The following is a 71,824-nucleotide window of genomic DNA, read 5'->3' on the forward strand; positions in this document are numbered from 1 at the left end:
ATGTGGGGCATGGATCTACTCGGGCCTTTCCCAAAAGCCTCCGGGGGGCGTACAATGCTGTACGTCGCCATCGACTACTTCACCAAAGGGGTCGAGGTTAAAGCCGTAGCAAAGCCCAATTCAAAAGCGATGGAGAACTTCTTTTATCACGACATAGTCTACCGTTTCGGCATCCCAAAGACACTCGTAACAGACAACGGCCCCCAATTCGCAAGTGCTGAATTCGGCAGATTCTGCGATAGCCTAAGCATCGAGCACCGTTTCGCCTCCGTAGCACTCCCACAGGCCAACAGGCAGGTAGATGTAACTAACAAAATCTTGCTTCAGAGCCTCAAGAAGCGATTGGGAGAAGCCGGGAAAAATTGGGTAGAGGCACTCCCCAGCGTCCTCTGGGCCTACCGGACGCGCCGCGGACCGCAACTGGAGAATCCCCTTTTAGCTTGACCTTTGGAACCGAAGTGGTAATTCCGCTAGAAATCGGCCTCTCCAGCTTCCGCACGGAGAATTATGACAAAAAGAAAAACTCTGAACTCTTACGAAATACCCTCGACCTCGTACTCGAAAAAAGAGAACAGGCCCTCCTCCGAACCGCTTCCTACCAGCAGAGGGTGGCACGGTACTACAACGCCCGGGTAAAAAAGCGCTCGGTGAAATCCGGAGACCTGGTACTACGACGGGCGGAGGTATCCGACCCCCGCAATGCCGGGAAGCTCGCACCCAAATGGGAAGGACCATACAGGGTTGTTCGAGCACTCTGCCCCGGGGCCTACCAGCTAGAACGCCTCGATGGGACTCCAGTCCCTCGCAGTTGGAGCATGGACAACCTCCGAGAGTTTTACCAGTAAAAAGATAGGGTAAGTTCCGTGTTTTCCTTTAAAAGTATGACGAGTGTTTTGTTTGTTTCCTTTTGGTGTTTTCTAGAAGCAAAGATGTACTTCCCTCTTTAAGCAAATCAATGGAATAGCGTTTCTACCCGAGCAATACGCATCTCCACTTTCCGGCCCATGATAAATAAGGGACCCGAAAGAAGACAGGGAGTGAGACAGAGATAGCATCTGGGCTGATCCCCCCGAACACACCCTAAAACGCTCCCCATGAGAAAAAGACCTCCCCTTTAAAGGGCAGGCGGGACCCATTAACCCCGAACTGATCACTCGAGGGGAAGATAGTCCTTTCACAAAAAAAGACGCCCTACGGGGTGCACTAGGAGTACCCTCACCAGCAAAGATCACAACTCAAAAAGCCCGAAGAGCAATACCGAAAGCTCAAAGAGCTTGCGGCACAACATGTATAAAGGAAATAAAAATAGTTCAAATGTTATTACATACCAAACACGTCAATAACGCTAAAAAAAAAGAGAGAGCAAACTTCCCGAGGCATCCGAACATTACTGAGCCCCCTCAGAAGTCTCGGCAACTACGGGATCTGCCAAGGCAGCCACCTCCTCCTCAGCCGACCCCGGCACTTCCGCCGGTACCGTCGAAAGACCCTCCGGAGCACCTCCCTCAGCCTCATGCATCAGCTTGTCAAGGGGGAAGGAAGGATCGACCTCGCGAACACGCCACCGGCATTCAGCAAAGGCGTCTATCTCAATATCAACGCTGAAGGCGGCAGCAGCCCTGAAAAACTCCTCGGAGTCGCACCACTCCTCCCGCGCCTTTCCCAGCTCCGCAGTGAAGGTCTCTTGGGTCACAACTAACTGATTTGCAGTGCGATTCCTCACGTCCTCGGAAACCCCGAGTTCCGCCTTGAGTTGGGCAACAGTGTCCTCTAGCGCCGCCTTTTCGGCCTGGCCCCTCTCTTGGTCCTCGCTCAACTTACGGACTCGGTCCTCAAAAGCGTCGATCTCGGACTCGTCCTCAATCATATACTGCAGCATCTTCCTGCCAAAAATTTGGGCCTACAAGAGCCCCCACCACAAGCAAAAAACGTCAGAAAAGTTGCCGCAAAAACAACAAAAAGGGGAGGGGGAGGGGAGGGAAGGAAAGCAAAAACAAAAGGGTCTACCGTCCGGTACTTACGCAGGACAGCGAATGAAGGTACCGAGCCACCACGACCCTACGGTCAAAGCTCTCCAACTCAGCCTCGTCACCAGGAAGGGCAGCCATCAACCCGAACTCTACCCCAACTCGGGGATTCGCAAGGACGATGTCCTCTACACCGACCTTCCAGTCGGGCTTAAAAGGTTCCCCCCTCGACCGTAAAATTCCGGAGAAAGCTCCATCCGCTCCAGAAGCACCTTGGTCATAACCGACCCTTCCAGCCGACTCGGCATATCCTCCACGAAAGATGCAGAAGGACAGGCCCCCCGGCCGGTTTTTTCCTTACCAGCACCAAAAGAAGCCACCCTCTTGGCAGGGGGCTCCGACTCCCTGGGAGGGGGCCTGACCACACCCTTCGCCCCGGCTGACCGGCCAGAGGAACTCGACGGCGCGGATGAGGGAAGCCTTGTTTGCGTCCGTTCGACCCTGGCCGCGGCCATAAAGTCTGAAAGAATCCTCTTACGGGCAACCGGACCCTCCCCTCTACAGTGCCCACCAAACCAAGCCTCCTGAGGCCTCTCTCCCACTTAAACTCTGAAACGTCGACGGGCTCCCCAGAAACAAGCTTCTCCAAATCAAACCTGCTACAGTCAGACTCGTCAGGAAGGGCTTTCCTCTGCCACTCGACAGAACGCCTCCAAGAGCGGGGAAAGCCCCAATCCGCGTCCGACGGAGGAATGATGAATACGAACTCCTCCTTCCACTTCTTGATGGAGGAAGGCAAGTTCACCGTGATCTTCACCTGGGGACGTTGGGTCAGGTACAATCAGCTGTTTTCCCCCTTCACCAATGGGCTGAGGGCTACGCAACTCCGAAGCAAAGGAAGGGTAGGCTGAACCTTGTGAAGGCCCACCTTGGCCACAAAGGCCAAAAGAGTACGCCAACTATTAGGCGCCACCTGGGAGGGAGCCACCCGGTAGAACTCGAGGGCCTCCACTATGATACCCAAGAGCGGGAACCTGACCCCCGCCCGAAAAGCCTCGACATAAAAGGCCACCTCTTCCTCCGTGGCACCCTCGCACACCCCCTCCCTAGAAGAGGGAACCCTAATCCCGTATTCATCGGGAATGTGAAACTCCCTCCTAATCTTCTCCGCCGCCCCCTCTCCCAAAGTGCTCTTATAACCCGCCACCGGACCAGGGTGAATGACGAAACCAGACCGAATGTCCCTAATCTCTGCCTCACGAGCGAAAGAAGCACGAAAGGGATATTCAAGGGGAGCGGCCCCCAATGACGACCCAGAAGCCCCGGAGCTATCCTCCAGCTCCCTAGGCTGATGTTCATCTCGGGAGCCACCCTCCCCACCCTTTACCAACCGCCTCCTTTTCCTTGGCAAAACCCTCTCCGCTACTTCTACTGACTCGAAAGACATCGAAAAACGACCAAACGACGGACGAAGTAAAATACACGAAACTCACCGAGGCAGATACGCAGGAAAGGACAAAAGGCCAGAGGAGTTGGTGAAGAACAACGCCTAGAGGAACCAGCGGAGAAGGGAGCCACCTCACCCGAGAGAAACAAAGAAAAACCAAGAATAAAATCCCCCAAAAAGGTCTTAAAACGAGTTAGGGTTTCGACACGCGTCGATTAGTCCCCCTCCCTGTCTAATCCGATGGGACGCGGACACGTGGCACCGATTGGGAAGTTCGAGGGAACCGCCAAAATCGAAACGCCACTCTCCCCTGGCTGAAAGGACGTCACTACCCCTACCGCTGAATGGCTTCCCTAGCAAGCCATCGACCCGTCGCAAGGGCCCAGCATACAAATCCACTAGATGGAAAAACCCAAGTGCATGAGGAAAGGCTCGGAACCCGTCGCAAGGGCCCAGCATACAAATCCACTAGATGGAAAAACCCAAATGGGTGGGGAAAGGCTCGGAACCCGTCGCAAGGGTCCGGCATACAAATCCACTAGATGGAAAAACCCAAGTGCATGAGGAAAGGCTCGGAACGGTCGCAAGGGCCCGGCATGCAAATCCACTAGATGGAAAAACCCAAATGCGTGAGGAAAGGCTCGAAACCCGTCGCAAGGGTCCAGCATACAAATCCACTAGATGGAAAAACCCAAGTGCATGAGGAAAGGCTCGGAACCCGTCGCAAGGGCCCGGCATACAAATCCACTAGATGGAAAAACCCAAGTGCATGAGGAAAACTAGATGGAAAAACCCAAGTGCATGAGGAAAGGCTCGGAACCCGTCGCAAGGGCCCGGCATACAAATCCACTAGATGGAAAAACCCAAGTGCATGAGGAAAGGCTCGGAACCCGTCGCAAGGGCCCGGCATGCAAATCCACTAGATGGAAAAACCCAAGTGCGTACACGTCAGAAATGCAAAAAGAAACCATTCACTACCATTCCCCCTCCAGCCCACGGGCCTACAAAAGGGGGGAAGGAAAAGCAAAGATAAAACAGATAGGGCGCGCAGGCCCGGGCCCCCAAGGCCCCCAATAAAAAAAAGAAAAAGAAGAAAAAAGAGGCTTCCTCCAAAACCCTACTCATCCCACTGCCTCCAGCTCAGAACAACTGGCCACTGAAAGAGTTTTCCGCATCGGAAAGCTCCTTATCACTCTGCTCCCCCTCCGAAGAGCTTCCCCAACGCCCGTCCTCAGCAAATCGGGTCTGGTCATTTAGCCAACGCACCCGGTTCCTCAGCAGATCGTTCTCCTCACGCAAGGCCGCAATCTCCCGATCCATGTCGATCATCCGGTTAAAAACCTCCATTTCCCTACGATGGGCATAGGAAAAGAATGAACGGTTGCGGTGAACGAAAGCTTCATGAGACTCCCTCTCGTAGGGAGGGGAAGGATGAAAACGTGGGGGAAACCTTTGAGGCAGGCTCCCCTCAGGAACTGGTTGTCGAGGCTCCAGCCCCTCAGGATTTGTTTCAGGGCTGATAGGGGAACCCCCCTCGGAGGCAGCCCTCCCCTCGTCACCAATAGAAAGACCCTCAAAACGCAGCGACATTTCAAACGAGTCCCGAAGAAAGGCAGAAAAAGTAGCAAAGAAAGAAAAAAGGGCAAAAAGCGATCTGCGTAAAAAAACAGAAGAAAGTCGTCGTTTATAAAGCCAACTAAGAAGCCAGTGGGCAGGAAAACGAAGCAACTTGCCCAACGGCACCACAGTTCCTCGGGAAGAAACCGCCGGACAAGGCAGCACGCCTTCTCGCATTCCAAGGGCCTCATAAATACCTTCGTCCCGATGTTCTTTGACTGGACAAGCAAACCTTCTACCTCGATCCGTCCAACGAACCAAAGATATGATGGGACGTAAAGACGGTGCTGCTCTCGCCACACGTCACCCATGCACCCATACAGCCTCATCTCTATTAAAGGCGATGGGAAACAGCAGGCCCAAATTTCATGATCACAAATCACTTCTGACCCCTCCCCAACAAATAAGAGGGCGGGGCCCGGAGGCAGGGAGCCGAACAGGGGGTTCCGACCTCGACCGCGCCGGAGGAGAAACTCGCGCCTCGGCCTAGGACCCGGTGCGAGGCCACGGCGCACGAGACGTCACAGTCCCCCCTAACAAAGACAATTTATGACAAACAGATGAAAAAAGCAAACACAAAGAGACACGGCACAAATGCATAAAGATTGCCCATTCACATCCTCCTGGCCCACAGGCCTACAAAAAGAAAGGGAAACAAGGAAAAAGCACAGGGCACGCAGGCCCCAAAAATCCCCGACAAGAAAGGGGAAAGGCACGCAGAAACACAAGAAGAGCCAGAGATTAATCGGAGAAAGACTCCTCTTCCGGAGTGAAATACTCAAGAGGAGGGGTGAATTGATTTTAACACTAAATTAGCCCTTTTGAAAAATCACCTATGAACCCTAATTGGAATTTTTCTTCACTTAATTAAATATTTGGTTAGTGCAAAAATAATTGAAAGCAAAATGAAATGCCAAACCAAAAACAATAATGAAAGTGCAAGACAAGAAAGAACACACCGATGTATAGTGGTTCGGGCAAAGCCCTACTCCACTCTTCTTAAGACCATCCTTAAGGATTTCCACTATTGGAGACCTCCACGATGCCCGGCTCCGAGGCGGTTACACTTCCAAGGGATATTAAATGAGGATGCCCTTACACCTTTACAAAGACTCTCCTTCTCCGCCGAGTTCTAAGCGGTTGCTCTCTAGGTAATTAAAAAAGGAATGCCCTAGCCACCTATACAAGAAGTGAAGATTGAATAGCTTGGCTTCTTCTTGAAAGCTTGATGCTCTTTGTAGATCCTTGATTGCTCTTCAATGATGGTAGTTGCAAGTGAAAGCTCTAAGTATCCCAACTCAAGAAATTTGCAAGTGCAAGGCAAGTTTTGGGAAGATAACAAAATATCAAGCACAAATAGATTGCAAGTTTTCTTTGATGCCCAAGTATGTTTTCCAAAATGATCAAGAGGAGGAAAAAATCCTCTAGATGTTGTATTTATAATCTCTCAAGAGAATATGACCGTTTGGGGGTGGAAATATCAAATTTCACAAATTTATTCAAATCCCAACGGCTATATTCTTACTTCTCGCGAGGTTCTCGGAGTTCCGAGAAAACGGCCAGAAGAACAAAATATTCTACTGGACCATTTCTCGGAGTTCCGAGAAAATGGCCAGAAGCTACTGGACCATTTCTCGGAGTTCCGAGAGAACTCTCAGAGTTCCGAGAGAACTCTCGGAGTTCCGAGCTCGGAGCTCCGAGAAAAATCTCAGAATTCCGAGAAGCCTAAAAATCTGTATATTTTGAGATTTTATTTCTTGTTTGATTTTTGGCTTTTGGAACTCAACTCCTATGATAATTATGGAATTTTTATGAGGGTCCCAACATATTGGTCCACCACATAATCATTCACTAAACCGTTGAAGTTCTTTAAGTGTTGTGTGAAAACAATTTTGAAAAATACTTTGAAAACGTTTTGCCTTGACTTGAAAATCTAAAGAGAAGAGATGTACAATGATACCTATGCAACCTTCAATTCCTCTTTAGCTTTGGTCTTCAATTGATCTTCCATCTTTGTATGCTTGCTTGAGTGATGATGTGAGCTCCACTTAGCTCCTTTGACTCTTGTTGGGTACATCTTCAAGCATGACCATGTTGTGTGTTGGTTTCTTCAATGATCAATCCTATCTTAAACACAACACTTCAAAGCAAATTGATTAGTATTCAAAAACACAATCAATTATGTTTAGAATCATCAAAACAAGATTGGAGAGTAGACCCTTGGGCTTACAACCTCCCCCTTTTTGATGATGACAAACAAAATTGATTATGAGGTGTGTGTGTGTGTGTGGAGTGACATAGTAGGCAAGTGAATACTGAAACTCCCCCTCAATATATGCACACAGATAAATGATACAAGTTATAAGCATGTGGTGCATATAGTCAATTGAATAGATAATCAATTTCAAACCTTCTCCCCCTTTTGTCATCGACAGAAAGGGTGTAAAAAAAAATTAGGAGTAGATAACTCCCCCTAAATCAATGCTTATGGTATAGAAATATATAGCCAAGTAATGCACATATACCTGTTCATGATCAAGATGTTGACAAATGTCAAATTGTTAGGTATTTTTAATTAAAGTGAAGATACCTCTCCAACTTAGAAAACTAAGAAGGCTAAGAGTATCAATTGAGTGATTTTTAAGATTAATATTTGACATCTCATTCATGCAGATACTACCAAACAACGATGATATGTATAAATACTATATAGATAAGCTGGTGAAACGCACAAAGTATTTATTTGGCAATTTTTTTGACTTGATCCGCACTCCAAATGTTTAAGACACTTCGGATATAACAAATTCTATCATCACTAAGGGGTTTTGTAAAGATATCCGCTAATTGATCTTCAGTGTTGATATATTTTAAGCAAATATCCCTTTTTTGTGAGTGATCTCTGATGAAGTTGTGCCTAATCTCAATGTGTTTTGTTCTTGAGTGTTGTATGGGGTTCTTTGTTAAGCTTATAGCACTAGTATTGTCACATTGGATGAGAATATTTTCCATTTTGATTGCATAATCCATCAATGTGCTTTTCATCCATAGGACTTGAGCACAGCAAGCTCCAGCTGCCACATATTCTGCTTCTGTTGTGGACAGAGCTACTGAATTTTGCTTCTTGCTAAACCATGAAACAAGTGATTTACCCAAGAATTGGCAAGTCCCACTAGTGCTTTTCCTATCTACTCTACATCCAGCAAAGTCTGCATCTGAATATCCGATGAGAGTGAAGGAAGATGATCTTTCATACCACAGTCCTAGACTTTGGGTTCCTCTTAAGTACTTGAAGATCTTCTTAACTGCTGATAGGTGAGACTCTTTAGGATCCGATTGACATCGAGCACAGAGACAGACAGTAAACATAATGTCTGGTCTGCTGGCTGTCAAATAGAGCAACTACCTATCATACCCCTATACAATTTCTGATCCACAGATTTGCCAAATTCATCCTTTTCTAGCTTAGCAGTAGTACTCATGGGAATTCTTGATGTCTTACTGCTATCCATGCCATACTTCTTTAATAACTCCTTTGTATATTTTTCTTGATTTAAAAATATTCCATTTTTGTATTGTTTAATTTGGAGTCCTAAGAAGTAGGTTAACTCGCCCATCATGCTCATTTCAAATTTATTTTTCATTAAAGTTGCAAATTCATCACATAATTTTTGATTGGTTGAGCCACATATGGTATCATCTACATATATCTGGACAAGAAGGATATCTTGATTTTCTCTTTTGATAAATAATATTTTATCCACCTTTCCCATCTCAAATCCTTTTTCAACCAAGAAAGTGCAAAGCCTCTCATACCAAGCTCTAGGAGCTTGCTTTAACCCATACAAGGCTTTATCAAGTCTGAAGACATGATTTGGATGTTTGAAGTCTTCAAAACCTGGAGGTTGCTCAACATACACTTCCTCTTGGATATAGCCATTTAGGAAGGCACTTTTGACATCCATTTGATATAATTTAAATCCTTTATGAGATGCATATGCCAAGAGTATCCTAATAGCCTCCATACGGGCAACAGGAGCAAATGTCTCATCATAGTTTATTCCCTCCTCCTGATTGTACCCTTGGGCTACCAACCTAGCTTTATTTCTAGTAATAATTCCATTTTCATCCAATTTATTTCTATACACCCATCTCGTGCTAATGACTAGATGATCACTAGGTCTAGGCACTAGCCTCCACACCTTGTTCCTTTCGAATTGACTTAACTCTTCTTGCATGGCCATCAACCAATATTCATCATTTTCAGCTTCCTTGATGGATTTTGGTTCTAATTCGGATAGGAACGCCAAGTTGTTGCTCACACTACGATAGTATGATCTAGTTCTCACTGGCGATGTGGCATCACCTAAAATTTGGGATTCAGGATGATCTACCAATGTTCTCCTATCCCTAGGTAATGAGTTGTCATTTTCATTTTCTACTTCCTCACTAGGTAGTGTATGACTTGTAGATGCATGAGGAGGGGCGCTTAACTTAGGTAAGAGATGTTCATTAGGTTCATCCTCATCATGTGGCATTTCTTGAGGTGTTGGCTCTCTTTCATCAAATGTCACATGCATGGATTCTTCTACCACTAGGGTTCTCCTATTAAATACTCTATATGCCTTGCTATGAGAAGAATACCCTAAGAATATTCCATCATTCGACTTCCTATCAAATTTGTGTAGATTATCTTTGATGTTTAAAATGAAGCATTTACATCCAAACATTCTAAAATAGCTTATATTTGGTTTCAAGTTTTTCCAAAGCTAATATGGTGTTTTCTTAGAAATTGGCCTTAAATATACCCTGTTTATGATATAGCAAGCGGTGCTAACCACTTCCGCCCAAAAATATCTAAGGAGATCATTTTCATGTAACATTGTTCTAGCCATTTCTTGGAGAGTTCGATTCTTTCTTTCTACTACTCCATTTTGTTGAGGTGTTCTAGGTGCAGAAAAATTATGTTTTATGCCATGTTCATTACAATAAGTGTCAAAATGTACATTTTCAAATTCCGTTCCATGATCACTTCTAATGTAAGAGATAGCAATACCTCTTTCATTTTGTATTTGATTGCACATTATAAGGAAGTTTTCATAAGTTTCATCTTTGTGTGCTAGAAATATGACCCAAGTAAATCGTGAGTAGTCATCCACAACTACAAACACGTACCTCTTTCCACCTAGGCTACTAGTCTTCATTGGTCCAAAAAGATCCATATGAAGTAGCTCCAAGGGGTAGGAAGTTGAGATCATATTTTTAGGTGCAAATGAGCTCTTTAATTGTTTTCCTAATTGACAAGTTCTACAAATGTGATCTTTGGTGTATTTGAACTTAGGCAATCCTCTAACAATTTCTTTTGAGGAGAGGGTCGAAATGAGATCCATTCCGGCAACCTCCTATGCCATAGCCAAGAATCCTCACTAATGGCATTAAGACAAGTCACATTTTGGAGTCTAAGATCATCTAGTCCAATTGTGTAAATGTTATTGTCTCTAGAACCTATGAATTTTACTTCTCCATCTATCTTATTTTTAACAATGCATTTATCAGGATTGAAGACAACTTCAAAACCATTATCACATAATGACTAATGCTAATAAGATTATGGGACAAGCTATCAACAAAGAGTACATCATGTATGGGAGAGGTAGAGTTACCTATGGTGCCTTCACCTTTGACTTTTCCTTTCTTATCATCTCCAAAGGTAACTTCTCCACCATCCTTGAGTGATAGCGATGCGAATTGAGTAAGGTCTCCAGTCATGTGTCTAGAGCATCCACTATCAAGGTACCATGTGTTCCTCTTGTTGTGGCTTTTAAGGCATACCTACATATGAATAGGCAAGTGAGATCCCTTAGATACCCAAATCTTTCTAATCTTGCTATGTTCATTTATTTTCACTTTAGAGTTCAACTTGATCTTATCTTGTTTAGCATGCAAGCAAGCTACCTTATAATGACCTTCTAGACCACAATAAAAGCAAATTTTGGTACCGCTAGAAGAAACCTTTTCAAGTTTGTTTTTATAGTTAGATATTGTGGTATTCCATTTATGTCCAAGTCCACTTTTGTCACTTGACATTCTTTGAAGATTAACAAGCTTATCCAATTTCAATTAACTATTTTCAAATTTTTCAAAAAGTTTCTTTAGTTCATCATATTCAAAGGATAGTCTACCATTTTCATGTTTTAGCTTGTTGTTTTCATTAGACAGTTCTTGTCGGTTTTCATTTAAGATTTTGATAGAAGCATTTAACTCATGAATTTTTACTTTGTATTTTTCATTTTTATCATCTAGAAATTCATGATCTTTCTTTAACCAACCAAATTCTTTTGTCATGTTAGCAAGAGAATTTTCAAGTGATGCAATTTTACCAAATTGAATTTCAAGTTCATCATTTGCATTTTGTAAGGAATCAAGAACTTCTTTTAAAACAATGACATCATTTAAAGTGTTTACCTCGTTATTGTCGTTTGTTGAGGCCATGAAGCACACATTCCTTGCCATCAAGCAATCTTCGCCATCATTTTGTTCACCTTCGCTTTCAATTTCCTCATCCCACGTGGCGGTCATTCCTTTCTTGCCTTCTCTTCTCTTGAAGCGGTTATTTGAAGTAGGTTCATTGTTGAGTGGACAATCCGGGCGAATGTGTCCAAGCTTCTTGCAACCGTAGCGTCGGGGTTGAGAAGATCCATCACCAAGTTCTTCTTTCTTCTTGAATGGGGGATTTGTCCTTCTATTTCTCATGCCTCCCATGTTCCTTTGCAAGAATTTGATCCTTCTTGTTAGGAGGGCAACTTCATCTTCCATGTCTTCCTTTGCATCTTCATTTTCACCTACATTACATGCAAAAGCAATTCCTTTTCCTTTTTCAATTTTAGTTTCTCGGGTGCTTTTGTTTTGAAAATCATTTCATGGGTGATCAAGGACCCTATTAGTTCATCTAGGTTCAATGTGTTCATATCCTTGGCTTTGGTGATTGCGGAGGTTTTGGATTCCCAAGACAAAGGTAGGGACCTAAGGATTTTAGTCACTAAATCTCTATTGGAAAATTGTTTTTCAAGACCCCTTAGTCCATTTACAAGATTGGTGAATCTAGTGTACATGTCGGCAATTGTTTCATCGGGTGTCATTTGAAAGAGTTCATATTACCGAAAAAGATGGTTCATTTTAGAATCTTTGACTTGATTGGTTCCTTCATGGGTGACTTCTAAGGTATCCCAAATTTCCTTAGCCGAATTTAAATTTGATACTCTATTGAATTCTCCGGAAGATAGAGCACAAATAAGGGAATTCATAGCTTTGGCATTATAATTTGAAGCTTGTTGTTCGGCTTCGGTCCAATCATTTAGGTTTCTTGTGGGTAATATGTATTCATTATTAATGGCTCTCCACATTTGATAATCTTGGGTTAAAAAGATTTTCATTTTAGTTTTCCAAAAACCATAGTTTGTTCCATCAAAATAGGGTGGCCTAGTGTTTGAATAACCTTCATGGTGTTGAGGGTAGTTTGCCATTTTAGAATCTTTACTCTAGATCGGTTAGGATTTTCTAAAAATTAGAGACGAGGCTTTGATACCAATTGAAATACTCAAGAGGGGGGGTGAATTGATTTTAACACTAAATTAGCCCTTTTGAAAAATTACCTATGAACCCTAATTGGAATTTTTCTTCACTTAATTAAATATTTGGTTAGTGCAAAAATAATTGAAAGCAAAATGAAATGCCAAACCAAAAACAATAATGAAAGTGCAAGACAAGAAAGAACACACCGATGTATAGTGGTTCGGGCAAAGCCCTACTCCACTCTTCTTAAGATCGTCTTTAAGGATTTCCACTATTGGAGACCTCCACGATGCCCGGCTCCGAGGCGGTTACACTTCCAAGGGATATTAAATGAGGATGCCCTTACACCTTTACAAAGACTCTCCTTATCCGTCGAGTTCTAAGCGGTTGCTCTCTAGGGAATTAGAAAATGAATGCCCTAGCCACCTATACAAGAAGTGAAGATTGAATAGCTTGGCTTCTTCTTGAAAGCTTGATGCTCTTTGTAGATCCTTGATTGCTCTTCAATGATGGTAGTTGCAAGTGAAAGCTCTAACTATCCCAACTCAAGAAATTTGCAAGTGCAAGGCAAGTTTTGCGAAGAAAACAAAATATCAAGCACAAATAGATTGCAAGTTTTCTTTGATGCTCAAGTTTGTTTTCCAAAATGATCAAGAGGAGGAAAAAATCCTCTAGATGTTGTATTTATAATCTCTCAAGAGAATATGACCGTTTGGGGGTGAAAATATCAAATTTCACAAATTAATTCAAATCCCAACGGCTATATTCTTACTTGTCGCGAGGTTCTCGAAGTTCCGAGAACCATTCTCGGAGTTCCGAGAAAACGGCCAAAGGAACAAAATATTCTACTGGACCATTTCTCGGAGTTCCGAGAAAATGGCCAGAAGCTACTGGACCATTTCTCGGAGTTCCGAGAGAACTCTCGGAGTTCCGAGCTCGGAGCTCCGAGAAAAATCTCGGAGTTCCGAGAAGCCTAAAAATCTGTATATTTTGAGATTTTATTTCTTGTTTGATTTTTGGCTTTTGGAACTCAACTCCTATGATAATTATGGAATGTTTATGAGGGTCCCAACATGTTGGTCCACCACATAATCATTCACTAAACCGTTGAAGTTCTTTAAGTGTTGTGTGAAAACAATTTTGAAAAACACTTTGAAAACGTTTTGCCTTGACTTGAAAATCTAAAGAGAAGGGATGTACAATGATACCTATGCAACCTTCAATTCCTCTTTAGCTTTGGTTTTCAATTGATCTTCCATCTTTGTATGCTTGCTTGAGTGATGATGTGAGCTCCACTTAGCTCCTTTGACTCTTGTTGGGTACATCTTCAAGCATGACCATGTTGTGTGTTGGTTTCTTCAATGATCAATCCTATCTTAAACACAACACTTCAAAGCAAATTGATTAGTATTCAAAAACACAATAAATTATGTTTAGAATCATCAAAACAAGATTGGAGAGTAGACCCTTGGGCTTACACGAAGGGTTCCCCTCCTCCTCCCAAGAACTCTCCAGCAGGGGGTCCACCTCATACTCAAACAACTGCTCATTGAGAAAGTGAACCTTTTTTTCTGTAAAGCCTCGTTCTCCCGCTTCAAGTCCTCAATCTCCTTGCCCATCTTCAAAACACGGCCACGCAGTTCCATTCCCTGGTGATAGGCTCGGGAGAAAAAAGACCACTCCCTAGCGACACGGGACCGAGACGATTTGTCCTCCCTAGGCAAGGAGGCAAGGCGAAGAGGGGGGAAGCCCGAGGGAGGGCCCGGGTTCCTCCTAACCTTCTTCTGACGAGCCGCGAGATCCTCCCCCGGATCGGAGGACAAGTCAGGGTCACTCGACGACTCCTGGAAGAGACGGGCCTTGCCCCTAACTCGCAAAGGAGAACCAGACATGTTGTTGAAGAAGGCACGAAAGAATGCCCACCACAAAGAAAAGAAGAGAAGAAGAGCGACGGAGAGCCACAACAAAGCGCCAGGGTACTTCCCTTTTTTAAACTCAAGAAAAGAATCCTGGTGCCTCGAAACAAGGCAACCCCCTAGCGACGCTACCGCTTCCCAGGGACGGCCGCCGGATAAAACGGCACGTCTCCTCGTACCCCGGAGCCCTCATAAATATCCTCATCATGACCTCGCTCGAACAAAACGTTACTCCCTTGGCCCATTCAATGGACCAAAGGAGTAAGGGGGAGTTATGATGGGACACAAATACGGCTCTGCCCCCAGATATCGCCACATGTCATCCATGCATGAGTAAAGCCTGACTGTCATAAAGAAAGGCGTCGAAAAATGGCAAAGACCACATAATCATGACACGTGTCGCCCTCTCGCTGCCCAGGCCTCATCATCACAAATTATGGAAGGGAAGGGCCGCCAAAGCCACGGCGCCGGCAAGGCAGGGGGATGGCCCAATCCTGCAAAGGAAGGTTTTCTCTCCATAATGATAAAAAAGGGCCGCGCACCTCCCTTTAAAAAGGAGGGGAAAGGAAGAAGAGAGAGATCCATTTTCTCTCTAAAAAAAGGACTTCTCCCATTCTCAGCACAACCGGAAAAAGAGGCGAGGTAGCAACAGAGGAGGCTAGGAACCCAATCCTACTCTCCCTGCTAGTCCCCTCCGACCCACTCATTCACACACCCAGAAAAGAGCCCGCGCGCTGGCCCTGGTAACCCTGATAAAAACCCCTTCCCCTTCTTGCTGTCCTTTATATTGATTGGTCGAAGGATCTGACTTGGGTTTCGAAGTGGTCGTCCGGGACCCACCCCGGACCCCCTTGACCCCCTTTGTTTGTGATTGCAGACCACACGGAGGCCCTCTACCGACCGCGCGATCGCAAACCCGGATTCAGACGCCATCACTTCTAACACTCTCCCTCAAGCTGGAATGTATATATTGTACATTCCAAGCTTGTTACATGTCACTCAATTTTGTATAGCTTAAGGGCTTTGTGAATACATCAGCTAACTGATCAGCTAATCTCTTGAAAGAAACATGAATCTCGCCTCTTTGTATCCTCTGGCGAATGAAGTGGTAATCAACCTCTATATGCTTGGTTCTCTCATGAAAGACCAGATTGGTAGCAATATGAATAGCAGCTTTATTGTCACAATAAAGTTGAGCTGGAGCAAATGAAGAGAAACCAATCTCTGAAAGGAGAGAACGTAACCAAAGAAGCTCTCCACTGGTATGAGACATAGCACGATACTCTGATTCGGCACTCGACTTGGAAACTATGTCCTACTTCTTACTTTTCCACGACACTAGATTGCCGCCAACAAAGGTGCAATATCCAGTGGTGGATCTTCTATCTGCTGGAGTTCCTGCCCAGTCCACATCACAGAAGCCTTCTACTCTGGTATGACTATGCTTCTAGAATAGGAGGCCTTTCCCTGGTGCTCATTTCAAGTAGCGAAGAATCTGAATCATTGCTGCCCAGTGAGAAGTACTGGGTGAGCTCATATGTTGGCTGACTACACCAACAGCAAAAGATATATCTGGACGAGTGACTGTAAGTTATATGAGCTTACCCACCAGCCTCCTGTATCTGCGAGGGTCATCGAATAAATCTCCTTCTTCTGGAAGGAGTTTCCCATTTGGGCCCATGGGAGCAGACGCAGGTTTCACTCCAAGGTGACATGTCTCATCAAGAAGATCTAGAACATATTTCCTCTGTGAGAGGGAGAGACCTCTAGTAGAATATGCAACCTCAATGCCAAGAAAGTATCTGAAACGACCCAAATCTTTGGTTGAAAACTCTTTTTGGAAGACGGTTTTCATCCTGTGTATCCCCTCTAAATCACTGCCTGTAATGATGATGTCGTCGACATATACTATCAATAGCACACAACCAGCAGTAGAATGATAACTGAAGACGGAATGATCAACCGCACATTGCTTCATGCCATATCGCATGATAGCATCACTGAATCGTCCAAACCAAGCTCTAGGGGACTGTTTGAGGCCATATATAGACCTCTGTAACCGACATACTGACGAAGACATCTCTCCCTGAGCAATATACCCAGGAGGTTGCTCCATATTCACCTCCTCAGTAAGCTCACCATATAAGAAGGCGTTTTTGACATCTAACTGATGCAGAGGCCAGTCATGTGTAACGGTAAGAGATAGAAGTATGCGAACCGACGGAATCTTGGCGACCGACGAGAAAGTCACTAAATAATCAACACCAAAGGTCTGAGTATATCCTTTGGCCACCAAGCGCGTCATAAGACGCTCAATAGTACCGTCAAGCAAGTGTTTGACGGCGTAAACCCAGCGGCAACCAACTGGACGAGCCCTAGGAGGAAGAGGAACTAACTCACATGTCTGATTGGCCTGGACGACCTGCATCTCAAGATCCATGGCCACACGCCATCCCGGATGATCAAGAACAGCTGGTAATGACTGTGGCAAAGAAACAGAGGGCACAGAGGAAATAAAACTCTGAAACATAGGGGTGAGAGAATCATATGAAACAACAGAGGAAATAGGATGAGCAATACTGTGAGAACAAGTATGAGAAGCAATGGGAGAATCTGAAGTAGAACTAGGGGAAATGGGTACCTGAGATGTGGAAGGTGGGATCTCCGGCTGCAAGGGCGAGGGAGCGGGCACAGGAGGATTAGATGTAGATCTCGACCGACGAGGATGAGCTGTAGATCTCGGCCAACGAGGATATGTCTGCGTAGGAGCGGGAGGAGGAGCCTCAGCAGCCTTAGGAACCTGTAGTGAAGAGGAGGGATCACAGACAGGAGTAGTCTCAGGAACCAATACAGGAGGGGTGAGGAGAGGAGCCGGAAGGGCTGGGAGGTGAAGAGAAAGGTCCGAGTCAGGAACTGTGGAAGGAGTCTCATGAGAAGATACAAAGTAGGACTCGGACTCGAAGAATGTGACATCGGCAGACACAAAGGACCGATGCAGATGAGGACTGTAATAGTGATAACCTTTCAAGGTACAGGAGTACCCAAGAAAGATGAACCGTTCAACCGGAGGGTCCAGCTTATCGAAGCCAGGACCAAGGTGGTGAACAAAACACACACCCAAAGACCCTAGGGGTGATAGGAAAGGGGTCATGACCAGGGTATAACACAGTAAAGGGGGAAGAGCCACTAAGAACCGAAGATGGAAGCTGATTGGCAAGGTAGCATGCAGTAAGAACATCATCACCCCAATAGCTTTTGGGAACTCGCATCTGAATAAGAAGAGAGCGAGCCCCATCAAGTAAATATCGCATCTTCTTTTCAGCACACCATTCTGCTGAGAAGTGTGAGCACAGGAAGACTGGTGGATAATACCCCGACTGGAAAGAAAATCCTGGAACCCATGTGTAGTGGAGAAATATTCTCTAGCATTATCTATGCGCAAGCATTTGAGGGTACAATCAAACTGATTTGTAACCTCAGAATGAAAAGTACGAAAAGCAGAGAAAACCTCACGATCTCGAAGCAATACAACCAAGTCATGCGAGAATAGTCATCAATGAAAACAACAAAATATCTATATCCAAAAATAGAAGGAGTTCTCATGGGACCCCATACATCAGAGTGCACTAAAGCAAAACGGTACGAGACCCGACTAACAGGCCTAGAGGGAAAAGACACAGTGGTGTTTTCCAAGTTCACGGGCCTCGCACTGAAAAGACTGAATAGGAACAGAAACCATAGAAGTGCGCCGTAAGCGCTCAATGCATGGATAACCAAGGCGGCAGTGCCACTGGTAAGCGTCAACAGAGCTGTGTAAAATGGTACTGGTGGGAACACCATCCGGACGATACAGCCCATCTACCTCACGTCCTCTACCAATCGTCCTCCTAGTCGTAAGATCCTGAAATAAGCAGTAAAATGGATAAAATGAGACACAGCAGTTAAGAGATTTAGTGAGTTGACTGACTGAAAGTAGGTTAAAGGGAGACTGGGGAACACAAAAAACATAGGAGAGGGTAAGACCAGGATAGGGAGAGGTACTCCCACTACCAGAAATGGGAGTAGTACGGCCATCAGCAAGGGTCATAGACTGAGATGAAAGAGGGCTAAAGGAACTGAGTGATGATGAAGTACCTGTCACATGGTTCGAGGCTCCCGAATCAATGATCCAGGAGCTCGAGCTACTAAGAAGAGAGGAAGGGGTGCTACCTGGCTGTGCAAAGCCAGCACTAAGAGGGTGGGCGGCCAAGCTAGGCACTGGAGCTCATCATAGTCGGCCTTAATGAAAGATGGTATAGCCGGACTGGAGCCGGAGGAAGATGCCCGAGGGTCAGAGTCGTCAAGAGTAGAAAGGTGCACTGATCGCCCAAAATAGGATGGTTGCGGGGGACGACGCTCAGGATGCAGCACATAACAAGTCTCATCACGGTGGCCCTCGCGCCGACAATGTGCACAATATGGACAAGGGCGACCACTATACCCCCCTTCCACCAGAGTCACGGCCACGGCCTCGGCCAAACATCCCACCACCACGGGCAGACCGATCTCCTGCGGCATATGCTGCTGTAGCAGGAACATCAAAAACAACAAGAGTAAGAGAGGCTGCACCGAGACACTGCTGAGCCTGCTGATAGACCTCATCGAGGGAAGGCATAGTACTAGAACCATAAATCTGCTGGTGAAAAGACATAAACTTTGGGCCCAAGGTCTTAAGAAACTTAACAACTCGAAGCTGATCCCGTTGCCGTGCGGCTACGGCCAAGTCTGTCGTCAAGGGTATGAAAACATCGACCTGCTGACAGTGAGAGACGAACTGGCCATAGTATGTAGAAAGAGGGGTGTCGACACGTTGAAGATGCATCCACTCAGAATATGTTGCACAAATACGGGAGAGGTTACCCACGCCGAAAAACATAACTACAGTATGATCCCAAATCCTCTTTGCAGTCGGAAGCTGCATCATAGTCCCTGAAATCTGTGGGATCATACTCTGCCAGAGTAAACTACGGATATGAGCATCATCTGTCTCCCACTGCTCATAGATGGGATCCAAAGCCGCAGAAGGGTCACGACGTATGGTGTAGACCTTCCTTTTGGCAATGAGATAAACCTCCACCGCCACTTTCCAATTCATGTAATTGGAACCATCAACTTTGACTGTGGTCATCGGGAGGAAGGAGGCATCACCCGATGAAGAAGAGAGGGATTGTCCGAGAGAGGAATTTTCTATAATAGGGGGGTCCATAGAAGGAACGAAGGTGAAATAGACACAACACACGACGGCAAGGCAAGAGAGAATGGAAAGGAGAATGCTTCTAGGACGTAAAGAGACCACTGTGTGTGGTGAGATAATGTAACGCTACTCCGACGAATGAGAGGAGAAAACGAAGACATAAAATGGCCTCTAGGGCATGAATGGAGAAGATGAAAGGTCGGAGTCGCAAATAAAGAAGAAAAGAAGAGGGAAAGAAATTTAGACCATAGGGAGAAAGAGGGTTAGAAACTTAGGAAGGGAGGGTTAAGGGTTTAAGGGATTATGAGGGATAAGAAGCGAGGGTAAAAATGGGAAGAAAGAGAGGGAGAGTTGTGTGGGAAAAGGAGAGAGAGAGGGTTTGGGAAAAAGAAAGAAGAAGATGGGCAGGGGGGTGAGATTGGGTGGGAGGGAGGAAGATGGGCGAGGGAGGTAGGGCAAGGGAGGGAGTGGGGAGAGAATGGAGAAAAGAAGGAGAAGAAGGAGAAAGGGGGCTTCTCCAATGGTCCCTAGGGCACAAAAACCCCTAGGGCTTTGATACCATGTTAGAGAATGAGAAGAAGAGAAAAAGAAGAAGTCAAGCCCACTTCCCTTTACTTTGATATATATAGAAAGAGAACATACAAATGACCACTATGCCCTTAGGCTATGTAACACTATGTAATACATCTTCTAATACCTTCTAACATCTATCTTCCGCGGCTCATCTCTCACCTAGGGTTTTGCGTGTTCTTCATCCCCAAAGCCTTTTTTGATTTAGAATCTTCAAGATTAGGGTGTTTAGGTAAGTTCAATCCATCAATCTCACTCCATTCCTTGTTTCCCCTCATTTTCCTCTATTTTCTCCTTGAAAAATCATTTTTCTCCTCCACTCTCCTTAGTCTCCTCAACCTCTCCACATTTCCGCTCTTTAATCCTTAGATATCATTGTTCTCTCTTCTCTTTTCACTCCTTTCTCACTCGAATCCGAACCCCCCTTCTCTTTAGTTCATTATTTCTTCAAAATCCTAACCCTAAAATGCGCAGGAACTGTTTTCTAATATACATATATATATATATATATATATATATATATATATATATATATGAGGAAAGTGTTTCTACTCGGCCGAGTAGATAAGCTTATCTACTCCTCCCTTTAAAAAGTACAGTGGGCCCACACATTGTGGATGATCCAAAGCATTCATTTGATAGGTCTTAACATAGATAGGGTGTGCCCAAAAAATCAGCACCAAAGGGTCATCCTAGCCCTTCGTTTTGTTGGGCCTTGTAGAAACAGAATGGACGCATATAAACGTACTGTGTAAGATGCGTCCATTCTGTTTCTACAAGGCCCAACAAAACGAAGGGCTAGGATGACCCTTTGGTGCTGATTTTTTGGGCACACCCTATCTATGTTAAGACCTATCAAATGAATGCTTTGGATCATCCACAATGTGTGGGCCCACTGTACTTTTTAAAGGGAGGAGTAGATAAGCTTTTCTACTCGGCCGAGTAGAAACACTTTTCTATATATATATATATATATATATATATATATATATATATATATATATATATATATATATATATATATATATATATATATATATATGAGGAAAAGGATTGTGAGCTTGAGCGTTGGAACCTTATGGTGAGCTTGAGCTCTCAAACCAATGAGGCCCACATTGTTAGGATGATCCAAAGCATTCACTAGAAAGGGCCTTACATAGGTAGGGTGAGTACAAAAAATCAGCTCCATAGGATCATCCCAACCCATCCATTTGTGGAGGTCAAAATGGACAGACCACAAATCTGCCCATTTTTTCCCTCCACTTTTGGAGGGGTTAGGATGATTCAATGGAACTGATTTTTTGTACACACCCTATCTATGAGAGGGCCTTGCAAATGAATGGTTTGGATCCTCACAGAAATTGTGGGACCCATGTGAATGGTGCACTCAAGCGCACCATTTGGTTCCAACGCTCAAGCGCACGAACATATTCCTCTATATATATATATATATATGGGAAAAAGGTTTATGAGGTATCGCTCACCGTGAGCAGCCCTCTAGATACCCTGTTTCCCATAGTTGGTTGAGTCATCCAACCCATTGGTTCTGTAGGTTATAGGTAAGATTAGGGTTAGGGTTAGGGTTAGGGTTATGGGTTATGGTTATGGTTATGATTAGTGGAGGTTTCCAAATGGATGGCTGCAAATTAAACTCCTATAAATTGAATGGTTGGGATTATGGTGTGGAGGTGGTTTCTTAGGGACACCCTATCTATGTGAGGTCCTATAGAATGAATGGGTAGGATGAGTCAAACAACATGCGGGTGTTGTTTTATAGAGGGCTGCTCATGGTGAGCGATACCTCAGAAAACCTTTGCCCTATATATATATATATATATATATATATATATATATATATATATATAGAGAGAGAGAGAGAGAGAGAGAGAGAGGAAAGTGAAGCTACACCGCCGGTGTAGCTAACTTAGCTACACCGCCGGCTTAAAATACAATGGGCCCACATTGTTTTGGTGATCCAAAGAATTCATTTGATTGGCCCTCACATAGATAGGGTGTCCACCAAAAATCAGCTCCATAGGATCATCTCAACCCTACGATTTGTGGAGGCAAAAATGAACGTGTAAAAACCTTTACAAATTTATCCATTTTTGCCTCCACAGTTTGAAGGGTTGGGATGATCCTGTGGAGCTGATTTTTGGTGGACACCCTATCTATGTGAGGGCCAATCAAATGAATGGTATATATGAGGAAAGTGAAGCTACACCGCCGGGGTAGCTAACTTAGCTACACCGCCGGCTTAAAATACAATGGGCCCACATTGTTTTGGTGATCCAAACCATTCATTTGATTGGCCCTCACATAGATAGGGTGTCCACCAAAAATCAGCTCCATAGGATCATCCCAACCCTACGATTTGTGGAGGCAAAAATGAACGTGTAAAAACCTTCACAAATTTGTCCATTTTTGCCTCCACAGTTTGAAGGGGTGGGATGATCCTATGGATCTGATTTTTGGTGGACACCCTATCTATGTGAGGGCCAATCAAATGAATGGTTTGGATCACCAAAACAATGTGGGCCCATTGTACTTTAAGCCGGCGGTGTAGCTTCACTTTCCTCATATATATATATATAGTAAAAACCCCGTGCGATGCATGGGCCGACAAAGAACTGTACATACCACATCATAGGTTGATCCAAACCGTCCATGTGATGGAACACAACATCAATAGGTTGTGCCCGTAAAATCATTTTCATAGGCTGATCCTAGCCCTCCAATCTATAGAGGTTTCCATAATCTGTTGCTCCTCTGAAGGTGCCCGGAATTTGTAAATATTTTTAAAGGTGTGTGGAATTCTTAATATCCTCAAGAAATAATAAGGAAAAGTAGTTTTTTCGTAATTGTCATATTTTGATGCCTCTTCTTTGTAGTTTTTTTCGTAATTGTCACATCCAGGTACCCGTTGTCCGTAATTTTCCTCAGAAACTTTAATACGTAATGATTATTATTGCTAGCTTCTTTCTTTACATATTATTGCTAGCAACCTTTCAAGAAATAGTATTTCGGTGCAGTTTTTCATCACATCTAATAAGACAAATCTCTGAATACATACAATTGTAAAGGATGGGAGAGACGTAGCGTTTGGAGAAGGCGGCTAGCAAATCAAGATTCAAAATTACCAGCCACGTGTTAAATGGACAAAATTCTCCCCTTTTCTCTTCTGCTATATAGTAGTAGATATGTGTGTGTGTGTGTGTGAGGAAATGGTTTGTGAGCAGCAGCTCAGATAAGCTTATATGAGCAGACCTCACAAACCATAGGGGGAGCCACATTTTGGGGGTGATCCTAAGCATTCATTTGGAAGGCCTCATCATGGATGGGGTGTGTACTAAAAATCAGCTCCATTGGCTCATCTTAGGGTGTCCATTTGTGGAAGGAAAAATGGACAGTTGCTGTTTGTCAACAAATCTGCCCATTTTTTCCCTCAACAAATGGAAGGGTTAGGATGATCCAATGGAGCTGATTTTTGGTACACACCCCATTCATGATGGGGCCTTCCAAATGAATGCTTAGGATCACCCCCAAAATGTGGGCCCCCCATGGTTTGTGAGGTCTGCTCAGATAAGCGAGCAGGTGCTCACAAACCATTTCCTCTCTCTCTCTCTCTCTCTCTCTCTCTCTCTATATATATATATATATATATATATATAGGGAAATGATTTCGGCTTCAAGTGTTATGATAAACATGTGCTGCACTTGTTTGTCGTGTAGTATTTAAAGGGTTTAAGAGCTTTTTGAGAATTGTAATGTCCTCTGACATCCCTTTACATACTACACGACAAACAAGTGGAGCGCATCAAAACAATTGAGCGCAAAAATCATTTCCCTATATATATGGAAATCAAATGTTACGAACCCGAATGGTTCGTAACATGATTGATCTTCTTAGAGGGAAGATCAGCTTCTTGATCCACTTAGAGGGAAGGATAAGTCCTCCATTGTGCAAAAAGACATAATTCTAAGATAATTTCTTCATTAAATTATAGAAAAGCAAATAAGTGTTCAAATAAAACACTCATGGGATAAGCATAGAAATATCTAGAAAGATCTTATGATAACAATGGAAATAACTAAATAAAGACTAATCTAATCTTGGCTAGTATCCAAATCAATTATAGTTACTTAATCCACTCAACCTACCTAATCTACCGTACAAGCAATCCAATAAACAGATCTTTTAACATCTTATATATCCTAATTCCAAACTAATTTATTCTACTGTAGCGGGACCCATCTAGGCACGTAACATTCCACCCGCCTTAAAATAAGGTTGGAAATTATACATTTGGCAATTGGTGAAAAATGAGATTTTGCGAAGGACTTTCCAAATATCTTGTCTCTTCTTTTCTTTTTTCTCGCTCTCTTTCTTCTTCTCTTCGTCTTGCCATTGATCAACATTTCGTATGTCGTCATCAATGGTTTAGGTAGCTCCATTTTGAAACCGATCTTATCATATTTTTCATCAAAAATCTGGAATGATTTGGATGTTGACGTACAAATGGCTGGGGATGTGAATCTTTTCGATGGCATTGGATAGCTTGAGAGGAACGATGGACTCTTCGGCGACACCCTTTCTTTTGTGGCGTTTTCGCCTTTTTCTATCTGATTTTTTCGTTCTTCTTCTTTTCTCCCCTTTTCCTGTTTCTTCTTTTCTTTTTCGTCACACAAGCCTTCTCGATGTTGCTCCCGGGGAACTCCATTCAACTTCTTCAAACATGGGGCTCTTTATATCTTCACGCCAAACAATAATGTTGTAAGCTAAAGGGTTTCCATGGGTTCAAACATTCACCTTACCTTATTGTTTTGATGCTAGCAAACTAAATTGATTAGGATTTATGGACTGATGTGTTGCTTTGAGGTGTTGTGTTATATACAGGAATTCCATGTCATAATCACCATTACACAACTCATCTCAACACATGGCTTGTGGATCCACACACATGATAATCAAGAGCTTGCACTCACAGTGAAGACATCACCATTTGGAGGATGTTCAAATTTAAGAAGCTCAAGTTCAAGATCCCACAAGTTCCCTATCAAGTGTCAAGAAGAAGCTTGGAGTTGAACATGCCATGGTGACACCTCATATACCTTTCAACTTGCATTGAAGATTGGAGGAGAAGTCATAAGAGCCAAATCAGTTGAAGAAGTTCACTTACAAGCTGAAGAAGTCCAAGAAAGTGCAAAGGAGCTAATACATTCCAAGAAGACTCAATGTTATTCATTTTTAAAATGTATTTAGAGTCCTATTGATTTTATGTAGAATGCACTTTCAATAGGTTTTCAAATGACTTTCATACTTAACTTTTTATATCTTTGAAAACCATACACACACCCAAAAATGTGTTTTAAAACCTAGGACTTAACCCCAAAGACCATGGCCCAAAAGCCCCTGAACTTTTAAAGTAAAAATGGAATTTTATACAGGGTCGGTCGACCAGGGTGTCCCGGGCGACCGCGGCAAGGTAGCTGGAATCCAACACTTGCTCGATATTGGCGAGCCGGTCCACCATGGGTTAGCCGAGCGACCGCGGAATTATTTATGTCGAAACAGAAACAATACATCATGGTTTGGGGTCGGTCGACCGGGATAGTGTTTTTGAGCTGAAATTTAAATCAAACAGACTGCCCTCGTTGGGCGACTGCCACTGCCTCGGTCGACCACGACGGTTTGAAATTTGAATTTACAAAAGAGAGCCTGATAAGGGCGGGCGACCGTCGTGCCTCAATCGACCGCTTCAGCCTAGAAAAAGAGTCGTTGGGGCTTGCGCAGGTTCTTTTTCAACCTAGTTTTTTACAGTTTTATGCCCAAACGGTCATATTTCTTCAAGGGCTATATATACACTATCCAAGCCTTTCTGACCAAGCTTTTGAACATTTTTTAAAGATCAAATCCTATCTTTTTGAGCTTCAACTTTTCAAATCAAAAGCAAAACCTCTTTGAGCTTGTATTTCCACATTTTATCAAAAGGTACTCCATAGGCTTTACATTTGTATCTTTCTTTGGAGTGCTTGTGAGCTTACAAAGTTGTAATCCGCCTATTAAGAGGCATTGAGAGTTTTTCTTTTTTATTTTGTTCTTCATAGAGGGTCTCCGATTCGGCTCGGTAACAAAGGTGAATCATTGTACTCGATGGTCTTCTCTTCTCTTCGACCCGTTAAGAAAGGTGAAGACATAGAGAGGGTCTACTCTTCGGCCCGTTAACAAAAGTGAAGATATTGTAAGAGGGTGTGATCCCTCGCCAAGGCTTCGTACAGAAAGGGTTTGTCCCCTTTGGAGTTGGAGGAGAAGTTGGGTTTGTATGGCTTGGAGATTCGCCATTGAAGAATCTCTACCTTAGTGGAGCATCCAAGGAGGAAAACTTAGAAGAGTGGAGTAAGTCTTGTGATAAATCGAACCACTATAAAAATTGTGTGTTTCTTATGGTGTAGCTTCTTCCTTCTCTCTCTCTCTCTTGCACATGTGGTGATTGGTAAACTCTAACCCTAACTTGTGTTTATGTTTTAAATTGAACAAGGGTTAGTGAATGCATGATAAAGTAATGTCTAAACCCTAGCTTCCATTAATATGCCTATTCGAACAAGGGTTAGACTAATTTGTGCTTAATTAGTGGATTAACTTTTAATCTTCCACCTAATTAAGCCAAGAATTTTCAATTGACCAATTCACCTCCCTATTGGGTTGTCACACTTGCATTTCAAATGCCAACTTGTTGAAATTGGCATTCATAGAAGCAAGATGCATTTTGGTCTCTCTTATATCTTCATCCCATTGATCTATTATTTCTTCGATTTTCTTCAACATGATGACGGATCGTGCCGCTCTGATACCAAAAATATGGGCCCACCGTGTTTTTAGTCGTCACTTCATATAAGTTTATATGAGGGGCCACTCATACTCACTTTTCCCCATATGGATCTGATCCTATATATATATAGAGGAAAGTGTTGGTGAGCTTAAGCTCACCAAACTTATGGTGAGCTTAAGCGCCCAATCACATTGGGGCCTACTTTGTTAGGATGATCCAAAGCATTCATTTGAAAGGCCCTTACATAGATGGGGTGTGTACCAAAAATCAGCTCCATAGGATCATCCAAACCCATCCATTTGTGGAGGTCAAAATGGACAGACATTATTTGTCAACAAATCTGTCCATTTTTGTCCTCGACAAATGGAGGGGTTAGGATGATCCTATGGAGCTGATTTTTGGTACACACCCTATCTATGATAGGGCCTTGCAAATGAATGGTTTGGATCACCACAGAAAATGTTGGACCCATGTGATTGGGGCGCTTAAGCTCACCAACACTTTCCTCATATATATATATATATATATATATATATATGTGTGTGTGTGTGTGTGTGTGTGTGTGTGTGTGTGTGTGTGAGAGAGAGAGAGAGAGAGAGAGAGAGAGAGAAGAGAAGGTACTCCCTAGAGTAGATAACTTATCTACTCCCTACCTTAAAATAACAGTTGGGGCCACATTGTTTGGGTGATCCAAAGCATTCATTTGATTGGCCCTCACATAGATAGGGTGTGCCCAAAAAGTCAGCTCGATAGGATCATCCTAACCCTATGAACTGTGAGGCAAAAATGGACGTGTATAAACCTGCACAAATCTGTCCATTTTTTGCCTCCACAGTTCATAGGGTTAGGATGATCCTATCGAGCTGATTTTTTGGGCACACCCTATCTATGTGAGGGCGCATCAAATGAATGCTTTGGATCACCCAGACAATGTGGCCCTAACTGTTATTTTAAGGTAGGGAGTAGATAAGTTATCTACTCAAGGGAGTACCTTCTCTTTTATCATATATATATATATATATATATATATATATATATATATATATATATGGGAAAGGTGTTTGTTAGCGGCCCTTGATATAAGCTTATATGAGGTGACAGCTAGAAACACGGTGGGCTCACATTTTTTGGGTGATTCAAACCTTTCATTTGATAGGCCCTGACACAGATAGGGTGTGCCCAAAAAATCAGCTGCATAGGATTATCCCAACCCTTCAAAGTGTTGAGGTAAAAAATGGAAAAATTGGGGCAAATTTATAAATGCCCATTTTCACTTTCCCAGTTCGAAGGGTTGGGATGATCCTATGGAGCTGATTTTTTGGGCACACCCTAACTACGTCAGGGCCTATCAAATGAATGTTTGTATGAGGGGCCACTCATACTCACTTTTCCCATATCTATATCTATATATATATATATATATATATATATATATATATATATATATATGGGGAAAGTGGTTCTGCGCACAAGTGGCTTAAAAAGCCACCGATTGGTTCGTATGGCGGATCCACCTCTGCGGGGTCCACAAAAAGCAACCAATCGGTGGCTTTTTAAGCCACTTGTGCGCAGGGAGCTTGCACGTGCGCAGAAACACTTCTCTCTCTCTCTCTCTCTCTATATATATATATATATGTATATATATATACATATATATATATAGAGAGAGAGAGAGAGAGGAAAATGTTGGTGAGCTTAAGCTCACCAAACTTATGGTGAGCTTAAGCGCCCAATCACATTGAGGCCTACTTTGTTAGGATGATCCAAAGCATTCATTTGAAAGGCCCTTACATAGATGGGGTGTGTACCAAAATCAGCTCCATAGGATCATCCTAACCCATCCATTTGTGGAGGTCAAAATGGACAGACAGTATTTGTCCACAAATCTGCCCATTTTTTTCCTCCACAAATGGAGGGGTTAGGATGATCCTATGGAGCTGATTTTTGGTACACACCCTATCTATGATAGGGCCTTAGAAATGAATAGTTTGGATCACCACAGAAAATGTGGGACCCATGTGATTGGGGCGCTTAAGCTCACCATAAGTTTGGTGAGCTTAAGCTCACCAACACTTTCCTCATATATATATATATATATATATAGAGAGAGAGAGAGAGAGAGAAAACTGTTGGTGAGCTTAAGCGCACCAAACCTATGGTGCGCTTAAGCTCCCCAATCACGTGGGGGGCCACTTTGTTAGGTGATCCAAAGCATTCATTTTAAAGGCCTTATGATAGATAGGGGGTGTACCAAAAATCAGCTCCATAGGATCATCCTCACCCCTTCATTTGTGGAGGACAAAAATGGGCAGATTTGTGTCTGTCCATTTTTGTCCTCCACAAATGGAGGGGTTAGGATGATCCTAAGGAGCTGATTTTTGGTACACCCCCTATCCATGTAAGGGACTTTAAAATGAATGCTTTGGATCACCTAACAAAGTGGGCCCCCATGTGATTGGGGCGCTTAAGCTCACCAAAAGTTTGGTGAGCTTAAGCGCACCAACAGTATATATATAGGGAAAAATACACTTAGACCCCCTGTGGTTTCTGAGATCATGTTTAAAAAGTTACAAGTAGACCCCCTGTGATTTCAATTTGTGTAAGGTAGACCCCCTCAGTTGACAGTTCGCCACGGATTGAAGGGTTAGGATGATCCTATGGAGCTGATTTTTTGGGCACACCCTATCTATGTCAGGGCCCATCAAATGAACGCTTTGGATCATCCAAACAATGTGGGCCCACTGTGTTTTTAGTAGTGTTTGGATTCGAGTATGGGGTTTGGAGGGGTGTATGGGGTCTTCTTTAGCGTTGATAGTGTTTCAAAAGAGGGGGCCTACCTTATACAAATTGAAACCACAGGGGGTGTACTTGTAACTTTTTAAACATTAGGGGTTAAGTTGAATGCGTCAGAAACCACAGGGGTCAAAGTGTATTTTTCCCATATATATATATATATATATAGCAAAAGAGAAAAGGAGAGAATTTTGTCGATTTAACACGTCAATGTGGATGATTTTTACCGTTTTTTACCCTCCCCACATATCTGTACATACTATCTATGTGAGGGTAAAAAAGATATGAATGTTCGAAATTATTTGCAAAATCTGTGGCATTAACACCTCGCTGGTAATTTCAAATCTTGATTTGCTAGCCACCTTCTCCAAATGCTATGTCTCACCCATCCTTTGCAATTGTATGTATTCAGAGATTCGTCTTATTAGATGTGATGAAAAACTGCACGGAAATACTATTTCTTGAAAGGTTGCTAGCTATAATACGTAAAGAAAGAAGCTAGCAATAATAATGATTATGCGGTAAAATTTGGGAGGGAAATTATAGACAACGGGTACCTAAATATGAAAATTACGGAAAAAACTACTTTTCCTTATTAATTTTCGGAGGATATTACAAATTCGGCACACCTGTAAAAATATTTACAAATTTCAGGCACCTTCAGACGAATAACTGATTATAGAAACCTCTATAGATTGGAGGGCTAGGATCAACCTATGGAAATGATTTTCGGGCAGAACCTATTGATGTTGTGTTCCATCACATGGACGGTTTGGATCAACCTATGATGTGGTCCGTACAGTTCTTTGTCGACCCGTGCATCGCACAGGGTTTTTTACTAGTATATATATATATATATATATATATATATATATGTGAGAAAACGGTTCCTACACATATATGTAGAGAGTTCTCTACACACTAGCTTAAAATACAGTGGGGGCCCACATTGTTTGGGTGATCCAAGCCATCAATTAGTCCATTTTTTGCCTCCACAGTTCGAATCGTTACGATGATCCTATGGATCTGATTTTTTGTACACACCCCATCTATGTAAAGGCCTTTCAAATGAATGCTTTGGATCATCCTAACAAAGTAGCCCCCAATGAGATTGGGCGCTTAAGCTCACCATAAGTTTGGTGAGCTTAAGCTCACCAACACTTTCCTCATATCTATAGAGGAAAGTGTTGGTGAGCTTAAGCGCCCCAATCACATGGGTCCCACATTTTCTGTGGTGATCGAAACCATTCATTTGCAAGGCCCTATCATAGATAGGGTGTGTACCAAAAATCAGCTCCATAGGATCATCCTAACCCCTCCATTTGTGGATGACAAAAATGGGCAGATTTGTGGACAAATAATGTCTGTCCATTTTGACCTCCACAAATGGATGGGTTAGGATGGTCCTATGGAGCTGATTTTTTGTAAACACCCCATCTATGTAAAGGCCTTTCAAATGAATGCTTTGGATCATCCTAACAAAGTAGGCCCTAATGTGATTGGGCGCTTAAGCTCACCATAAGTTTGGTGAGCTTAAGCTCGCCAAACTTATGGTGAGCTTAAGCGCCCCAATCACATGGGTCCCACATTTTTTGTGGTGATCGAAACCATTCATTTGCAAGGCCCTATCATAGATAGGGTGTGTACCAAAAATCAGCTCCATAGGATCATCCTAACCCCTCCATTTGTGGAGGACAAAAATGGACAGATTTGTGGACAAATAATGTATGTCCATTTTGACCTCCACAAATGGATGGGTTAGGATGGTCCTATGGAGCTGATTTTTTGTACACACCCCATCTATGTAAAGGCCTTTCAAATGAATGCTTTGGATCATCCTAACAAAGTAGGCCCCAATGTGATTGGGCGCTTAAGCTCACCATAAGTTTGGTGAGCTTAAGCTCACCAACACTTTCCTCTATATATATATATATATATATATATAGTGTGCGCTCGACCGCACCAAGCTTAGGTGCGGTCGAGGGCCAAAAACTCATGTGGGCCCACATTGTTAGGATGGCCCAAAGCATTCATTCGCAAGACCCCATCATAGATAGGGTGTGTACAAAAAATCAGCTCCATAGGATCATCCTAACCCATCCAAAAGTGGAGGGCAAAATGGACAGACACCGTTTGCCACAAATCTGCCCATTTTTGCCCTCCACTTTTGGAGGGGTTAGGATGATCCAATGGAGCTGATTTTTTGTACCCACCCTATCTATGATGGGGCCTTGCAAATGAATGGTTTTGATCACTACAAAAAGTGTGGGACCCATGTGTTTAGGCCCTCGACCGCACCTAAACTTAGGTGCGGTCGACGGCACACTCTTATTCCTCATATATATATATATATATATATATATATATATATATATATATATATATATATATATATATATATATCTTCTAATACTATATAGCAGAAGAGAAAAGGGAGAATTATTGTCCATTTAACACGTCGATGTGGATGATTTTTACCTTTTTTGCCCTCCCCACATATCTGTACATACTATCTATTGAGGGTAAAATCGTAATCTACATAAGAAAAGTACCGACACAGGGTACCTGTCTATGACAATTACGGAAAAAAAACTACCAAGAAGAGGTAAAGACATATGACAATGATGAAAGAACTAATTTATATTACTCATGCAGGACACTTGCAAAATATTGACGGATTCTGGGCACCTGAAGAGGAACAACAATTATGGAAACGTCTATCGATGGAGGGCTAGGATCAGCCTATATCGATTGGAGGGCTAGGATCAACCTATGGAAATGATTTTACGGGCACAACCGATTGATGTTGTGTTCCATCACATGGACGGTTTGGATCAACCTATAAAGCCCCCCTCCTTTATGTTTTTTTAATAAAAAATCTATAGGGTGATCTTAACCATCCGATTTAAGAGGAACAACATATGATGGAAACCTCTATAGATTGGAGGGCTAGGATCAGCCTATGGAAATTATTTTTGGGGCACCACCTATTTATGTTGTGGTCCATCACATGGACGGTTTGGATCAACCTATGATGTGGTCTGTACAGTTCTTTGTCGGCCTGTGCATCGCACGGGGTTTTTTACTAGTATATATATATATATATATCTATATATATGAGGAAAGGGTTTCTGCTCTTGAGCGCTGCGCTAGTGTGCTAAATCGTTTTATATTGGCTACGTTAAGTAGGTCCTGTGGCTGCTTTTAAGAAAACAAAAGTATCAAATCGATATAGCATGTCATCAATATGCCAAGTCAGCAATAGCATTTATTTAGACCAATAAGAAGCAAAAATGTTAAAGTATGAAGATCCCATCGTTGGATCATCTTGGTGGAAGATTAGGAAAGTTGATTGGATGGAGCAAGCTTAATAAATTAGGATTTAAGATTTGATTTGATTTGGTGGTAAATTGAGGTAGGTAAGCTTATTAGGTAACTAGATTAGATATAAATTATCTCTTTCCCTTCTCATTTAATCTCTTTCCATGTTTACTGTATTCTTCTTTATATGTTCATCATGTAAGTGCTCTATATAAGCACCATTGATTCTCTTTGTAATTTATCCAAGTTTAGTGAAATTACTAGAAAATTTTACATGGTATCAAAGCGGGTCGATCCTACCCGGGTGCGGCCTTGACGACAACCCTACAATCTTTGCTTTCCGACGGACGACCGATCTAGCCGTCCGCCCAGCCACCATCTTTCCCAACTTTGTTTTACTGTCTTTTTTATTTTTCTCTTAGTTTTATTTGTCCTAACCATCCAACAGCACCATTGTGTTGTTTCAGTGTGTTTGCAGAAGTGCCATTACAAGATCACAAGGGTAGAGAATGAGTTCGTCTATGTCCTTCTCACGTTCTTTTTTTTCCCGCTTTATATTCGGTGAACCATGGTGCCCTCACCTCAAAATTGATAATGGCAGCAACATTGTCTTCTAATTTTTAGACTTTCCTCATTAGCAAAACTTTTGCACTAGCTTTGATAAAGGCAGCCCCTCCATTCCATATTTCATATCTCCAATCCCCATCTAAAATTTTATAGTTGGCCCATTATTGCACCTTTCTCATGTAATTGTCGTTATTGTTCTAAACCATCTAATTGCCGCTTCTCACCAATTCTTTTTCTCTTCTTCACTTTCTTTTCTTTTTTTTTCTTTTTTTTATATATATATTTCGGTTGAGGTACTTCATTTGAGGTGCATGCCCGGAATATTCTCACTTTTCAATTGAGGTGCTTCATTTGTTTTGAAGTGCGTGCTTGAGAGAGTTGTTTCCAAATTCCGTGAGGATTGGAACTTGCCGACCCATGTGTCTGGCCCATTGAGGCTCATTATCACCCATCGAGGCATCCTTTTGCTCTTCGAGGCTTTGGTCCAATGTGACCTATTTCTAGAAGGTTCGATATTCTAAATCGGCCTAATGACTTGCCCATTATGGCATTGGTCCATAGTGACCCATTTCTTACCCATTCCGGCTTTGGTCCATAGTGATCGATTTCTTGCACATTCCGGCTTTGGTCCATAATGACTCATTCCTACTCGTCCATCGAGGCTTGAGTCTTGTCTAGCTCATTGAGGCTATGATTTGTTCTCATTCATCTCTTCACGGCAAATCAACAAATGGCGTCTTCTTCGGCAATATACATTCGGCAACAACATCAGGACATATTCATCATCAAACTTCAGCAGTGCGCTTCAATCAAAAGATTCTATTTTCATATGGGGAGAAAATTTTATTTTCTTATTGGGGAATTTCATTGTAATCAAACGTATGTTGATTTTTCAATCCACATACGTTTGAGGGGGCATGTTAAAGTATGAAGATCCCATCGTTGGATCATCTTGGTGGAAGATTAGGAAAGTTGATTGGATGGAGCAAGCATAATAAATTAGGATTTAAGATTTGATTTGATTTGGTGGTAAATTGAGGTAGGTAAGCTTATTAGGTAACTAGATTAGATATAAATTATCTCTTTCCCTTCTCATTTAATCTCTTTCCATGTTTACTATATTCTTCTTTATATGTTCATCATCTAAGTGCTCTATATAAGCACCTATTCTCTTTGTAATTTTTCCAAGTTTAGTGAAATTACTAGAAAATTTTACAAAAAATCCTAGCAAGCTATTCCTTGAGAGTTTGTAGGAGTTATCTTGCAAATTTTTAGGGATTTTATACGAGTAGATAGAAATTGAAGATTTCAGCCTGTTATCTAACAGATTTTTATAGGGGATTTTATGGATATTAGATCCTAAGTTTTGGGGATTTATTAGTTATTTAAGGATGGAAGAATTTTTATATGTAGAATTTTCGTCAAATGAAGAAAGAGTGATATTTGTCCATCAAACTTTGTGTTTAACAGAGATTTTAGATTTCAACCATGAATAATGATATGGTAACTCAGTTCGGGACCTAGAGTGGAACCGAACAAATAGCCTATTAACACATTAGAAATATTTTCCTTAATTTTTGGCTCTTTTCTCAATGAAAATGGCAAAACAACCCCTCCCATGCCATGTGGCATGTCGGCATTTGTTAGGTTAAACAAGGCTTATCAGCCATTATTAAGTGAACGTAACTCTCTCTCTCTCCTGGACATAATCCTATCCCTACGATATATATATATATATATATATATATATATATATATAGAGGTTTCTCCATATGGCTTACACCATAGAATGATCCAAACCATCCATTTGTCTTACTAAAACAAGACTCGTGCGTCTCTTGGAGAATCATGCCGTAGGGCAGAGAGAGAGACAGATTGCTGCCACTAAAATAGGTTACAAATCGATTTGTGTATCTTTTTATCGGAAAACGTTAAATGGGTCCCATTATTATCGTCCAATAGCGCTAAGTCTTAAAACTCCAGCGCAGATAGGGTATCTGCCCTCAAGCGCAGAAACCCTTATTTATATTACATATGCCTACTGATATTAGCAGTATTATGTTTTAATAAGAGGAGAATGATTGTGAGCTTGAAGCTCATATAGCTTATATGAGCTTGAGGGCCCAAACACATGTGGGCCCACATTGTTAGGATGATCCAAAGCATTCATTTGAAAGGCCCTTACATAGATAGGATGTGTACAAAAAATCAGCTCCATAGGATCATCCTAACCCATCCAAAAGTGGAGGGCAAAATGGACAAATACCGTTTGCCACAAATCTGCCCATTTTTGCCCCACGCTTTTGGAGGAGTTAGGATGATCCAATGGAGTTGATTTTTGGTACACACCCTATCTATGATGAGGCCTTGCAAATGTATGGTTTGGATCACCACAAAAAATGTGGGACCCATGTGTTTGGGCCCTCAAGCTCATATAAGTCATATGAGCTTCAAGCTCACAATCATTTTCCTCAATTGCCCTAACACTCATCCTATCTTTTATTATTTAAACAATTGTCAAAGGTTATTACAGTTCCCAAAAAGGTCAGCCACTAAAAAAGAAAAGGCAAGCTCAGCTTGTGCGATTATTAAAACATGGTAGTGCCAACATCAAACTTTGTTCTTCAACCTTGAGGTCATAGGTTCAATCCCAGCTTACCTGCCAAAAAATTAAAAAAAAAAAAAAAAATAATGGCCCCCCATACCCCACTTTTCATTTTTAAACTCTTTTAATGTTGAATACTAGTATTATATAATATGAATGTATGCACCTACAAATGAGACTAAAAATGCTCTTTCGAGTTGAATGAATTCTTCCATTCCGATCACTTAAATAGAAAAAGTATCCCAAATTAATACATGCACCCATTTAGCCGGCCTTGCCAATTCACTGCCTATATTTACAGACACATAAAAATGAAAAAAAGAAAGAAAAGACACGCATTAATAATAACTCCCATTGTCCCAAAACAGAACAGCAGAACTAACCAACACAGTTATGTCCCATACACTACTACCAATGGCAAATACATCCCCGTCTCATGACAAAAAATGCTCTCACGCTCAAAAGAACTGAACCCTTGAAGTGACAAAGAAATGCCCCTAAAAATTAACAAGTTGAAAAACTTCACCCCGAGCATATACTTGCCATTGGCAGAAAGAAGATGAATATACCAATCTCCCTCTCAAAAGCTTTTTACCATGTTCTTACCAACCCTGGTGTCCAGCCTCTCCAATCTAACTTCCCACCAGATTTGTTTCTTAGGGTTATCATTTCTCTGAAATCAAAGACCCTCCTCAGATAATTGCTCCCTTCTTTCGATGATTCCGTGGTACTGACTGTTTTATTGACTGTTTCTTCATTTACAGCCTGAGTTTCACTAACAGTTTGTGGGTTCCCCCTATCTAAACTTTCAATGATATTGCCTAACATCTCAACCACCTCGCTCATTTTCGGGCGGGATTTGGGTTGCTTCATTAGACATTTGTTGGCCAGCATGGCGAGTTTCTGAGCCGATTTTACACTATACTGTCCTTCAAGTCTTGGGTCCACAATAATGCAGAATTTCTTCGAGTCTGATACATATGGTTTCACCCATTCCAAGAGCTTTTGCTCACTCTTTGGTAGGTTTCTTTCAAGGGACCTTCTTCCTGTGATTAGCTCATAAAGAACGACCCCAAAACTCCATACATCGCTCTTAGCAGTCAGTCTACCAGTTTGAATGTATTCTGGAGCAGCATAGCCCACAGTACCTACAACCTATTCAAAAGAATAGAACATCAGTAGTCTGCATTCATTACTACCCATCTAAACCTAAACATATCTATTCCGCTTGATATATTTATCTCTGTGGAGTACACAAAGTTTGGCATTCGGAGAATAATAGAGTGCAAATGCTTACAACATCTACAGTACAAAATCAACATTATGCCATGAAACCCAATATATGCTAATGACCAACAGGGTGTAGACTGGTATGGTAGTAAGACATCATGTTTGCAGTTCTCTCTTTTTTCTTTCTTTTTTTTTTTTTTTTTGAATAATATAGCAGTAAGACATCATGGTTGCAGCTCTCTTTAAAGTTTAAACCCCGCTTCCCAAATTTAATGGAATTGTGCTTCCAATAAGTTTCGTCTTAATTTAGAGTTCGCTTCCATTTAGGAAATTATTTTTCCTAAATATTTTAGTCGAGTTTGATAATTCAGAGGGAGTGAATTTAAAAAATGTCTACTTAAAATTTTAAAAATACAAATTTTAAATAAAACTTCTGTTAAATGAGTAAATATATAAAATTATAAATTCCTAATTCTAAACCATTGTGAAGTCCTCTTTGCTACTTGTAACCTAACCTAGATTAACCTCCTCCCTAACCCACTATAGTCTATAACTCTCTTTCTATATGTTTCTTATTCATTTTCGATGGGGCATAAATGTTGACTTTCAATAATGCTTCCCACTCATTCCCTCTTTACTTCCCTTAGCCAAATATATTGTTTTACTAAGAAAAGAAAGTAAAATGATGTCATTTTCCCTTTCCCAGGAACATTTGGTTGCTATGCACTGTTTATTCTATGTTTATACTTTCCTTGTCTGACACAAATCTTCTAAAGCCTTTTGAGTTTCCTCTCAAATCAAGAGGAAAAGGAAAGTACACATGATTTTTACTTCTACTTTGTTTTTACTTGTAAAATGACATGAGATCATTTTACTTTCCTTCTACTTCTACTTAATGTGCATCCCAATGGATGGATCCTCGAGAATTTTTTTGCTTTCCCCTATTATCTCTATTTTAGACCCCACGCTTCCTGCACTCAACTAAATAATAATAGAACTCTATTTTGAATAGTTTTCCTTTTCTATGCTTTCAGATTTTGAATAGAGTTTTTCTTTTCCGTTTTTTCCTTATTTAATTTTTCTATTCTAAAAGTCCCAGTGCTTCTTTTAATTAAGCATTAATTTTTACATTGTCTCCCTGTGCATGGCACTAGGTTTCTTACTAGTCTACTATACTATAGCAAAACCGTCAGTGGACAGCCTGAGAGTCGGGTGATACTATAGCAAAACCGTCAGTGGACAGCCTGTGTATTGGCATATTCCAATCATCTAGATCTCACTACTTCCTTTCACAGGACAGGCCACAATAATCAAATTTATTCTCTTGAAGTATTCCACTCCATCCTCTCATGGCTTCTCACCTTTCTTGACGTAACATCAAAATTCTTGAAATGCATGCTTGTTCATTTCTCTGGTCCAATTCTCCATGCGTATCCTTCATTATTCCATTTCATTTCTAGAAAATTTTGTCAGGCAGTCTACAAAGGTGAAGGCTAATAAGGTTTAAGGCGGCCCCAAGTTCACACACGTTGCACCAAGTTGGGGTATTCTATCTTCATCTTTTTGGCTGATTTCATTCGTAGTTGGGCAACCATTTTGATGCTTCCAAAGTGGACGAGTTCATGTATATGGAAGAGAATATGGTTGGCCACTATAGATATATTTACGGATGCTATTGACTTGTTGGAAATGGTCATTTAAGACTTGGGCATGCTAATTGGGTCCAATTAAACATTACTCATTAATCTATGATTAGGAATAACAGGCGATTTATCAAAATTGATGTATCAAGTCGCCTCTTGCTTGGAATCTGCCATCCTCAGCCCCAAATCAAGTTTTATCCAACACCATAGAAGTGCCTCTCTCTATGCTAGATCATGAGGCAATCTTGAACCAGGTCTCTTCACCATGCCACTGACATGGGAAAAGAGATTTGCACCTGAGAAGATACATGGGTGGAAGATATCAATAGCTCAATTGGGTCTCAAAATAAAAATGCTTCTCTAAAAACCCTCTCAAGATTAGCTTATTCTGTTGATGATTTCTTTAAAATGTTATGGTCTTTTTTCAACTAAAGTACTTAATATGAAAGAAAGATAAAAATCAAGATTAACTTCGGTAGGTTCAATGATACTCTCACTATTGTTTCAAAATGCGGATGCAGGTCAAAATGAGGCCAAAGCAAATCCTAGTCGACTCGGCACGACGCGGTAGAGTACTCGATTGATGCGGCTGGGTACTTGGATATCTCGGGAAAGCCAAAGAAGTTTTGATTGACTTTGTAGGGCAAAACGTGGACTCGGACAAGAACGCGGCCAAGATAAAAGGGAGTCGACTCGGGGTGTTTTGAAACTGACTCCAACAAGGATTAAGTACTGCATGTTGCATGCTATTTAGCAAATATAGACTAAACGACTCATTGCACTTTATCTTAAGCATATGCCTTTGACCATGTGGCTTGTTGCACTGTAAGCTGTAGCTATGTAAATGAGATATGTAAATAGTTTCATGCACATCCTTAAGCATGGTTTGAAGCCTAGTCATTAAAATCCAAGAGTGGGTTTGGAGCTGTTAGTCGTTATGCCATTGGAAAGGTAAATTAGCTTGATCATTACTTTTCAACATTCTGTATAACGTGGATGTCTTACACATGCTTCTTGTTCCCCTGAATCAGGGATATTTATATGGGTGTTGGGTCTCTCCTCTTAGGATTGAGATTGTTGGATCACTTTTGATAAAGTAAGAGATTGGAAGACTCTCAGACTCAGATTGTTGGATCTTTCCTTAAAAGGATGATGATTGCAAGTTCTCTTCATTTTAGATTGAGATTGTGTCCCTAGAAAAATATTAAGGAATCAGGTGTTAAGGTTTCAGGCATATCATTTGGAGAATTAATTGTCTCGTTTTGTGTTGATCAATAAATTGGCATAGCTCAGGGTTAGTTGGAACAGCTAACTTCTAATGATGTCATATATAAGATGACTACTATTGGAAGTTGTGACTGGAAAATCATGTAACTACGACAGAAAGGGTTAGTATCTCATTATCTAAACTTGCTTCGATCCCCAGACTTGAAGGGTCTATGATCTCCTGGATGATCTCAAGGATGAGAAAACCACAATGTTTTGGGTGCACATTTGGTCATTGCAAGTATTTAGACAGAAAGGACTAGAGTCAAAATGTTAATTTGGGCAAAAGATACAAGGACAACAATTTGGCCTCATGATAATGAACTTGCAGCTGAACTCAACATGTTATTCGTACTGCTCAAAATGGCTCTACACAATCCCCATGGTGATTTATTGTTTGGGTTGGACTGTGGTGGATTTAACCTTTAAATGTGACAAGTGAAATGTCAATTCAAGAAATAAGCATGTGAGTTCATAATAATGATTCCAGGAAATGAACCTACAAACATAGATCAAATTTGGTCATGAAGAAGGAAATTAAAGATTTTGATTATTCATGGATGATCAAAGCAAGCAGTCAGAGGTATATAAAATATACTGACTAGTTAACAACTTACTGGTGTATCCAAGAAAAAAAAAACACTTACTGATGTTGAAACATGACCAAGTCCTTCTGCGGGTCCCTGCCTTGCCAACCCAAAATCAGACAGCTTGGCATTGAAGTCTTCATCTAACAGAATATTTGATGTTTTAAAATCTCGAAATATCAACTGCAACAATAATACATAAAAAGAATTAGAATCCTGAGGTAGAACACATCATTGAAGAAATTTGGCTTCATTATGCAAAGCACAAACAAGAGGTGAATGCTGGATGTAATTTAGCATGCTACTTTTGGGAAGGTTGTAGCTATGTGGTTCTCAAGGTGCATGCTACTTTTGGGAACGTCTTCAATATATACAAACCTAGAGAATATGTTGGCTATGTGGTTCTCAAGGTGCATGAATATATTTGCTGAAAGACGTGAAGGTTGTAGCTTTCCAATATTCTAATTATACAGGGTAGCTTTTTAGATGTAAAGAGAGCAGTAGTCTGTATTAGGTGTGTCTCTCAGTACAAAGAGGACATCTATTGCGAAGTATTAATAGGAAAAACTCAAGTGCTATGAAGTAGATAAAGCGGGTCTTTAATTGCATATGGTGTTCCATGATCATAGGGGTAAACATGAAAATGGTAGTGTACTTATGAGTGGTAATCCCGTATGTTTACATACTAGGCTGCTTCTTAATAAAGTTTATGAGATGTTGATATTTTCTAATTGATACACCATGAAAAGTTTAGCTCCCCTTCACCCTCTTTTTTTTCTCTTTTGAGAAAATAACATATACTGAAAAAAAAAGTCCATATCATTGGCCAATCTCGAGATGAGCTGGATTTGGTCAACTCCACTATCTTATTGGCCAAGCTCGGGATATGATGAAAAGATAAGTTCGGCTCCAACTTTCGTCCATAATAACATTGATAATACTCACCAACCTCTAAGGTTCCACACTAATCCTACAAGGCCATACAATTAAGTTAACGGAATCCCCTTCCACCCACAATGTCCCTCCCAAGTCTCTCTTGAAAATCCCAATCCCCATACAAAACACTTTCGTTTCCACCATATTAGAATAAGAACGTGCAGTCACACCATACTTATCCTTATATAGTCCACCAATTCAGATTTGCTCTGGATTACCCAAAGAGCAACCATCAAATCGAGTTTGATGATGTTAGGAGGATGTTTCCACCTAGTTATAAGTCCATAACCTTCTCTTTTTCTATAAACCCATTAAAACCACTTTACAATTTTAAAAGAAAAGAGTGTCATAAGCCCCCAAAAACTCTTCCCTCCCAACACTCACTTTACTTAAAGATTCTTCATTCCCAAAGAAACTCTATAGATACCATTCAAAAAAAAAAGAAACTCTATAGATGAAAGCTTCTTTGTCTCCAAATATTGATGAGGAACGCAAACCCATGGGGCCCAATAAGTGGCATATTTGCACAATAAGTAGCATTATTGGCTTTTAGGGGATTTATATTCATGTTATTCAGATTTAGGGATTTAATTTCCATTTTATTTCAATTGCCAATATCTACGAAGGCCACATGTATTGGACAATAGTTTTTTTTTTGGAATAAGATTATGAAAAGTTAGAAACTCTTTGGAACCCAGTTGAAGTTTTCCTCGGCATTTCATCCACAGATTGATTGTCGTCGTTAATCATAGCCTAGGTGACTTGTAGGTGATCGTCCAGTTATGTGGGATCTGTTGTTGCCAATTGCAGAGCTCGCTTACAATGGTTCAGTTAATCGGGCTAACGGTAAGAGTCCCTTTGGGCGTGTTCATGGCGTCATCCCTCGCCAGCTCATTGACCTCTGCTACCCTTTGATGCCCGTCCATCTGAGTCTGCTGATTCTTTCGCCAAGCAAATCCGTGATTTACATGCTGATATATGTCGTAAAATTGCCATGAGTAATATAAACTATAAGCTGATGTACACTGTAGGAACCTTGAATTTAATGAGGGGACTATGTCATGGTTCGTGTACATCCTGAGTGTTATCCCCACCATTCGTTTAAAAAGTTGCACACCCAAGCCATTGGACCTTTTCGTATCATGCATAAGTATGGCCCTAATGTTTATGTAATTGACTAGCCTACAGATATGAATATTAGTCCTGTGTGGAAGATCCCATTCCATATTAAGGTACCTTTGAGCCCACTACTATGCTGACAGATGTTTCCACATGTTAGATTGCGAACTCTTTTTTCCAGCCACAGTGCCTATCGTTCCGCCAGTTTCATCAACTCATGTTGACCAGATCGGGCAAAACTCACTTATGAGACTGTTGCTTCACACCAGGGCAGATTTCAATGTTATCTTGTCAAGCGGCGCCGGCGACCCGATTTTGACGCTACTTGCCTTACAGAGGAGGAACTTTGCCATTCGGAGCCCAACCTCTTGTAGTATCACACTATTCACCCTCCGGAGAAGAGTTCTTTTCAACCGGGGGGGGGGGAGAGATGGTGGGTGATCGTAGGCACCCGCTTCAGACCTATCCTAGGCGGGGTAGCACCCGTGGGGACCAGTAGGGGCATATTGGACTTTTAGTGCTTTTATGGATTTTTATTTCCAATTAATTTATATTATTTTTGTTTTTCAATTGCCTATATATAGACTGATGTATGGAACTTTTTACAGCTTTTGGAATAATACTACTGCAGAACTTTCTCCCGTTACTATTTCTCTTCCTCTTCCTTCTGCTTCTAGTCTTCTTCTTCGCTTCTTTTCCTCTTCTGCTTCTTTTCTTTTCTCTTTCTTCTCTTTCTCTCCCTCTGGCCTGCATGAAACATTCTATTAATCCCCCAACTAAATGCTCCACACCACTGCAAATGGAGTCATGGAACAAAAAGATTGGCCCAAAGACCTGAGTTGCCTACAGTTACACCCTTCAATTAGCTCCCAAAAGCCTTAGGAAGAACCCAAACCACCCCAAACCAAGCAAACACCTTATTCCATATTTTTCTCGCCATCTAACAGTGAATAAACAAGTGATTCAATTATTCCAGTTCTACCTTGCACAGAATAGCAACCAAACCAAGCAAAGACCTCAATCCATATTTTTCTCGCCATCTAACGGTGAATAAACAAGTGATTCAATTATTCCACTTCTACCTTGCACAGAACGCATTTGTTAGTAAGTCCCATCTTCCTACTTTTTCAATCTATCCAAACTGTTGATCTTTCTAGAGCCATCGTTCAAAAAGCAACTTAGGCCTTGGAGGAACATGAGTCTCCCAAATTGCATCGTACTTCATATTTGGTGGCTCCTCATTTGACATCATGCTAAGGAAATACATGACTGGGAATACATAGCATCAGAAGCCAGTATTCTTTTGTCCTCTTCCAGTTGTGAAATATTTGTTCCGTGAACAATTATTAAAAAAAAAGAAGTAAAGATGTTTTCTCAAGAATACATAAGAGGTTAAGTGGGCAATTTAATTCTTCAACTTTAAGTTTCTGATGAAGAGGTGGGTCTCGGCCAAGGATCCTGAGGGCAAAGAATAGAGAAATGTTGCTAAATAAAAAGAGGGAAAGAAATAAAAGAGTTTTCAGGCACTCCAAAACTTTCAAGGAAGGCTAAGGATAAGGGCATGTGCATGACAGTGAAAATGAATGGTTGGAAAATTGTATCAACAAAGAACCAAAAGAAAGTTGGTAGCCACATAGCAGCCACCATGTGAAGGTGGAATGCTTGCCCATGCTTGTCACATCATCAAGTGATGTGCTGGTCATGAGCTGGCCCTTAGCTGGCCCATTCTTGGGATTAGCTGCCCCTTAGCTCGCATGAGCTCTCATGACAGCTGTCTCTCAGTTCGCAGGCACTAGGGACCATGAACCTCACTTATAAATACCCCTATGATCTAATTTTTCAAGTAGTTCTTGTATTGTGAAAAGTTTGGAGAGTTTAAGAATTTGGAGTTCTTGTAGTAGAGAGTTTCCTCCATGGATAATGAATTGTAAGATCCTTGGAGCAAGTGATCTTCAACCCCAACCTGTCTTTAGTTTTCATCCTGTCAAGTGCAAGATTTTCTTTTGATTCATGTAATTCTTTAAGATCTGGAATTTATGCTGAATAACTGCGCCTGTGTTCTTTCTAATGAAAACAAGTTTTTGTTCAAGCAATTCAATGATCTTCCTCTAGAGTTGTAAAATCTGTCATAGCTTCTAATAAATCAGTCCCATTGTTAGCTGTTGCCTTTTGTCAAATTCAATCTAAAGAATATGGAAGTCCATAACTGTTAAGTTCAGATCTGATCTGACAACAATATGAATTTCAAGTCTAGATCAGGTCTTCTAATCCTCTTGATCTGGTTAACATTCCAAATTGATTTCACTCGAGTATAGGTTCCTATTTCAGAATTCAGTGACTATTTTGAAATCCCATTTTTTCTTTTGAATGGCACTATTTTGAAATCCCATTCGAGTAGCAATTCACAGATCTCTTTGTCATAGCCAGAACTTCAGTTTCTTTTCTGCTGCTTCAAATCGAAATTCAGCCTTTCTGTGTTGCTGCAAGTTAAACTTTCTCAGTCAGTTTCCAATATAATTTAAGCACAACTTAATTCAGCTATACTGAATCGTGTAAATTGCTGGTTGTAATTGGAAACTCAGTCAATTCAAGCTGGGCATTGAGATTTATCACAGTTCAGAACTATTCTGAAACATTTCAATCCTACTCCTATAATTGTTTGTCACTCTGTCCTGTAGTTAAAATCTCATATCCTGCTACTTCTATTTGTCAAGAACCAAACTAGTTCAGTTCAGCCTGTTCTGAATGAGAATATTGAGCAGCTGAATCAAGATCAGTTCACAAATGATCTGAACAGGAAAGGAACTGCCAAGATCATTTCAGTTCATCCACCCCTTTCTCTAGTCGACCAAACATTCATCTACCCCTTTCTCTAGCCAACCAAACACCCTTTTACCTCCTTAACCTTCTTGAATATCAAGAACCGACTAACTCCTTTAACCGACCAACCTTCCTTGCCTTCCTTTTTTTTTTGAATGATAATTCACCTAACATATAAAAAAATGAATATTTATCGGTAATGCTCAGCAAGAAGGGGTCATCTTTTTCTGTTTTAGGGACAAGTAGATCTCATCCCCTTCCTTTCAACAGCCCAACTATTCTTTATACTCCCAAGAAACATCAAGAACTCCCTTCCCATAACTAACTATCGTATTTCTTCAACTTCCATTCTTGAAAAACCCAAGAACTTCCGTTCCGGCCATCCAACATCCCTATAATAAACCAAATACTCCACTTTATCACCATTAACTCAAATTCTTTTGTGTAATGACCTATTCTTAATAAATAGCGCCCCTTCCAACCATTCCAACCGCCCTTTCATCCATTCCAATTGCCATTTCAACCATTCGAACTGCCCTTTTCAACCCCTCGAATAACCCTTTTCCTTCCCTTCCCTCCATTAACACCTTTAAAAGCTTCTGCTACACCTACTTTGCGTCATTTGGTATCATAACACAGGGAACAGAGGATTCCACCTCCTTTGTAATCTTGGGTCGAAAAAAAAGAATCGCCACCATGCCTCCACCACGAGCTCTAGAGAAGGATCAAATCGACCTAATATTAGAGAAGTTGGAGCTCCCTCTTAATAGTCAAGTAGAGACACTTCAGAGACAAGAAAAGATGATACAAATGTGTGACAAGATGGAACAACCAAAATTTAAAATCTCGGTCAAAATCTGAAATTTTGGCCGAAATATTTCGGATTCGGTCCTTCGGTTTGGACCGAAACCGAAAGTACGAATCAGATTTTTACATGATTTCTCCAAAATTTCCTGAAATGTCGCCGAATTTCGTTTTTCACCCTTATTTACAAAATTTCTAACGAAATGTTAAAGATTTCCACCGAAATTTTTAAAATTTTCAATGAAATTTAAAGATGACCACCAAAATTGCCGAAATTTTATACATTTCGGTTGAGATTTTAAAAAAAATCAATTTTTTTGTCAAAGTTTTACATGATTTCAGCCGAAATTTTCACCGAAACTGAAATATTTCGGTTTCATTGTGGAGGAAACCGACATTTTAAACCTTGAGACCAGCTACATGACAAACTTTACCCGCGTCAAGTAAAAGCTCCGGTTGTTATTGGAGAGGAAGATCTACAAATGTCAGAAAAGGACCTCCTTGAGGGAATCCCCAGAGAAAGATGATGAAATTCATGAAGATGCCGATGATGACAGGCATATTAAAAGCGAAGAAAAATGTGCAAACGTTGAAGCTGCATATGAAATGTTTAATCCAACCCCTTAGATGATAATAGCTGCACTTCATCTCACCACGAAGACGAACAGAGATCAGCGCCGCCTCCACGATTGCCCCGCCCATGATTCAGAGAAAAGTGAAGGTTACTTTCTCCCTTCGCCACCCCAATTTGACGAATTCATTGAGGGTGAACTTTCCAACCAAATAAAATCCCACTGCTTGCCCAAATATACAAGATTACTCGCCTAGTGGAAATATCTAATCCGTTGGAAAGGGCTTAGTTTCGAAGTCGGAGCGAGAAGCACACCCATCATGCTAATCTGTACTCCTCACGCCGACATCAAACTTGAGATAAACTCGCGGTCGAGTTCTTTTCAAGAAGGTGGTATGATGCAGGCATGCATCTACGTCGTTCGATGGCCGAGATCTTCAAATCCATGATCGGACGAATTCGGTCCCTCGAATCAACCACAGGATGATACAGATCGACAATCAAGCCCAAGATGATGCCAAAAACATGTTTTTTAGAGGTAGATCATCTTGGAAGAGATCGAACGACGAACAAATCAATGGCCGTTGTTTCACAAAAGGTTCAAAATTTAATCAGTTCAAGTTAGTTTTATTGTCCTATTGGCTAAAGGGCCATTTCTTTTACCTAACTATGATTTTTAATTTCTTTTATGTTGGACGAAATTTAGTTTTAGAAGAGTAGAAATTTTAAGAATCTCAATTGCAAGAGTTAGTCGTCCAAAGGTAGGACTCGTTTTAGGGTATTTTAGTCTTTTCATTCTTATCTGAGTTAGATTAGGAAAGGCCCAAGGAAATCTATAAATAAGCAAGCAATGTAACCAAATTTTTCATGCCTTTGATTATGAAATAACATTTAGTTGCCTAGAAATTGTCCCTTTCGAGTTTAGAATTAAGAACTCACTCTTGAGTTTCTTGTTTATTTGCAAGTTATTCCCTGAAACAGATCTAGCTTTGATCAGTCCCATCCTGCTAAGAAGCCCAATTTATGCTTTAACATCCAGCTGCCAACACCATTGATTCTGCACAACCGATACACAGCCCAAATTGCCTCTCCTCAGCCATAGCAAGTATGAACAGAGACTGCCATCAGGTTCCAGCTATAACTCCTTGGTTTAGCCGCAGGCAAGCTTCAGCATCAGTTGGCCGCAATGCATAACTCCAAATTGGTCATGAAACCACCCTGAGAATTGCCCAATCGAGCTCATCCTCTTCCCTATATTTAAGCGCAGAAAAAATCCCTTTTCCTGCTCTTTTTTTCATCACCCAAACCGCCACACCCAGCCCCTAGACTTCAGCAGTTGTCACCCTCTTTCTCCGCCCAGAAAACTGAACCTATAATCCTCTTTTCCCTGTCATTAACCCCACCTTTCCTTCACAGTAAACCACCTAACAGCCTACACCTTTCCAGACGATTTCTGCCTCTTTCCCCAGTTGCATATAGCCCAAACCTTCAGGTTTCGACCATCGCAACTTATATATGTTATTCCCAGCCGAAATATCACCTTGCAAAACCTTTCTTTAGGTGCCAAAACATCCACTACAACCTCCATTATCTGCCCTTTGTCTTGATGACCAAACCCAAACCAGTCCCCAATTCTCCTTAACTTCAACTATAAGCCAAAACACCCAGCCCCAGCCACCATAAACTGCCCATAACACCTTTTATTTTCCGTCCTATCCTAACCGGGCACAAAAGCCTTCCTTAACATCACGTAACAAACAATAATCTACCCCTTTCTTTAGTCGACCAAACACCCTATAAACACCTTAACCTTCTTGAATATCAAGAACCGACTAACTCCTTTAACCAACCAACCTTCCTTGCATTCGCTTAACAGCCCAACTATTCTTTAAACTCCCAAGAAACATTAAGAACTCCCTTCCCATAACTAACTATATTGTTTCTTTAACTTCCATTCTTGAACGACCCAAGAACTTCCCACCATTCAAAAAACAAGCCTAAGAACTTCCCTTTTGGGTCATAGGGAAAGAGAGAAATGAGCGTATTTTTAAGGGATATTCGAAGAGATCGCACTTTCTTTCCAAATAAGGTGATTGCTCTCAATATTTCTAGGGTGAGGACCTTGTTTTAGGTTTGTATTGACTCATGATCTCTGGTATGGATGGAAGGGGATTTACAATGATTTAGTGTGGGTGCCCAAGATTGTTCAAAATTGGGAGCCACCTAATTCAAGGAACCTGAAACCGAATTTTGATGGATCTAGCTTGGGGAACCCAGGACCTTCGGGTATTGGAGGAGTTCTATGGGATGAGCATGGTGTCGTGCGATAGGCATTTGCCGGGCAGATTTGCCCTGTTTTTTTTTTATGAGATTCAGGATAGCATGGGAGGTGCTAATATTTCCTTCGTTCACGTTAAGAGGTCGGCCAATGAGGCTGCTGATAGACTAGCCAGAGAGGGTGTGTCGATGGCAGAGGTGGAGCTCTTTGATTTCCTCCCCCCTTGACCACATTTTTCTTGCCCATAGGGGTTTACTACTGTACTTTCGTGTTTTTTTCTTCCTTTCTTTCTTCATTCTTGTCCATAGACCTCCTCAGTCTTTGCCTCCTTTGAATGAAAATTTCTCTACCATTCCAAAAAAAAACCCAAGAACTTCCCTTCCACCCATCCAACATCCCTAACCAAATACTTTCATTTATCACCATTAACCCAAATTCTACTATGTAAGGACATATTTTTTGAGAAATAACGTCCCTTCTAACCATTCCAACCGCAACCATTAACCCAAATTCTACTGTGTAAGGGCATATTTTATATGAAATAACATCCCTTCCAACCATTCCAACCACCCTTTCATATTCCAACTGCCATTCCAACCATTCCAAGTGCCCTTCCGACAATTCCAACCGCCCTTTTCGTTCCTTTCCCTCCATTGGCAACTTTAAAAGCTTCTGCTACGCCTACCCTGCGTCACTAGACCTTTTGAAACATTTCTGGGAATCCTAATATCTCCAAAAGATTATGTTCTCAACAACCTTGAAGAGACAAGTTGCTTGGGGTTTAAACCTGTTGATATTATTAGGGATTCCAATTTAGATCCAACTTTGGAATGAGTGTTACTTGAGGATTTAGAAAGGTATGAATGACTAGAGAGAACGTTGATAATCCGTAAAGCTACCGGTTCAAACATTACTTTTTTTGTCATTGGAGTGCGCAAATTTTATGTATAAGATTCAAGCACCTCACATGGAGGCGGTTCATTGAGTTTTGAGTTACTTGAAAGGTTCACATATACAAGTAATTATTTTCTCCAATCATGGACATCTTTGCATTTTCTGCTTCAGTTTATGCAAACTGGGAAGGTTGACTTATACACTAGAGGTCTACTTCTGGGTATTGCACCTTTGTTGGTTTAAATTTAGTGACATGGTAGAGAAAACGCCAGGTTGCAGTGGCACGATCAAGCATAAAAGTTTCATAAATTGCTATGATTCGTGTAACCTGTATGTTAATGTTGCTTTGGACATGCTTGACAAATTTTGGAGTCAAAATTATCATGTTGTCATACACATTGCTTCTAATCCAATCGTCCATGAGTGGATCAAACACATTGAGATAGACCGTCACTTCATCCAAGAAAAAGTGATATCAAGTTTGACTGGAACACCATACATTCCAAGGACCAGTTGACCCAACTGTCAGAAAAACCTTGAGAAGATCATTTTAAATTATTCTTTCCAAGTTAGGAACAAAAAAAAAAATATCTGTTCCAACTTGAGGAAAAGTGCTATTGAGTAGATATGGCCAGTCTGTTATTGCATGTGGTGCTTCTATGGTCATAGGGGTACCCTTGAAATTATTAAATGTCACTTATGAGTGGCACTCTTGTAATCGTCTCGTCTATACGATGCTTATATTTAATGAAGTTTTCAGATGTGAATATTTTCTAATTCACATCTCATGACGACCCCCCCCCCCCCCTCCCTTACTGTTGCCATATTCTATATAAGAAGGTTGCACTGTGGAAGGTATGTATGCATATGTGAGGAAAAGAGTAATTGTCGTAGAATGGGTAAGCATCATTTGCAATCCTTGTTTGAAGAAATATGTAGCATGTTTTAATTTCAAGATAGGAGCTTTGAATGGCTCCCAATCTATACATTTCCTGAACGTCCTTTACCTTATGTTGGTTTACATTAGTAGTAAAACTGGCATACTGAGATTTAAAATTCGCTAAAGCCCTATTCATGTCTTGTCCATGTGTTGTATCTTATCTTGAACACATTCCCATAGCCAATTGCAGTGTCGTCTTGGTCTATGCAAGTTTCAAGTTTTAGACTAATGATCTGTGCAAACAATAGCAATGCTTCAGATATGGAGAGTGTGAACTCTAAGATAAAAAAAATTGGGTGGGTGGGTGGATCGGGGGAGGTACCTGGAAATCCATTTCTTCATGGAGATATGCTAAACCTCGTGCAGCATCTTGGGCAATTCTTAACCTCATTAACCATGAGAGAGGTGATGATGGCACTCGAGCCAGTAGGTGGTCCTCCAAGCTTTTGTTAGGCATAAGTTCATATACCAAAAGTCGTTGAATACCCCTCTCATCATCTTCAGCACAATAGCCCACCAACTTGACAAGATTTGGATGTTTGACTACACCTAAGAAGTTCACTTCTGTAATCCATTCCTTATGCCCCTGAATGATAGTAAGACGTCAAAAGAATTAGATAGGCTGAAAAGTAAAACTCAAAAAATTTAAATAAAAAACTAGACCCATGTATAATAGCTGTGAGTCAAAAGCCATCACAAGCAATGAAGCAATGCTCCATGGAATGATCATCCCAAATGACAGTCTCTACCTCAAAGTTCATAATATGGTTTTACTCATACAGCTGTTCATGTGATTTGCATCAGATGATTATGACTAAATCCAAAATTGATATGTAAAATAGATTCGTAAGCATGTCATGGAAGAAATAATCGTTTATATAGAACCAAACTTCATTTCAAAGAAATTTATAAACAACTTCTAGGACATAAAAGCATAAAAACCTGTGTACTAGATATAGACATAGAGATGAGTACAAGAGATACGTCTCAGTACTTTTCAAAATCTTTTTTTTTTAAATGGTAGTATTTTTCAAAATCCAGGACAGAGATATATAATTATGGTCCTCAAATACTATGAGATGAGACATATGCATACATGTATGTATGTGTGCTTGTGTTTATATGAAACAAAACAATAACTTAGAAAACTTAACTATTTAACTTAAAAAGGAATAAATAATATATTGAATTAACGTCCTCAAAATTTAAATTGAAAATATGCAACAAGTTGGAGTTCATTAAGTATAGTTCATTTATTATTATATTTCCCATAACTGTAGGTCTGTAGGCATGCTTTTAAATTTCCACAGAAACAGACACGAAACAGTCAAAATGTTTTCGCTTCCATCTCCATCGAAATGCATAACGAAATTTATGCCTAACGAAACTGAAATTTCATTATTAATATATTTCCCATAAGTGCAGGCATACTTTTAAATTTCCACAGAAACCGACACAAAACAATCAAAATGTTTTCACTTCCATCTCCATCGAAATGCATAATGAAAATGAAATGCATACCAAAAGAAAAAAATAAGTATATTAATATACTATATCAATGTGTTACATAATTTTACTTATATGAATTGCATGTAAAATGTGGTGCATGTATTGTGTATAAAGATTTGCTGAATTACATGTGAAATGCAATAAACTATTACACATGCACAACAATGCATGTCACTAGACATCTGATGCTGTTAAAGAATTAAGGGTAGGTTTTTGTAACTTATGTGCTGTTTTTTTAGTGTGTATTTACATTTGTGCTTATTCTAGCACTTGCATGAAGTTTCATCTTAAATGTCCATCATTTGCATATGTTTTCATAAGTTTACCGTTTTTTCCATGATTAAGCTGACTCTTTGAATTTATTGCCAATACACGTGCCATGTGTCACAGGGAAACAGTTTAGCACCCCGATCCCACCCGTCTCATTGCGCCTTGCCCCAATCCACCTCATCTCATTGTGTCTTGCGAAGTAGTCACTAACAACACCTTTGGAGGGCACTCCTAGTTGAGCGGTTTGGTTGGTCAAACTCTTTAGGGGGAGTTGGCCCCGTGACATGTTGACTCCTCTTCCGATAGGCATAGCAGGTGTGAACCGGAACCTTGGCGGTTTGCTTGTGAGTAGTAAGAGTATTTGCTTGTGCATGTGAGGCACACAGCGGGAAATCATATTGCAGCTCGTGTTAGTGCCCTAAGATAGCTTTGGGTGCGGACTGTGAGCTTTCCAAAGGGATGCTCCAGTTTCTTTGGTCAAGGATGGGGACCAAAAACAAAGCATGTTGGATTGGGTTCCCATTAGCATTGCGCGTACGGACCGGTGCAGGGGGCTCGCTATATTACTTTGTCTTCTGCACCGCGATACGTCTTGTGGATAGACCAATCTCTAGGCTATCCCATGAGTTCGTGCCGAGGTGGCTTTGGTCACCCTCGAAGGTGCATACCTTGCGGATCAGTCCATGGGGCATATTTGCTTCTTGGATGACCAAGCCTCTGTGCTTGACGGATTGGGATGTGGTACAATACCTCATTCCTTGGTGGGCTTTGACTATCCGGATTGTCCCTTGATGTGGTCGTGCCCCCCTTCAAGAAGGTTAAAGTTTCCTTGTAGGACTTTAACCTTCTTGTGTATTGATTCACGGCATAGATCTGTGCCTCGAATTGGTGAGTCGTTGGACTTGGCGGATTTGTGCGTGGCATTGTCATGCCTCGCACCAGATGGACTTTGCATTTGGCTTTGAGGCCTTGTGTTCAATGTACTCATGATGATGACTGATCATAAGAGTGGGTTCAAAGTTGGGCACAGCATGGCCAAGTTCAGTAGCTTGATGAAAGACTTGGTGGTTTTGTACAAAGTATCTAGAGAAGCATTGCAAGGTCTGAGCCAAGTAGTCTGTTGAACAGCTTAAAGATTGTATGCACATATGAAGCACCAAGAGGTGTTGGCGTGTAGGGCCTTCAGAACCTTGCACAAGAGAAGGCTGGCCTTAGCATATACGTATGTTGAGGCGTCGCAAGGGTTATTCCGCTGCTAAAACAAAAGGCCCGTGACACGTGCCATGCCCGACACGACACCGGTATCCACACGTGTCGACACTTCGGACACTTTTAATGTACTCTTAGAAGTGGTAGACTTGATGTGGTGTGTCGACAAGTTTTTGTACCGTATCAAGTGTGACATTCCGTTTTATTAATAATTTTTTTTTTTTGAATGAAGTATTAATAAATATATTATTTACCTCTTTTATTACAAACTCTTCTTTTAGCTCTTCTTTATCTAATATTTGATGTTATATCCTATCCCTTAAATAAAATCTTATTCCAATATTATACTGATTGTATGATTGTATCCTATTGGTCTCCTTCTCTTGCTGAACATTGGTTACTGAAGAGAACTAGATTAAATTGATGAATGTGTTGTTATTTGATTATCTCATGTTTGTTTTAAATTATAGTTTATTAATCCTAAGATTTATTAATTTGTTAAGTGAATACCATATTTTTTTATAGGTAAAAGATTATCATGTTTATATTGTTGCAAATTATGATAGTAATCAGCAATATTATATGTACGTAAGTTTATGGGCGTCTCACTATTTCTAGATTTTTGGGGTTGTCATATCAGACACCTCGTATTCATATCAAAATTCGACAAACAAATCCATGTCTACAAATCATGATTATATGTACTTTCTGATTTACCCGTGTCCTAGTTTATAAATTTTAGGGGTTTGTTGTGTCCGTCGTGTCCATGTCCGTACTCGTGTCCATGTCCACAAATCATAGATTTTTCTTTTGAACCCATGTATATGTTATGTGATGATTGAACAACATGATTTAGGGCTTTCTTCCTTTCATATGGAAGAAACTCATGTGGATGTCAAAAAGAGAAATTATACGATGGCCGACCATGAAGTCCCGTCAAGGTGGTACGTCAAACGTACCACCCTTGATATTTGATCCAACAGCAGCATCTTAAAAAGTGCACTGCTGTTGGATCAAATATCAAGGGCGGTGCCATTTTGACGGTACTTGAAGGTCGGGCACCATATAAAAACTGTCAAAAAATGCATCCAAGTGATGTATTCCACTTTTGTATTTTATTTTTCCTTTGCTTTTTTATGGTAATCTGGGATTGGGATTGCATTCAAGGTCAAGAAGATTCCAACACTTGGGTCTTAAAACCCAGAGATGGAATTTATACTAATAGCAGATGCAGAAAAAAAAACATTGATACTCCTTCCTTTTTTGGTTCTTCTCCGGTTAGTGGGAATCAAGGCTAGTGATGTTTTCTATTCTGATAAATATGCCAATCCTACCACATACAAATCATGCTAACATTTCGCAATCAAATTCATGCTAAACACATGGAAAATGTGAAAAAATGAAAAAAAACAACAATACTCTCTTTTTCATCAAATTACTAAGGTTGCAAACCTTTTGTAATAAAACAGCTCAAATTCATTCCAAATAAAATAAAAAACAGAAAAGAAAAACTCGCCTGCAGTCCATTTTTCTAATTAGCCCACTTGGTGGCAGCTTTCACTCTTGCCTTTTTTCAGGTAGACCTTTACACATGTCCTAATTAACTCCTTAATTAAACCACATAATAACCCCCAAAACCAAGCAATTTCAGCAAAAAATCATTTCCTAAATCAAGCAATTAAAGCATTAGCCCTGTATTTTGGAAACTCATAAAATATGCAATAAAGATAGTCTGGTAAGTTTTCTAACACAAGCCTAACACATACAAATCTTGCTAACATTTTGCAATCAAATTCATGCTAAACACATCAAAAATGGCAAAAAAAAAAAAAAAAACCCACAAATTCTCTCTTTTTATCAAATTCGCGAATATCGCAAACAATCCATAATAAATAAAAGCTCAAATTCATTCCAAATAAAACAAAAATACCAAAAAGAAAAACCTGCCTGCAACCCATTTCGATTCAATTGTTTAACAGCAACCTCCATCGGTGTCTCGCCGTGATCATCATCCGAAACCCGAATAACCCCTCTGTAAACAGATCCAAACCCTCCCTCACCAATCATCAAAGCCCTACTAAACCCTCTAGTAGCCGATCTCAGCTCGGCAAATGCGAAAACCCTAAGATCATTAGATCTTCTCTGTGAGAAGAAAGCATTCAACCCTAAAGAATCCGAAAAATCCCTCGAATCGGACTCGAATTCGGACCTTCTGGTGTCTACACTACTCGAAGCTAAGCTAAGAGATCGGGCCCATGAAACCCTAGAAACCCTAGACACAATTCCACCTTCCTCTTCTTTGGAGAAATGAAAACACTTCATGATATAGGAGAAAGGGTAAAATCAAGAAATCTAACAAAATGAAACCCTAACCCTAACCCTAAATAGAAGAAGAAAGACATGCATGGATGTAGGATTTTTTTAGGAAAAAAAATGAAGGTGGTTGGAGGGAGAAAAGGTCAACAGGGGGGCTGCTGAGGAGTAATCAAGTACCTGAAAACTCAGATATTATATACTTAGAAAAATCCAGAAAAAATGACATAAGATTTTTTGCTTTTTCTCTTTTGGTGTGATTTATTTCTCTCTCGGGAGAATTCTGATAGCTGAACGTTTTGGACCATCTGTCTTTTTGACAGAAGTTCACGAGAAGAGTACAGAGGAAGCTGAAAGAGAGAAGCATTGTTAGAGGTAAATCGGATCCGATCCACCTATGTTTCAGTCATGATCCATTCAAATTCCTTATTGGTCAGATACGGTCCTACTTCCCAAGTCTCCCTCACGATTCATTTCAAATCGGACCATCCATAGGAGAGTCCAAGTATGTCCTACTTATATTACATTGGACACAAATTAAAATGTTAAAAAAAGTTAGAATGCTTAGTTGACAATGAGTAAATCATTGTCCTTTACTTAGATCATAAGATACGTAAATATCTCCCAAATAACTTAGAGCCCTACAACTTGCACAATGATGGAAATCCATAAACAAAGTTATTCACCAAATGAAATCCAAATAGGTCTTTTGAATACACAGATGAATAAAAATGTAATTTGGAGGCGGGTTGAGTTAGGGTTGACCATCCTCAACCCGACCTGACCCCACCTGAGGTTGCACCCCTAGGTTTGGGATGACTAAATGGTTCCTCGGGCCAATCCAAACCAACCCAACCCGAGTTGGACCACTAAATGTGTGACTGTGGCGTAAGAAGTAGGATCTGAAGAACAATCCGAATCCGATCTGACTAATAAGAAATTTGAATCGATCGTGACTAAGACATCGGTGGAAAGATGATCATTTGACACCCCAACTAAAGAAGGGGATTTGCTGGCGGGAAAGAGAGTCCGATAGAGGTAATGGGGTAATTTCAATCATTATCTTTTGTCATGTGATTCATGTGAGAGAAACGTCTGTGACTCTTACCGTCTGCTGCCTAAATTTGAATGTGACGGAGGATGTAAATAGATAACTGATTTTGCCATTTGTCTTTTCTTAGAGGACAAAAGAAAATAGATATATTTGCCCCCTTTTTTACTTGCGACAGCCTTTCTAATGTAAAAGAGTGCTCATAGTCTACAGACGGCTGTTTCAGGGGGCGAATATATTACTTGCCTTATCTAAACGATCATTGAGTTCATGGGTAAAATAGTCATTTCAGTCAGCGTAGTAGGTATCTGATTACCGGTGACGCCTTATTATGTCACATGAAATAATAGGTAGGCGTCTTGATAACGGCACTTCCCCATTCATTTCTTTGACACTTGGCTTTTTCATCATGGTTATAAAAGATTTAGGCCGGCAACCAAGAATTTTTTCCGTGGCATATTATTAGTCCCTGTTTGGGAACTTTTTATTTCCCACAATTTATGACACGGCGAGAGAGGGCTAGGAGAAGCAAAGCCTTGAGAGAGGATGGGTCACCAATTGGGGTGCAACTCGTCGGGTTCAACCAGGAAAAAAAAAAGAAGACAAGTTAGAGTTGAGTTTTCCCAACCAGGGTTAAGAAGTACGGCTCGGATCCGGGTTAAGGGCTTGGGCAACCTGGCCCGAGTGAATCCCAACATATTTTATCATTTTTTTAATAAGCTTAAAAACTTGGGTTGGGTCGGGTTGAACTCAGGTCGAGTCGAACTCAGCTCGGGTCGTAAAAAAGGGTTCCTCGTGTTGGGTAAGGTTGAACCTCATCATACTGGAACTCGGGTAGAGTCAGGTTCGGGTTGATTAAATGGTTCCTCAGGTTGGGCTCAACCCGACCCAAGTTGCATCCCTAGTCAATAAAGAGTGACAAAAGGCTAAAACCAAGGAAAATAATTACATTTTCAGTGGAGATTTTATGAGTTAATATGACGAGTGGGACAGCTTTTGAAAAAGTGAGCTGTTGTTGGATCAAATATCAACGAGGGGATGATGGGTATGTGTTCGTACACCCTTTCATCATCTAATTTCTTTTTTTTTTGTTATTTCAGCCTTTCTCCGCTTTCTCTCTCACTTACTACGCCCCCAGATTGCTCCTCCATCCCCCTTCCTCACCATTGAGTAAACAAATATTCCATAGAAAACGCCAAACGTGGCCTTAGAATCATTAAAATATTGTGATGTTTAACCATGTTCTTTTACAAAAACAATGAGCATCCAAAAAGTGTTTGTATTTGTTGATATGGGCATTGAAATTAAAAAAAAACATCAATAACCAATCAAAAAAACATGTAGTAAAGTGAGTAGTGCCATTGTCAAGCAAAAGTGCACATATCATTCCGTTCCCCCTTAATTACGAATGCAAGTGTCTAAGGTTAGCTAATGTGTTGTATTGTGGGGTCCATATCGTAATAGGATGGGATAAATATGTTACTATCGTAGTGACATGGATCATTGCTTGTGGACATGTGTTGGGTGATCTGCTATGATGTAATGGGCCCACATTAGTCGTGGCTCACTAGGGCAAGAGAGTTGATCACCCAACATGCCTGCCAAGTGCATTGCATGGCAGCCAAATTTATCGTCACAACTCACAACACTGCATTTCCCTTGTTCCATGCGCAACTCTTTAAAATTTAAGAGTTTTATGTTTGTTTTTAGAAGTAGTCTAAACTGAAGGGCGCCCTTGCATAAATAAGGTGAAGGGCGCCCTATTGGTTGAAAGGGCACTAAATGAACTAAATGCACTAACTGCACTTTCAACAATGTGTAAAAGTCAAAGCATTAAATGCATTTTCAACCAACGGCGGCGCCCCTTTCAGCTTATTTATGCAAGGGCGCCCTTCAGTTTAGACTTCCTCTTGTTTTAAATGCCTCAGATGTCAAGTCTAATTTTACTTCTGTATACTTTTGTAAACATTCTTACATGGGCTATATGATTTTGTTGATTGGCTTTTATATTATTTCATTATCATAATTGGGTGCTGATGATGCCAAAATTTGTACCTGAGAATCGAGCGAGCGTTGTAGGTGAATCAGACCTTTGGATTGGTAGAGCTCCGATCTATGGGTCCCCACGCTCACAGAATACCATGTTAGAAGGGCCCCGGAGGGGGACTCCGGGCGCACCCTCTGATGATCAAGTCAGGAATCGGCATCAACAGTATCTAAGCAATACTAATCCATGAAAAATGAGAGCGTTTATGGGGTGGGGGAAGATGCGACTGAACTTGGTCTTCCCAAGTTGCCTACGTACCCCTTTATTAAGGATTAAGTCAGACGTAGTTCCATTATGAAGTAAGGGTCCCTTTTTATAGAGGATAAAGTCCTCAATTATTAGAATCTTACTGTTTAAGGAGTCTTTCCTGATTGGTGACTTCCCTAGAAGATAAGTTTATATCTATATTTAATAGGTATCTTATCTCCCTTAACGAGCAAGTTACCATTCAATGAACTTCCTATAGGTAGAAAGTTACTGCCTTATACTACACTTCCTCTTTGAGGGGCGGTTTCCCAACTATGGACGTTGCTAATTATTCGGATGAGATAAGGTTCGTGACAATTCATACTAAAATCACTAAGTCAGTTTCTATATAGTCGGAAATGCCACGTGTCGTTCATCCACGGTGAGTGCTGATTTTACCTCCAACATATTGCCCCCCCCACTTCCTCGAGCCTTATTTGGGTCGAGGAAGTAGTTCTTGGCTTTGGAGATCTTTTAAGATCTTTCGGTACCGACCTGTAATGAGGCGGCTTTTAGATGCTTGACCGAACTTACAGAAGTTCGGCGACATGAAGTTTGGAAGCGTGGTGTCTATCCTTAACATGTCCGAGCTTCTTAAGTTAGTAAATTCTTGAATATACTGTTTCCTCAACTTAATTAAGAGTAAGAAAGTCAGATGTGTTCTGGAGAATGCTGAGACAATTTTGAGCTTTTGAGCTTCAACCTTAGGAGGGTGAAGTTGTGCTTCGTCCCTTGGCGATCCTTAAACTCTCTTCCTCGGCTTACTTATAAGTTGAGCTGGGTGGAGTTTATATGGAGAATCCGGAGATAAGGCCAAGCTCTGTGATTCCTGGCCTTAAAAGGTCGGAATAAAGTTTCTTCACTTGGGTCTTTATGGAAAGAGAATACACTCTACCATACCTTTAAAAATGCTACGATTTCTGGGTGTTCCCTTTATGCTCCCAAGGCCGATGAAGTCGTTACCAACTCTCTGCTAGTTACTGAGTTAGATCCTTAAGTTTTTTCTCTTCATGAATGTTTTTAAGGAACTTTTCCCACCATTTTTTGGGTGTTTAAATCACCTCTTTTTGATGGGTCGATGTTCAAATAATCGAATTTTGACGGGTTGTGAATTTAGGCTTTGTAAACTTTGTGAAACCTTTGCCTTAGTTGGCAGCCAGGTATTTATGAATACTTTTTCTGTTACAGTCTTATGTTTGTACTATTCCCAGGTTTTCGTTCCTCTTTAAGGAAGCAGATCCTTTTTTATCGTTTTCGGATGCACTAGTGTGTAGAACATTTTGGTCTGTAATATTTACCTCCATGGTGGGGTGCATACTTTGCAGGACCGTGCCTTTGTTGGCACTGTTGATCAGGTACTTATAAGTACCTTCTTTTTGTTTATATGAAAACCATACTCAAGATCTATTCTTCACCTCTATGAGGGGGGATGAGACTCGTGCTTTTAATTTCATGAACCTCCAGCCTTTTCTCTATGAGGGGCGAGGTTTTCTTTTATATTGCGTTGGTTATTTCCTCTCTTTCTCATTTAAAATAAGACGGGGGAATCCAGGTGAGGGATCGGCCGGACATTCGGTCCTGTTCCCTTTTTCTCATTGTTAGTTAGGGATACACTCTATCGTTCCTTTATAAAGGTAACAACTTTCGGGTATTCCCTTTGTGCTTTGTACGTCGGTCGTCTTTCTTCGATTGATCAATTCGAAGTTGACTGACCCACCCTTCTTTATAAGGAGGGAACTCATTATCCAGTGATATTTTTAGTGGTATCCGGGATGATCAACCTCAGTCGCACTTCACATATCATTTGGTCGATCCGAAGATCTGGGCATCGGGTCCTCCTGTCTTTGGGTCGATGAGTGCCTTACCCTACTCGGCCGGTTTATATACTTGGTCGGTGGGCATTAACCTTATGAGGTTAATTGATGTAATGGCATTGAGTCCTCCTATCTTATGGGTTGGACAAGTGTCTCACCCTACTCGGTCGGCTTAAGAGCTCGTCCGGTGAGCGTTAACCTTAAAAGGTTAACTAGGGTCGGTGCCCTTCTACCTCTTGGTTGTATGATCGAACCGCCCTTAGAGATACCCGAAGAAATATTAAAGAGAATTCCTGCATCAAACAGAACAAGAACAAGGACAAAAATAGAATGAACTTCTTACTTGGTAAAATTTTCTCAAATTCTCCATGTGTTGGAATTGAGGTTCCATCGAGTCTCAAGTTGATGGGGTCTCAGTCGGAAAACTTTGGTGACCTGCTATAGCCCATTCTTTGCTCGATCGGTTAGTGTAATGCACGATTGAAGGATTCCTTGGATGAACTGTGTTCCGGATCTTTGACCTTAAAACGTTCAGGTCAAGCTCATCCTAAGTGACGATTTTGGCTTAATGAGAGGAGAATAGCCTCTACTGGCCTCAAAAGGTCAGAGTATGGGCGTTTCCATAACTCAGTTACTGTAGATGGTCGGCGATGCTGAGGGTCGGTGACCGTCTACCTCAAGGCGTCACTTGGGTGTATGGTCAATCCGTCCTGACTTGGGTTGTCCGAAGTATAGATATAGTTAGCCAATGCACTTTTTCCTTGATGGGAGAGCTTCTTTATTTAGGCTCGGCGGAGCCTCTTAGCACGCCCTAACAGATAGAGATATCATTTCTCTGATTTGGAGAATATGAATCTGTAAGCTGAAAAATCTTTCACACAAAAAACACACTTCAAGTGGAATAAGTTTTTACACTCAAACTAACTACCAAGCTTTTAATGAAATAAAAGAAGAGTGTTTCTATTAGAATGAGGGCCCATGCAAATGTTAATTTCCTGCAAAAAGGAAAGTTAATGAAATAAAAAGGAAAGTGATACCGCAGTCCAGAATAATTTTGTCAATCGAAGCTTCGTCCTCGGAAGGGACTTTCTTTGACTTCTTTGCTCGGTAAGATCATATCGGTGAAGCTCGGCCTAGAGCTTTGTAGCGAGCATTGTAGCTCGTCTTTGGAATTTTTAAGCTTGGCCTTAGCATAGCTTTAGGAGCGAGAGACGAGGACCCTTTTGTCGGCAGTGAAGAACTCCTTTCTAGGGTTCCAACCACCCCCGAATACTGCTCTATTGCGTGAATTACAGGCCCTATCTTAGTGAGACGAGAAGGTCTGTAATAGCCCCCAATAAGAGATGAAGATCCGTTATGGCTGATTTGGAGATGTTTGGATCAGTGTTTTGAAATCCAAGCCCCTTTTTAATGAGGTCCGAGAAGGAGATTAGGAGAAACTTGCTTCTCACCGACTGTGGCGGATCGGTCTACACAGGCTCCTATCAACCATCACGAGCTTGCTATTTCGACTTTTCTTCGTGGCGTGTCGAACTTTGGCCTGGATGGCAAGATGTGAGACATGGATATGGGCCCGAACCTCGACCCATCAAGGCTCTTATAGAGTCTGTTGTTCGATCTAACACCATAGGCAACACTTTGATTTCTGATCGCCAGAGGTTAATGGTGTCCCTACGACTGACCGAGATTTAATATTGGACAAGCGGACGGCGGCATGAAGCAGGTTAGATTGCCAATACAGATACTCAACACCAAGGTGCTTGCACGCATGTTCTGACCATGACTCGAATCCGAGACTTCGCCACCACATGTACATTTTCTGAGGCCACCAATAGTTTTTGTGAGGCCCATTGCACTAACGGTGGGTCTTAGAGGACGAGCAATGTGTAGAACGCACATCCATATTACTAATGTTCTACACAGCTCTTTATTTCTGGCATGTGTGACCCTAATGCTCGGTCAATGGAACTCTGAGATAGAATTTAGTGGTGCTTGATCCTCCTGTCCGACGTTCCTTCGTCATTGGGACAGACAATTCTGTTTCTTGAATCCATAGATGGATGGGAGCCCTCATTGCAAGAGTCCGAACAAAGGACCCTACTAATCCTAAAGGGGACAGTGTGACTAAAATGGAAGCCTTGGGAGGAATAGTTGCTCCCTTGAAGACTTGCCTGAACTTTCCATTGATTCGCCTTATGTTTCCTTATGTGTGCCCCCGGCCTTCCACTTTTTCCGAGTGTTGCTCATCATCACCAAGGTTGTATTGGCAGCACTTGCCCTCACCCCATTTTTGTCGATAAAAACAATCAAAAGTGGTGATAAAGAGAGGAGGGATTGCAATAGCTCTTCTCTGGCAATTTGTGATTTCCCTTTATAGGGCCTTATTGGGACGCCATGGGAGTAGACAAACCAATTTAGGGACAGGAGTTGAGCTTTGTAAGAGATTCTTGGCTAAGGTCGGTCTTGGAGAGGACCTTTGGAGAGGAAATTTCTACATATGTTCTTATCATGTAAACGGGTTTCAAAAGCAAAACATAAAATTTCCAACAAGATAAAACTGTGACCCACATTGTTTGAGGAAAGCTCATCTTTACACATGGTTTAAAAACCTCAATAGGAGCATTAACCTGGTAACTTGAAATACCCTATTGTTTACCATGATTTTGCCGATGGGTAGTGTGTAGAATTTTTTTCATAAGAGCCCATCAAATAAACGACCCAAATTTTGAAAGCTATTCAAATAAATCATTAGAGGAATCTGAATATTAATTATTGTTTTGAGTGGTGGGTCCTAGAACTTGTCTCGAGTTCTAAGGCTCTTAGGGGACCCTCAGTTCTATCATGGAGATAGTCCTTAACATAACTTAGCCGTAGTAAAAAAGTCCTTTAAATTCTCAATTTAAAGCAAGCCTTGTAAGGCAAAATAAGAGGGTGTAATTACCAACTTTATGTATTGTTATCAAAACAGCAAGTGTGAACTATATGCTCATTTTGAGGAGCTGTGATGCACAAGGCATCATGACTTTTATATCACTAGTAAAAGTGCACGTGCGTTGCATGTGTGACTGCATAAAACTGCAAAAGACATGTTTATTTTATGGAAAAAAAATTCATCAAGCATCTTCTTAATGTTATTGGCCGGGCTGGCAAAACGCCTTCTGAAGACTCAGGAGATGGATACATTCATAAGATGTTGCTGCAACAACCCAAAAAAAAATAGCAAAAACAACTCCATATTTGGGCCAGAAAACTTGTCCATATGCAATACAATCTTGTCCTAGATTCAAATTACAAGGTTTACTATTGCTTCCATTCAGGAAGTTAAGTTTATGGATCACTTGGTTTTCAGAACTCCAAGGTGAATAGCAGTGACTGCATCTGCTCGAAATGTTTTTGCATCTTCTGTTGTGACTTTTACTCCACTATGTCATCCAACATTATGTGACCTTCAAAGGCAATTGATCCATATTAGAGAACACCAATAAATAGAGAAACACAAGGATCAATAAATCATATGTGGGTATCATCTTAGGACAACAAAATTGATCACAAGCACCATTAATACAACAGATGACTGACATGAGATAGTATATAACAATATTGTCCAAGATTTTTTTAGAAGATTGCTAATTTTTTTTAAATATCATTTTTATTGATAAAACTAAATGAAAATTAATTGTTCCGTCCAGGGGGAAAATCCAAGTAAATACCAAGATTTTTTAATATAAACTTCTATTGAGATCTCTCCAGACTCCAATGGATTTCATTCGGTTTTCAAATTAAAATTTCCTTGACAAAACAATTTGTATGAATAAGCAAAAACTAAGAAATACTTACAATTACAAACTTGACAAAAGTAATACGGGTGGAATGTTGACAGTCCCGAACAATAAACCTACACCATGTAAGATTTGCTTTATCAGTATGTCCTTTCTAAAGGCAAGGAAAACGGATCATGAGAAAACAAATTTGAAGTTTGTTAAAATAGAAGCCACTAACATCTCTATATACTGTTTCAAAGATGACCATCATCTGCTCAAGAAACCTTACACCAAATATACAAATAAATCAGAAACGGGACTTTAAGGCCTCCATGTTAAAAAAAAGTGTGTTTCTTTCAACACTGGAAAATGATATTGATTAATAAACCACAAGCCAATATTCATGTAACTTCTTAAATAAAACTCGTATATAGCGTGGAAAAAAATCCGAACAATTTACATGAACCTCACCAAAGTTACAGAAAACAACATAGGCAAGCATAATTTTACTTCATTGTTGTTTGAGGCTTTAGTTCCAAATATTTTGGGCTTCATTATCAGGTTTCCATAAACAAAGAATCAGGGAGCTTTATTGACTAACCCCTTAATCTCAAGTACAAGGAAAATGAATGATGTGCCCTTTTATCTTGAAGCTACACATGTATCATCTGGTCTCTTTCTCAAAGTTCTAGATATCTAACAAGATATATAGTTTGTGAGGTAAATCTCCCAGATCATGTACAATCATTTCACAAGTTATAAATGGTCTTTATAGCCCTTCATTCCAGTCTCCGAACAGTCGTGAATCTGCAGGAACACAAACTTTAGGGAGTTGTAAATATCTAGTGAGACAAAATTATACCCTCGAGGACTTGTTCCCTTCCATCCTTTTGCCCAAAGCAGCAGCCCCAAGATCACTGGCATAATTGCCAGTAAAACAAAAAAGTTACATGCCATGTCAGAAGCTTGTGGGGATCACTAAAAAGCTATAAAAGTGTCTGTTCGGATAAATAAAGGCATATATAACCATAACCAAATCCATTGATCATATAGATCATCAATCAACAAAAAATTAAAATAAAAAAGAAACTCAAAAAAGGATAAGAAATAAAAAAGAATGTTAATCTTGCTCCTAAGGTTCATACCACTATACCAGATGCACCAATCGTATTAAAAAAACATAAAACAAGTAAAACAAAAACTCCAAAATATAAAACTCCAATCAGCTAAAAGAGTATGGAGCAGAAAAAAAACATATAAAGACATCTCCAAGACCATATAATACTAAACAACAAGATTTCTACTTTAAAACCATAAAACCAGTATAACACAATTGAAATTGACAGACATAAAAAGGAAATCACGACATTCCTTTTTTTAAACTTGGGATTAATAGTAAACAAATAAAACCCATTTCACACGTTTATATAACCCAAAACCTAAAAATCATTGAACCAAAATCATTCTCTTCAAGTAATCTTCCACTATAAATTTAGGGAAATGATATTTTCACTCCCCCTACAGTATGCATCCGCTCCCCTTTTAACGTGATTTGACGTCAAAGAACGTTAATAAGGGGAGCGAATGCGTAGTGCAGGGGGAGTGAAAATATCATCGCCCTAAATTCATAGTCGGATAATTGAATAATTACAGCAAAATGCAAAAAAATCCTATATAGGCCATCCAAATCAGTTTAGAATGTTTGGAATCTAAAATAAAAAGAAATCCATATCAATAACTGAATTCAACAACATAAATTAAAACTAAGGACATCTTTTTCCAAAGCATGGAGGAAACTGGAAACCTAGTACATCTCAACATATATCACCTACTACATCTCAACATATAGCATTAACCCATGTTTTAGTGCATGCATGATCAGATATGTGACATACTTTAGTTGCAATGCACATGCAATTAAAGTATTTTATGACATACTCAGTAATTTCTCATAATCTGACTTCTTCTCTTCCACAGTCGTGTTTCATCAATGCTATCAATTTTCATTCGAGAGGACACAGAAGCTCTTGGTCGAAGACTTCCATGTATTTCACCTTAATCAGGATAATGCTAATCATGAGTGGGGTGATGAGTGAAAAAATGAAACTAAGTAATTGCCCCCGTGGGGTGATTTTTATTCGTTCACGACATGATTAAGATGTAATACTCTTTCAAATGATTAATCTCAAGAATAAAAGATGTCGACAAAAAAGTAGATGAGAAAATCGGCAAAGGAACAACTAAATTTCAAAGTTCTATTCTTTTGCTTCATCTCAAAATATGTTTTCCAAACTAAATGCAAAGAACTAATTCAACTGATAAACCCAAAGATAATTACACATTTTCTTGCTTTATCCTTTCAAATGCTTCAATAACTCTTTAATTTGTGTACTCATCCAAAGAGTGACTATTAGACCTTGCAAGTTAGAAAACATTGTCAAGGTGATGTAAATTACCGAATTCTGTCTGTCCACAGGACAAGGCATCTAGAGCAGCGAGCCATATCAAATGGATTGGAGCAGCAAGCCATATCAAATGGATTGGAGAAAAAAGGAAGGCACTGTGTAGAAAGGACACCCAACACCTACTACATCTCAACATATAGCATTAACCCATGTTTTAGTGCCTATGGCATGCATAATCAGATATGTGACATACTTTAGTTGCAATGCACATGCAATTAAAGTATTTTATGACATACTCAGTAATTTCTCATAATCTAACTTCTCTTCTTCCACAGTTGTGTTCCATCAATGCTATCAGTTTTTCATTCGAGAGGACACAAAAGCTCTTGGTGAAGACTTCCATGTATTTCACCTTAATCAGGATAATGCTAATCATGAGTAGGGTGATGAGTTAAAAAATGAAACTAAGTAATTGCCCCCTCCCGGGGGGGCGTTGATTTTTATCCGTTCATGACATGATTAAGATGTAATACTCTTTCAAATGATTAGTTTCAAGAATAAAAGACGTCAGACAAAAAGGTAGATAAGAAAATCGGCAAATGAACAACTAAATTTCAAAGTTCTATTCTTTTGCTTCATCTCAAAATATGTTTTCCAAACTAAATGCAAAGAACTAATTCAACTGATAAACCCAAAGATAATTACACATTTTCTTGCTTTATCCTTTCAAATGCTTCAATAACTCTTTAATTCATGTACTCATCCAAACAGTGACTATTAGACCTTGCAAGTTAGTAAACATTGTCAAGGTGATGTAAATTACCGAATTTTGTCTATCCACGGGATAAGGCATCTAGAGCAGTGAGCCATATCAAATGGATTGGAGCAGCAAGCCATATCAAATGAATTGGAGGGAAAAGGAAGGCGCTGTGTAGAAAGAACACCCAAGATGGCTGGAATACCACATTCAAAATACCACGTCGAAGTGAGAATTGAATTTGCGCATCATTTAAAAGCACGACATTGTAAGAAAAGATGGAGATTGAGATCTGCATCCAAATATTGCATTGAATAACCTCCAAACCTGGGGTTGGTATAATCTTTAAAATAGACTCCGAGGAATAGTTAAAATGGTGAAAATCAAAATAAGACAAAGCAATGGAGGTATATAAAAGAAAAAAGAAAATATTGCAGCTACAAACCTTTGCTTATTGAGGTCAGCCAACAGGGCACTCTGCTAGGCAGCATCCTTCGAATTTGCATCTGCTTCAACAATAAGGTATTTGAGCCTCTCTTTCTCTTTTTTTATGACATAGGGTATCCCCACCCCATTTTTTAGGGCGGGACTAATCCCTACAAATGCGCGCAATCACCCGTAAACCACGCACATCAGGTAAGCGAGGGGGATTCGAACTTGTGTCATGGGGGAGCATACCCATTACTTTAAGCCAAAGAGCCACACCCATACGGGTTGGCATTCAAACCTCTTGTTGCCAAAAAGGGTTTTGTATCACTTGCTGCTGAAAAATAAGCAACCCAAAAAGTAAGAGGTCTAAATTCTATTAGTAATGGATGAGACATTGGAAGTCGTAGAGATGGAAATGTCCAACAAACAACAAAGGTATGAGAGCTTTTTTTTACCATGGAATGACAATACGAACATTGCATCCACGATGAAAGAAAAAGTTACTACAAGAGTGATTCAGAACAATAGTATTTCTTAAATTGATGTGAAAATGGTAGAGCAAGGGGCCAGATTTGACCCATAGAGAATGTAACAACATTATCTCAAACAAAAAAAAAAACACAAAATGCTAAAATGGAACTAATATAGGATTTCATACGTTATTCCAGAATTTAATTAAATATAATCACATAAAAGTGAGAAGGAAAAAATCCCTGCTCAAACGCAACTGGGAAACTTGAAATGTTGACATCTCTATAAACAAATACTTAAGAATGATATATCTTTCCGAATACAACTGAAAAACATTCTTAGAAATGTAACTGAAAAACAATGTCCCGAAAGATTTCCACAAAGAAATGATTCAATTGTACATTAAATATTTCACCAAATAACTGTTCATACTTCAACTTGTCCAAAGCTCAAGCTTTGCAAAAATTCAGGGGAGATATACCATGGAATAACAGAACATTGATCTGAGGTGTAAAGAAGAATTGTATAACTACTGAAAAACTGAATTAACAATAGAAAAGAACTAAAAAAAGAAAAAAAGAATTGACTATTTATATTGGAAGATACATGTATTTGGTAAAAGAGAAGTTTGGCCATTTTTAGGTATGGCAGTGTTGGAAGAAATGCGAGAAATGAAACACAAGTATAAAAATCAATATATGCTACAGATATAAGCAAACTAATTTCAGAAGGGGAAATAAACATTGAATTTATCCAGAGATGGTTGGTTCGAAAGTTAAGAAATTGCTTATGTGACGTCAAACAAATTTTGGTGCTTCGATTCTTTAGAGGCGTGGATGCAAATGAAGGGAAAAAAAGATAATTAAAATCAAAAGAAAGATAACAATTATTCATCCCACCCACACATTCAGATACTATAAACTACACAAGTGCAGTACATATCATATCTTAATTCCACATATACAAGTGCACAATTCTCATTTAATGCCAACATCCATCACTTTCAATGCGCATTGACCTCACTATAATACCCACAGAATCAATGCACAAATCAAACGTTATTAGCAATGCACAAATCAAACGTTAACAGCAGTGCCCAAATTACCAAGAAATGATACGGATGAACACCTAAATTAAGTTTAATATGAAAAGAAACCAAAAGGTGTCCTGTTGAGCAGTGCCCAAATTAGATGCTCTATGCACAGCACCATAATATCCCCACATTGATATCCACCCATGTGTGCTACTTGAGAAGAATCAGACACAGAAGACTGCTGAGAGGGCATTGAAAGTTGCGAGCCCCCTTCAGGACCACTAGGATCATTTGAAAACTAATATAAATGTAAAAACAATGGCACTTCCAACAATTAAATCCAACACAAAGTCCCATCACAGTTAGCTCAGGCTCCATTTCATTTATTTTTTTTATATTTCAGATGGAGAAGTGATAGGGGTTGAATCATTACGTCCATTGAATATATTTCTTGCAGGAGATGATGGGTTCTCATCAGAGATTGGTTGGATAGCACTCGAGAAGTTTCTTGGGATGATGTCGTTTAAGGAAGAAGAAATGCCCCTCTTGGTTTTGGAATCTCCCTGACTATGTCCATGTTCATTTTTCTTGACAATGAGGCACAAAGCAAATACTCCCTGGAGAAAAGAATTTCAAGCATGAAAAGTTATTCCAAAGTTTTTCCTTTTAATAGATTCAATAAGATAGCTAACCATGGACTCATAAGTCATAACTACAGAAACAATATGTACTACCTGGAAACAGTAAGATCCCCAATTAAAAAATCATTTTGGCAACCATAATAGCTGAAGATTTTGAATCAGAAATTTAGAAAGTATCTAAATAGAAAAGGCTAGGAGGTTTAAAAATAAAATGCAGATGATTAACAAATTTAATCTCCTTTCCTATATCAGAGCACAAATTAAATACACCTGCAAAGGTAAATGGGTCATGCTTATATCCTTCTGAGATGAATTCGAGCCACGATTTCAGACTCCCTTCGGCAT

The 71,824-nt window shown here is 40.6% G+C and overlaps 2 protein-coding genes across 12 annotated transcripts in view; both read right to left on the minus strand.

Moving 5' to 3' along the window:
• Positions 1 to 36,625: 36,625 nt before the first annotated feature.
• On the minus strand, positions 36,626 to 57,317 carry LOC143870562 (Protein kinase superfamily protein). The gene is made up of 4 exons (XM_077376617.1): positions 56,459 to 57,317; positions 51,846 to 52,109; positions 41,222 to 41,344; positions 36,626 to 37,590 (listed from the first exon to the last, which is right to left on the minus strand). Exons 1-4 carry the CDS (start codon positions 56,831 to 56,833, stop codon positions 37,027 to 37,029), a joined length of 1,326 nt encoding a protein of 441 aa, XP_077232732.1. The 5' UTR covers positions 56,834 to 57,317; the 3' UTR covers positions 36,626 to 37,026.
• A 7,774-nt stretch (positions 57,318 to 65,091) lies between these two features.
• LOC143870578 (uncharacterized) overlaps positions 65,092 to 71,824 on the minus strand; it is a 7,032-nt gene continuing 299 nt past the window's right edge. The window contains exons 1-7 of one of the 11 annotated variants that reach the window (XR_013245422.1): positions 71,750 to 71,824; positions 71,272 to 71,455; positions 69,351 to 69,668; positions 68,972 to 69,197; positions 66,345 to 66,550; positions 65,820 to 65,877; positions 65,092 to 65,428 (exon numbers count right to left, since the gene is read on the minus strand). The exon at positions 71,750 to 71,824 is cut by the window's right edge and continues 299 nt beyond it. Coding sequence is in view for 1 of the 11 variants with exons in the window: in XM_077376618.1 (XP_077232733.1) it covers positions 65,397 to 65,428; positions 65,820 to 65,877; positions 65,982 to 66,027; positions 68,972 to 69,101; positions 69,351 to 69,411 (327 nt within the window). In the remaining 10 variants the exon portion in view is untranslated. Of the gene's footprint in view, positions 65,429 to 65,819; positions 65,878 to 65,981; positions 66,028 to 66,091; positions 66,661 to 68,971; positions 69,233 to 69,350; positions 69,669 to 70,910; positions 71,456 to 71,749 lie in introns of those variants that run through there. The other 10 variants (XR_013245392.1, XR_013245386.1, XM_077376618.1 and 7 more) reach the window with 10 other exon arrangements.

The sequence above is a fragment of the Tasmannia lanceolata genome, unplaced genomic scaffold (genome assembly GCF_043159265.1).
Source record: "Tasmannia lanceolata isolate RefF3 unplaced genomic scaffold, GAP_Taslan_0.1 ptg000002l, whole genome shotgun sequence".
NCBI lineage: Eukaryota > Viridiplantae > Streptophyta > Magnoliopsida > Canellales > Winteraceae > Tasmannia > Tasmannia lanceolata.

What these genes read in the sequence shown, in the direction of transcription:
- LOC143870562 (XM_077376617.1), bottom strand. Translation starts at nt 56,833, where the DNA reads ATGAAGTGTTTTCATTTCTCCAAAGAAGAGGAAGGTGGAATTGTGTCT. An exon ending in ATGAAGAAATGGATTTCCAG is followed by an intron (nt 41,345 to 51,845) that starts GTACCTCCCCCG and finishes TTATTGTTGCAG; the next exon opens with TTGATATTTCGAGATTTTAA. An exon ending in TTGGTCATGTTTCAACATCA is followed by an intron (nt 37,591 to 41,221) that starts GTAAGTGTTTTT and finishes TCTTTTGAATAG; the next exon opens with GTTGTAGGTACTGTGGGCTA.